Genomic DNA, 57,287 nt, shown 5'->3' on the forward strand with positions numbered 1-57,287 from the left:
AGCCGTTGGGACTCAGGGGGGCAGGGATCGGTCCACCGAGGTTTCTCCTTGTTGTCCTTGTCCTCGGAATCGCTACCGAACATAGGTCAATGCTGCTGGGCTTATTTAGGGGCTTTGGGACATACAGGAGTGGCGTCTGGTAAGGGGCACGGACTCTCCCCTCCCCTCCCCCTCCCCCTCCCCCTCCCCCTCCCTCCCCCCCCCTCCCCTCCCCCTCCTGTCTGTAGTTGGAGGGGGATCCAGGGCAGGTTTGGGTGATACACCCCCGCTCACGTCTTGCTGACTTTTCAAGCCCCACTCACATCTTGCTCATTTTTTAAGCCCCCACAGCATCTCTAAGCAGTCCCCCGTGTAGCCAAATGCCCCGACGCCTCTTGTCCTCTTTCATCACAGCTTTCCGACAGTGTTGATCCTAAATTGTCACAGGTTCAACACACTAAGAGCAGTCACGGTGGACGTTCTACTCCGTGTCTCTTGGCCCTCAATACCATACTGTCTAACCGCAGCCCATCTAGAGTAGCTCCACATTTCTGTAACACTACTTCCACATTGACAGCACAGTGGTATCTTCCTTAGAGAACTTAGTCCCATGCTGTCCCTGGTGGCTCACCTTACCGGCGTCACTTCTCCCGGGATCTAGCAGCCGCCTGCTGTGCTATTCCGCTTCACCAGGCTCCACCTCCCAGCAACCCGCTGGTCACAGCCTCAGGATCTGCTCCTGACACCCCTTATCGGGGGCACAGTCTCAGGGTCTCCTCCTGATACCCCTTACTGGGATCATATCGGCACGTCGAGGTGACGCAAGTCAAGACGGACATAAAAACACTATATCTACGTGGCTGGGTTCAGACAAAATGGCCAGAATGGCCTTTATTATCTGTACAGATTGCTTATATATCTTAGATAGTACGTGTGTCAGACCCTGATAGGCTTGCTGTCGTCTTCCTCTTGCTTGCTCTTTGCTCTTGCTGTAGGTGCCCGTTTGCTGCGGTTCTAAGCTCCGGTTCTACACATCCTGTTCACATACTTGTCATTTTTTGGGGCTGTCTTAAAGGAACACGACTAAGTCTTTAAAGTCAACTAACTCGTCTGCAGACACGCTGCAGACCCCAACACTCCACCTCCAGAGGAAAGGCACTGAAGAGCAGCCCGTGAGGGACCATCCATGCCAGTAAGCAGCTGTCAGCTGGGCTCAGGATGCTGAGCACCGCCCCCCGCCAAAGCCCAACTCACCGGCCAATGCACCACCCACCCCTGGCACTGGTCACGGAGCCTCCCCTCTCTGCTCAGTCCTGCGGCCAGGGGCAATCCCAGAGAGCCTCAAGCCTGTCTGGCACCACTGGCCCCAGGGAGAGCCCAGCTGGCTCTTCCAGAGCCCTGCTCCTCCAGCATGGCCCTGGGAACGGTGTCCAGGAGCGTTTCTGCCAGCACCTTCCCAGGAACGGACCAGCCTGGAGGGTCTCCTACCGCTCCCCCTTGCCCTTCTGGAAGATGGTTCTGGTGATTGGTCGGGTCACCAGGAGTCTCCCCGCATCAGCAGGCCCTTCTAGAGAGCGGAGTGTGGCTTCACACTGGCACAGCACGGCTCCCTCCAGCCCTTGGATGCTCCTCAGCCACTCACACCGCCACTTGGCAAACGGTATAATTAATACACTGAAAGGACCACGGCTGACCCGAGCTGGAGGTCACCCACTGCTCTGCTTGGCTGCCAGTCTCTTGTCCCTTTCTTCAGCAATGGTCAGGCAGATACCCTTTCCATGGGGCAGGGAGATCCATGGCTTGTTGCCCTGCGGCAAGAGACAAGAAGCCACCTCACATCATGAAACACAGACTCTCCCTCTTTGTGGGGGGAAAGCAGCACAAGCCCCTTAGGAAGGTGCTGAAGGCGTACAGGCCTACATCTGCCCCTTCTGGTCGCGTCCATCAATTACGCACTTCAGCCAAGACAGAAACGCCACCCCCTTCCAACCTGGCAGGAGAGCCCATGGCAGACAGCGAGACAGCAGAGGCATCGCAGGGGAAGGGCGCTCTCAGCCAGAGCAGCTGCCCCGGGCACACCCAGAGCCCAGCGCTGCTCGGCTCCCAGTACTCAGAAGGTTTAGAAAACCACAGGGCTGCTCCTCGGAAACATCCCCATTCCTACACTCATGGATGCTTCCCCTTCCCAGAGCGCTCAGCCCGGAGCAGGCAGAACCACCAGGAGCAGAGCCACAGCTGATGCCAGTGCTGAAGCTTCACCGTGTGGGAAGGCAGCTGCCCACGGACAACACCCACGCCTCTCGGTGTCAGCCAGCAGCCCCCAGCAACGGGAGAGAACCCACCCGCATCGTGTCCGTGCAGGCTTACTTTGCCAAAAAACAAAGATGCTGGAGAGCCTGGTGGCAAAGCTATTGCCATTGGCGTCCCTCACCAAGTGAGACACTTCAAAAGGGGCGCAGGTGCTCACGGGTGGGGCGTGGGCGTCTCCACAGCCATTGCCCAGGGCTTTGTGATGCAGGCAGCGCATCATGCCCAGAGGCCAATGTGATGCGGGTCTCCACGGTGACCGTGGGGGTATTTAAGGGGCGAGAGCCCTGGGGTGTCCACTCCCAGAAGAGCGACTCCCTCAGGAGGCAGCATCTCCCCTGGGTGACCATGGCAGGTCAGCGGCAGACGCCGCCAAAGATGCCCACGCATGAGGAGGCGAACACCCGCCCCCCAGCACCAGAGCAGGCTGCCCAGGCTGCAGACCCTGCACCAGGTGAGAGATGGGGCAGGAGGGCTGGTGGCGGTGGGACGGGGCCACATGGATCTTTCTTGGTGCTGCGGCTGGGCTTGCCAGCACTGGGGGGGCCGCTGTGCCAATGTAGCCACCTCCATCACCTGACTCCTGCTCTTCCTGCCCACAGGTGGGCCATGGGCAGCCGCAGGCAGCAGCACCTTCCGAATCTTCTTCCCAGAGCAGGGAAGCTGCCAGCAGACCCCGACAGCTTGTCCCATCTCCTCGGGTCTGCTGTGGTGAGTGGGATGCAGCCGGCAGGATGCAGAGCTGCAGGCGTGCCCCATGCAGCCCCACAGCCAACACCACAGCTGCACAGGAGACAAACCGGTGCCTTTTGAGGGATTCAGAAAGCAGCATGATGCTGGTGGAAAGGGCAAGAAGAGATCAGGTCCGGGCAGCCAGGAGCAGCAAGGCCCCTGCACCTAAGCCCGTGCATGACCCCCATGAACACGGGAGCACCAGTGCTGCTGGCAGGGTGTCTGTGCCAGCTTCCATGGGTACGAGGCATGTGGGGCCAGGGCACCAGGCACAAGCAGTACAGCAAGGCTCCAAAGCACCAGTGGGACGCTACAAGTGCATCCTCATAGGCAAGTCGGTGCGGAGCCAACGGAGGGCACTTAGGAAGCCGGAGGATGTGACACATGTGGCACACTGCTCCAGGAAGGAGGAAGATCTGCCAGAGCTGGAGAGGAGACAGCTGGCCCGCAGGCACCACCCGAGGAGGGGAACTCCTGCAAGCATGGCAGCCCATGTCCACGGGAAGCACTGGTCGAGGGCGCCCAGGGCCATAGTCCCTCAAGTGCCAAAGAACCACCCAGGGGCCCTGGCCAAGCTTGATAGCTGGGAAGATATCAGCACCAAAGAACTGTCCCAAGAAGAGGACATCACGATCCACAGCATCTGGGTCAACCCTTTGTTCCCAGAGCTTTTGGAGGGGTCCTGCCGTCCCAGCAGCTCTGGCACACACGCGGCAGGAGTCACAGCTGGGCACCTGCAGGATGCGTCTCCTGACCAGGCACATTCCACAAACACCGAGCCAGCAGCTGCTGCCCTGGCTGCAGCTGCTGAGGAAGAGGAGCAGCGCTCGCCACTCGCTCCCACAGAACAGGAGGCGGCAAAGGCACCGGCTTCTCTCTTCAGCAAGCAGGGCACAGCAGCACAGACAGGGAGCCAGGCACCTGCCCCACACAGCCCCACAGCCCACACCGTGGCTCTGCAGGACACAGCTCAGTGGGACGTAAGTGAGGTGCGGCACAAGAGGCCAGCGGAAAAGCAGGACTCAAAAAGCAGCATGATGCTGGTGGAAAGGGCAAGAAGAGATCAGGTCCGGGCAACCAGGAGCAGCAAGGCCCCTGCACCTAAGCCCGTGCATGATCCCCATGAACACGGGAGCACCAGTGCTGCTGGCAGGGTGTCTGTGCCAGCTTCCATGGGTACGAGGCATGCGGGGCCAGGGCACCAGGCACGAGCAGTACAGCAAGGCTCCAAAGCACCAGTGGGACACGACAAGTGCATCCTCATAGGCAAGTCGGTGCGGAGCCAACAGAGGGCCCGTAGGATGCCTGAGGATATGACACATGTGGCAGACTGCTCCAGGAAGGAGGAGGATATGCAGAAGCTGAAGTCGAGATTCCTGGCCCACAGCCAGCAGAGGAGGAGGGGAAGTCCTGCAGGAAGTCCTGCAAGCATGGCAGCCCATGTCCGCGGGAAGCACTGGGCGAAGGCAGAAAGGGCCTTAGTCCCACAAGTGCCAAAGAACCACCCAGGGGCCCTGTCCAAGCTTGGTTGCTGGGAAGATATCAGCACCAAAGAACTGTCCCAGGAAGAGGACATCAAGATCCACAGCATCTGGGTCAACCCTTTGTTCCCAGAGCTTTTGGAGGGGTCCTGCCGTCCCAGCAGCTCTGGCACACACGCGGCAGGAGTCACAGCTGGGCACCTGCAGGATGCGTCTCCTGACCAGGCACATTCCACAAACACCGAGCCAGCAGCTGCTGCCCTGGCTGCAGCTGCTGAGGAAGAGGAGCAGCGCTCTCCACTCGCTCCCACAGAACAGGAGGCGGCGAAGGCACCGGCTTCTCTCTTCAGCAAGCAGTGCACAGCAGCACAGACAGGGAGCCAGGCACCTGCCCCACACAGCCCCACAGCCCACACCGTGGCTCTGCAGGACGCAGCTCAGTGGGACGTAAGTGAGGTCCGGCACAAGAGGCCAGCGGAAAAGCAGACTCAAAAGCAGCATGATGCTGGTGGAAAGGGCAAGAAGAGATCAGGTCCGGGCAACCAGGAGCAGCAAGGCCCCTGCACCTAAGCCCGTGCATGATCCCCATGAACACGGGAGCACCAGTGCTGCTGGCAGGGTGTCTGTGCCAGCTTCCATGGGTACGAGGCATGTGGGGCCAGGGCACCAGGCACGAGCAGTACAGCAAGGCTCCAAAGCACCAGTGGGACACGACAAGTGCATCCTCATAGGCAAGTCGGTGCGGAGCCAACGGAGGGTCCTGTAGGATGCCTGAGGATATGACACATGTGGCAGACTGCTCCAGGAAGGAGGAGGATATGCAGAAGCTGAAGTCGAGATTCCTGGCCCACAGCCAGCACAGGAGGAGGGGAAGTCCTGCAGGAAGTCCTGCAAGCATGGCAGCCCATGTCCGCGGGAAGCACTGGGCGAAGGCAGAAAGGGCCTTAGTCCCACAAGTGCCAAAGAACCACCCAGGGGCCCTGTCCAAGCTTGGTTGCTGGGAAGATATCAGCACCAAAGAACTGTCCCAAGAGGACATCAAGATCCACAGCATCTGGGTCAACCCTTTGTTCCCAGAGCTTTTGGAGGGGTCCTGCCGTCCCAGCAGCTCTGGCACACACGCGGCAGGAGTCACAGCTGGGCACCAGCAGGATGTGTCTCCTGACCCGGCACATTCCACAAACACCGAGCCAGCAGCTGCTGCCCTGGCTGCAGCTGCTGAGGAAGAGGAGCAGCGCTCTCCACTCGCTCCCACAGAACAGGAGGCGGCGAAGGCACCGGCTTCTCTCTTCAGCAAGCAGGGCACAGCAGCACAGACAGGGAGTCAGGCACCTGCCCCATGCAGCCCCACAGCCCACACCATGGCTCTGCAGGACGCAGCTTGGTGGGACATGAGTGATGTCCTGCACGAGCTTGAGGCTGTGATCCAAGAACGCAGCCAGCAGCCGGTGGAACAGCGGCACTCGGCACAAAGCATGGATGCGGCGATGGCAGTAAAACCACGTGCAGCAACTGAGGATAGCGAGTCTACATTGGCTGCAGGCCCTCGGGGAGAGCCCAGCACAGCCTCTCCTGTCCCAGACGAATGCCAGGATGGAGAACACATGGCTTCTCCCATGTCTGGAGACCATCCAGGAGAGGCTAGTGCAGCCATCATCTCCCCAGCAGCACACGATCATGAAGGGGCTTTTTTGTTGCCTGAAAATGCTGTGGACAACACCGCCACACCACACCTTGCCCCAGCAGCAGAGAACGGAGACAATGAGACAGCTTGTCCCCTGCCTTGGGAGCCTTGGCACCAGGTGAGCCAGGGGCGCGTGGCCAGCACCGAGCATCCCCAGGTACCGGAGGCAGGCGCGGCGCCCGGGGCATGTGTGGCAGGGACATGGCTGGTGGACATCCTCTCCATCTCCTCCCCACCACCACCACCCCCCCGGCCCCCGCCCCCGCCTTTACTCTTGCTCTCCCCATGCAGGCGACCTCCCAGCACAGAGGCGACACGCAGCCCTCCTCTGGCTGCAGGACCGTAAGCCCAGCCAACCCGACACCTAACACTGCCAAGCCTACCACGAAACCCCATCCCCAAGCGCCGGTTTCTCCCCGCATCCAGTGACGGATGCTTAGCTCTCCCTTTGTTGTTCCTGTTTTTATAGGAGGCGCCAGGGTCTTGGCCAAGGAGGACGACAAGTGGGAAGACAGCCTGGAGCTCTTTCAGGACCCCCACTGCTGTTCCCCCGGAGGGCCAGGCAACCTCCGAGCAGAGTGGTAACACATCGCCCTGCTCCGGCTCCAGGGATGAGCCCGAGGATGAGCCAGGTACGTCCGAGTCGAGCGCTGCCTCGGCCGGGGCAGGCCCGGTCCGGCTGTCCCGGCGACCTGCACCCAGGCCAGGGCGGCAGGACTGCGTGCAGAGGGGCTGGCCGCTCCCTGGACACCCCTCCCTGGGGAAAGCCCTCGGTGGTGGGGAGCAGGCAGGACCTTGCCCATTACCTGCCCAGCCCCTTGCCTACAGCTCTCCTTCCACAGGCATCGCCGCCCTGCCGCACACCCCAGCTCGACGGCGACGGCCCTCCCTCTTCCGCAGGGTGCTCAGGGCTCTGCGCAGGGCTTTCTCCTGTACCTGCATCACGGCACAGCGAGAGCAGCAGCGCCCTGCTGCCAGCGGGGCCCATGAAGGTGCCGGCTGCCCCTGAGCCCGTGCTGCATGCGGAAGGTGCAGCGCAGGGAGGCACTGGAGGGATGGCTGCCGGGACTGCGCCTCACGCATTCAGCTGCCCTGAGGACATCGTGGCGCCAGCCTCTGCTGGCCCCTGCATGCTTTCTGAGGCCAATAAAAGCTGACCATTTTCCCCCAGGGCTCATGTGTGCCTGCTCCACCCTGGCAGAAAGACCCGCGCAGGCAAGGCCCACGCCAGCAGGCAGAGCTGGAGAGCCCCTGTGCTCCCTCTTCTCCACGCTGAGCAGAGCCTGTGCCCTCGGCCTCTGCCCATGCCGCTGGCATTCCAGCTCCCAACCAGATGGGGCCTCCGCTGGCCTTGCTCCTTGCGATCCGTTTTTTGAGTCAACGTGTCACCAGGGTGTCCCAGCACTGGCTGGGGCAAGCCCTGGGCTGGTGCTGGCAGCAAGCCGGCTGTCTGGCTTGACTACCTCAAGCTCCCTTCCCACTCACCTCTCTGCTATTCAAGCCAAGGACTTTGAGCATTTCATTTGTATCGTAATCTTAAGTCTGTTTTACCTAATGCTTGCCCCATGCCTCATCACCTTGGTATCCCAGGGAACCTCCCCATTGTAGGGGGGGTGGGAGCATGTACATTAGCCACTTGCCCCTCCATTTATAAGACCCTCCTCCCCTGCTCTAATGCTCACCTGTCATTAGCAGCAAGTGCAGTGCTGCACCCCATCTGTGGTCAAGTCCGTCCCCCCCCCAAAGTGGTGCGTGATCAAGACTTTCCTTCTACTCCCACTGCCAGGGCACTCCTGCTGCCCTTGGTCTCTTCTTCTACAGCCATGTGAATGACCTGCCAGAAGCAATCACAGGCCTTGTGCCTCTCATTCTGAAAGTCATACCCAGGCAATGCTTTGCTTGCAGGGATCAAAACAGGTTTTGTATCCCTGGACCAGCAGCTCTTTTCGTCAGGCTGGAGTACATTCAGGTACCAGCCTGGTGCTGTGCTGCGAGGCTCTCAGAAATCTTGCTGGCTCTGCTGTGTGGCTCTCGGGCTCCTCGTATCAGCACCACTTTGCCTGCAGTATATCAAAAAGCTGAGCTGGCATCCTGCGCACTGCTATGGTCAAGGCAGGGGTAGGTAACAACCGAGTTGCTCAGCCGTGTTACTTCTCATTGCTAAATGTCTGCTGCTGACCTGGATATCTAGTTTTGGTTTGGGGCTTTCTGCTCTCACCAGCCAACACAGTTGGGCCATTTTCTACTCAGTTTTGCCTTTGCCTTTGCCTTTAGCCTCCTGTTGTGACCTTTGGACTTCCAGTCTTCTGAAGTGGCTTTGATCGGCACCAGTACCCACATGGACCTAGTTATAAATCCACGGCTTATTTCTTGCACTCCAGCTTCCCATCTCATTCCCTGTTCCCTTCTTTAAAGCCTCTCTGCATCTTTTCAGGAGCAGTTTCAGGATACAGGTACATCCTGGGCACGTACAGAGGCTAAGCCATCCCTGTGCCTTGGAGCGCACCTGGGCTGGGGAGTAGGGAAGCAGGTGTAAAATGGGTCTTTCCAAAAGAAACAAATAACAAATATTATGCACACTCTGCTCCCAAGGGTGAAGCCAGACAGAAAATGGCTGCCCCACAGCCAGGGTTGCCAGGCACTAAAGCTGGACACAGCTCACTGGCCACCAGCAGTGGGGTTTGGGCACAGCTGGGCTGAGCTGCAGAGCTTCCACTACCAGCACCAGTGCAGAAGCAGGTGTCTGTGCGCTGGGAGGAGCAGCAGAGTCTCCCCAACAGCTTGTCCTAGTGCACCAGCTCCACTGTCTCTGCAGCACCCTGTGCCAGCTCGGGACTCTCCTGTACCTCCTCCTGTGCCAGCACCTGGCTGAGAGAGACCTGACGCTGGAACTCCGCCTTGGGCAGTGTGGCGATCTCAAAGTGTGGGAAGCGGGCCTGGAATATGCGGGAGGACAGCTTCAGCCGCTTGAGCACATCGGAGAAGAGGAACCAGTTGCAGGGCCTGCAAGGACAGCAAGGGGATGGTGGGTTAGGGGTGGAGGAGTATGCCCACCTCACTGCCTCCCTGCGACACAGCACTGCTGCTGAGGCCCAGGCACTATTCTCCGTGGGGTCCTCCTCCGCGGGGCCTGGGCAGACCACACGTACAGGACCCAGGCTCAGAGATGCACCTCGCTTTGATCACTATTTTGCAGGTCACAGCTTTTTAAAGCACTCAGGACAGGAACATCGGTGTGGAAGGTATGCCACCAACGGTGTCCCGGCAGCATCCCCACCCAGCAATGCCACACCAGAGGCTCCGTTTCCCACCCGGCCATTTCTCCTGGGTGCCGTATGTGTCCCTCTGGATGGACAGAAATTGGCAGGCACAGAAACTCACTAAACAGAAAAGTAGCACTTTTGTTGCTGCCTCTTCCAAGTCGCCTTTCGCCCCGCTGCAATCCTGGCAAATCCAAGAGCCATGGTGTCAGAAGGGGTGGAGAAGGGAGGACCGCTCCAGCGCTGTGCCCTGATGTAGCCTTCCCCACGATGGAGGGGAAACAAGTCTACTGGGACCCATCAATGCAAGCCACTGCTGCCCATTGCTGGAGAAAAAGAGGGCTAGGAGCAGCATCAGGAGGAGGAGAGAGGGAGGCTTGCAGCAGGTTTGCACGCGGAGATCCTTTACTACCCCTGCCTGCTCATTGAGGGCGGCCAGGTCTGTCCCAAGCAACGCAGGTTGCCATGCTGCCGCACAGCCAGAACTCTGCAGGAACGTGAGCAGCAGGACCCCAAGAGATGCACACTGCCAGACGCTGACTGCATTCCTACAAGGCCCTGCCTCCAACCCAGTGTCTCTAACCTGAATCTGAAGGAAAAGCACCACCTAAGGTACACAAGCTGCTCTTAACCTCAAGGAGCTGAAATGACTGATATGCTGCTGTCTGTGAAGGGGACACCAAGCCTGTGACCACCTGTGGTACAGAACAGCAGGCATCAGACAGATGACACAAAAACAGCTATTCCTTTTGGCTTTACCTGTGCTGCTTCTCAGTTTTGTGTTAAACAAGTCGTCCCTTAAACCCGTCTTTTCCGAAACCAAAGGGGTCTTTCCTTGCTCGATTCCCCCATGTATAGGTCTCCCTCACCCGTAGTCCCTCATTCTTTCTCCTCTTTTCATTAACTCTGGGGGAGAGGACCAAGGACCAGCCCCATGTTTACTCCTGCCCTCATTTGGATAAATCCTGCCGTCAAGTCTTTGCTGACTGCAACAAGAAGCCAAGGTGACCACCTCAGAGGTGGACTTCTGAGAATCACAGAATGACAGCATCACAGAATGGCTGGGGTTGGAAGGGACCTCTGGAGATCACCCAGTCCAATCTCCTGCTAAAGCAGGTTCTCCTAGAGCAGGTTGCACAGAGTCACGTTCAGGCGGGTTCTCAATGTCTCCAGAGGAGGCTCCACAGCCTCTCTGGGCAGCCTGTGCCAGTGCTCTGTCACCCCCAAGATAAAGAAGTTCTTCCCCCGTACTCAGATGGAGCTCCCTGTGCTGCAGTTTGTGCCCGTTGCCCCTTGTCCTGTCACTGGGCACCACTGAAAAGAGTCCCATCCTCCTGACACTTGCCCTTAAGGTGTTTGTAGACGTTGATGAGATCCCCTCTCAGTCTTCTCTTCTCCAGGCTAAAGAGACCCAGCTCTCTCAGCCTTTCCTCATCAGGGAGATGTTCCAGTCCCCTCATCATCTTGGCAGCCCTCCGCTGGAGCCCCTCCAGCAGTTTCCTCCCTCTCGAACTGAGGGGCCCAGAACTGGACACAGCACTCCAGATGCGGCCTCACCAGGGCAGAGTAGAGGGGGAGGATCACACAATCAGTCAAACAAATTCCATCTTACCCTATATCTTCTACTTGCTTCTCTGACTTGGGGCTCACAAAGTGTCGTTTCTACCTTCACATTATTCTAAGTAAGAGTCTGTCCAATGCTTCATTATGAGATGGCTCATGACAGGGAGTGTGCCACAAGAGGGTTACTGCTGCAGCAGCAGCAATTTGCTCCTTCTGGGGAAGCTACAATAGCACCATTCCTCAGTCTCTACCTGCAGAACAGGGATAAAGGTATCATCTCCTTTGGAGGAGTGCTTTCTGGTCTACAGGACACAAGTGCAACTCTGTATGGCCTGTCTCCTTAGCACACAGTCAGCTTGGGCTCTCAAAGTTTCCCAGGCGGGTATGAATTTATATTTCATGTTATCTCTCACCTGGAGAGCAGCCTAAGGCTTTCTTGTACTGTTGCTAGCCTCATAAGCTCAAGGGCTCTGTTCTGTGAGCTCGCCCTCCAGCCCAGCATTAATGTCACCCAAATGCTCTCTGCTCTGGGAAAAGATACTCACCCCCGAGACACTGACACTTGGAGGTTATAGCTGGGAAGCAGTGGCTTGTCTGAGAACTCAAACATGAAGTTGTCTGCTTCTTGCTCCTCTTCCTCCTGGTCTGAACTTCCTGGAGGGTTGAGCAGAAGATCACATCCAATGCTATCTTTCCCCTCTGCAACAAGCAAAAGAGACATTGGCATCACTCACAGTTTCACACCAGACAGTGCTCATCACTCCCTGGGGAACAGCTCTGCCCAGCTGAACCGGCTACCACTGCAATTTCCCATGAACCTTCCCACAACATCACAGCAACTGTAAGAGCCAAGTCCCGGGGGCTCTTCCTGCTCTCCTTCGAGCCCCTCATCTCAGAGGAACTCTGTGTGAGCGCTGGCTGCTCTGCACAGCAAGACTCCACTTGGTGACCGCATCAGGTAGAAAGAACATCTTATGTCATAGCAGCAACCTTTAGGTTTACACTGATCCCGCACACAAGACGAGGCACGGCCTGCTTGCAAAACGAGCCACTTTGACTGGTAGTCTTTTCTTGGGCCAAACACGTGCTGGCCCCCAGGCTCTCCCTGAAACAGCCTCAGTCCCCTCTGCTTTGCCAGCACAGGTGTCCTCAGAGCCTGCGCCAGAGCAGGAGGTGGATGTATGAGGTGCTTTTTCTGCACAGATCCTATAAAGGAAGGCACTGCGCTCTGCTTGTTGAGTACTTCTCCATCCGGATTCCACTCTTGACAACTGTCAGCAGGTTATCTAGAGGTGTGTGCCAGCAACCGTGTCTAAGTAAGGACTGCAAGGCTGTGCCACCAAACTGAGCAGCAGATCTAAAGACTAATACAACCAAACAACACCAAGCATGACTTCAGAGAATCAGCCCTGCAGATTTCTGGCTTGAAGCTGGCTGTTCCAGGAGGTACCTCAGCTTCAGCAGGATTTGTGTCCATAAGAGATGGCAAATAGCGCACTTGATCCATCAGCCATTTAAAAGCAGTTAAATTTACCATTCACTAATCTGAATTGAAAAACCATCTGTTGAAAAACAGCTTGCTGTCTGGATTTCATTGTTAAGAAGTATCAATAGTCTTAGGTTTGCAGAGTGGTTTTTGTCCCGCTGAGATAAAAGAGAGTAACTCCAAAAACTTCCAGAAAATAGAGTTCAGATTCTACAGAAAGAAGTCAGACCAAATGTGCTAGTGAGCAAATAAACCAATCACGCAAAAGTTCAATACCACCTGCAAGAGAAAAGGCTGGGGAAAAAAAGAAATCTTATGGTGTGCTGCATGAGAAAGCTCCACGCACCATACTGCTCTACAAATCAATCCAGCACCCAGTGAGAATGTTATTTTAATAAAGAAACAACAGCAGATGACAGGAGATACAGGCTCAAACAGGGTCTCAGGAAAAAAAAGAAGGAATTTCTTAGTCCTGCCAAGGGAAAAAAAAATCCCTAAGAAACAGAAAACCAGAGTACTTAAATCTTCAAAACTCATTGTAGAATAGGACAAAAATAAGTGACATGAGTATTGGTCTGACATCACTGCTAGGCAAAGCTCAGATGCTATCACCAAAAAAATTCCAATTTCTTGAGCAACCCAGGAAAAAAAGAATTAAATGCATTTAATGCGGCAACACAGTCCAATGTCTGTCCTGAAAACTCTTCACACTCGGTCCTGTCCGTTAGCCCAAGTGAAAGCTGCGACAAGAACAGAAACATTCTGTACCACTGCAGAGTAACAGGGAGACAATCAGACACAACAATGCTACTCCCAGGTGTAGAACAAGACCCTGGCGTGGGACTTTGTATCTGGAACTACAGTAGTGTGAAGTCCAAGATGCTGATGACTTTACCAGACTCAGACCTCAGAGATCCCACACCCTGGCTTCCCTCATTATCTTTCGGCTCCCAGAGATGTGCAGACCTAAAGGAAAATGTGGACAACATTCTTGCCTCAAAGAATAAAAACAGATCAAGCAGGGGCCTGGGATTTCTCCTCCACCCTGAGGGACATGCAATGCTTTGTGCTTCAGTTAGTGGACCTGATGGAAGGCAAATTTTGAAGGACTGAACCACTGAAGGAGGAGGACTTTTTTCTGCTGAGCTGGTTTGCTGCCTATGACAGCTGGGAGCAGCTCCGTTACTCCAGAGCTGAATGAGGTAATCCCCTGCCCTGGGCAGTATTTGCTCCTGGTGACCCGAGGTGACTGCTGAAGGTAACCAAGCCAAAAGGACCCATTTCAAAACACTCAGTAAACGCCACTGTAAAGAAACCAACCCCTTCTCACAGGCTCAGGCATCTTGCCCTTCCTTGCCAACTCACACAGTGCCCTGGCAAAGCACAGGTGACAGTGGTCTAATGCTGCCATTTCACCACTGCTGTAAGCTGATCTAGGTGTGGATGGAAAGGAAGGTCCCTTTCTGTGCCCGCTGAAAACAGACCTGGCAGGATAAAGGATTACTTCCCAACTGAGTTAGTTCCTTGCCACAACTTGCCACGCAGCCTCCCAAAGGCAGTGTCAAGGGCAGCACTGGGAACACTCCCTGCTGAGGGGCAAAAGAAGGGGCAGTGTGACTGAGCCTCTCACTGCAGCGTGGTGGTGATTTGGCTTGGGATCTCTGTCACCCTCTCTCCAAGCCAGAGACAGAAATATCCCACATCATCACCAAAGCCACAGGGTTTCAGAACATTTTGCATCACTGACATTTCTGCAGGGATATTCGCTGATGTCTGGGAGGAACCTATGTTCTCCCAAGAGCTGTGCAGAGGTAACTGTTAAAGTTTGAAGCACCTGAGATGCAAGCATCAGGCCAGTCCACACTGGAAGGATCTTTACGGCAACGAGGATGAAATGACATTTCTAGGGAAGGGTACAGGCAGATAATGTGGGATTTGTCTGGCTTGTTAACCAGCTTCAGGTAGCGCAGGAGAGATGGAAGACAAAACCTGACAGATGGCACCACATGAATGACAGAGACCCAGCCGAGACGTATCCACAGTGGCCAGGATTTAGTGTGAAGTCCCAATGCAAGAGGTAGGACATGCCTGACAGGGAAAGTAGTCTTTTTCCACCCTCAATTGAAGAAATACTCTGAAAATCTCGACTAAGGTCCAGGGGAAGGAAAGGAAGTGCAGTGCCCAGCGCTCCCTGGGGAGATTTTCCATGTATTAGCCAAGGGTCTCAGCAAGGCCTTTCTGAGTGGTAAACTGCCACTACCGATGGCATCCCAGCACTCCTGCATTCCTCCAAGAAACACCAAAGACTCAATGGTGGTTTGCTTATTGAAAAAAAAAAGCCTTTTTTTTTTTTTTTTTTTACCTATGGGGTGGAGGACAGAAATGTGGGAAGACATGATGCAAGACAAGATATTTCAAGACAAGACAAGGGCTAGGGAAATGAAAGAACTGAGACAAGCAGCTAATTTGAACAAAACACAATTGGCTTGCTTTTCCAAGATCCACCTGTTCCATTTCAGGCATTAGGGTATATGAAAAACAAGATGGCACATTTCTAAATTACTTGCATGTGGCAGTGGGCCTCCTAGAGAGGGTATGACAATTGGCAGTTTAAATCTCATGCCAGGATCCTCAAGAGGAAAGGACGCTGATGAACAGGACACAAGCAGATACTAGAACTCAAGCACATCAGCTCTCTGGGCAACCAAGAACTCAGCATGCTGTAGTAATCAAAGCAAGCCAAACTCTCCTACCCACAAAACCACACACAATTTTCCTCCCTTGTTTATCAAGAGGAATCCAAGTGGGAAACAGTGACAAATCAAAAGAGGTAATATCTTTACTTTTAAAATATTCAAGTCAAAGAATAACTATTTTTCTTGTGGTAAAGAGGCTTCTTCTTAAAGGACTGCGATAGTTTCAGGAGTGAGAAATTCAGAGGAAGGAGGTTGTGGTTTGAACAGTCTTCTTGGTGCGCCTGAGGTGCAAAAGCCTACAAATAAAGTGTTCTTAGGAGTACAAATAAAGTGTTCTTAGGAGTAAAGAATTTCTTTTACTCTGAAATGAAGAGACACCACGGTCCTCCAAGGATAAGTCCTCTACCAAGAGTACCCTTCCATATGTATCTGATTTTTTTCATTTCTAGGAGGATGTCGGGAATGACTATGTGAGCAACTAAAATCAACAGCCTTCTAGCTTGCCAGCATACGTAACCCAAGTCTTTATGAAGGGCTTGACAGTGCTGATCTCCTGTCTCAGAAGTGGTTGGGAGGGACACTGCAGTCTGCCCAGTCCCCCAGCTAGATCCAGAACATCTTCACTCATGGACCCCTGGGGAACGGAGCAACACAGGGAACAATTTGTGGACCTTGTGCCTGTATCATTTCAAGAAAACTTCTAAGATGGTAACCACAATTTCAGAAAGTGACAGTAAAAGGTACAAATCATGCCTTCACTGGGAAATGCCCAGCACTGTAAGAAGAGGACCTCACCTGGATGAGTGCCTCCCCTCCAAAGCGGAGGAGAGGGATGGGCAGCTCTGGGAACCTGGAAGTTCAAGACTTCTACACCTCGAAGGAATAAGTATGTCCTCTGCCTTCCTTGGGTTTATCTTGATGACTGGTTAGCTGGGGAGTAGCAAGAACTGCTACAAGAATAACATGCTCCTGGATCGATACCCAAAGACCCTCAGGAGGCACAGCAGCATGTGGATTCTAGCCTTGCACACCGTGTTCAGCCTATTTGGAGGGATCTACACGTGCAGCTTCCCAAAGAAAATGTCCTTTTCAGGAGCAACTACCAGCATGCAACATGACAGCAAGATCTCTAAGACATGAGCTGGGAAGGACACGGACAGACCTGAGTGAGTGATGTGTCATTACCTAGCATTACTTCTCTCTGCTCTGGACTTTGGGTATTAGCTTTTCCCCACCCCGCCACCCCACTGCCCATGTAAAGCAATATAGGATCAAACAAGACGAGGCTTCAAAGTTTTAGCCCCTTCAGTAATGTATATATGTACAGTACATGAAAGGGCATAGAATGAGCTCACCTAGTACAGAGCTGCTGTAGAAGTCCCACGCTGTTCGAGGATCCCCATCAGTGCGCCCCTGGAGATCCAAAAGGTAATCTAAAGAGAAAAAATGGAGAGGATTAACATTTAGCTACTGGTCAAAGCATGACCCTGGCATGCATATCCATTGATCTGGGGTGAGCCAGTTCACCTCTGCTGCTTTTCCCCACTTTGCAGTTAGGCATTATGGGGAAAGCTGAAACCTGACTTGCAAGAAGGTACCTCAGGAGAGGACAACGCGACCCTGTGCCTGAGAACATGAAACGGAAGTTGAAAAGAGAAAATGGACAACACTAAGTGGCTTGGAAAGAAAGGTTCTTAGGGTGGATTTGAGTTCAAAATTACATCTCCGACACCTGCATGTATAGTTAAGCCTGGAGGAGCTCAGACAGACAGTGGCAAACAAGTTTTTTTCAACACGGGAGACTTTCTGCCTTGTATCTTTCTGGGAACCACTGCTACTCTAGCTGTCTCTTCCTTGCTGGGATGTAGAAGCCGCAACACTCATCTTGCTTCTACACAAACAGCACAGAAAGCGGGTACGCTTCATTCCCGGCCATAGGGAGCCAAAATGGTCCTTTCTAACAACAGCAGGCAGGCAGCATTTGGGCAGAGCTGTTTTCAAGTAGAAGGCATCACCACTTGGCAGCAAAAATATGCTCACTCAGGTTATGCAGTGCAGTGTAACTGGGAACTGTGGAACAGTCTCCAAGCCTCATACACAGTACTGTCTTCAGTTGTGTGACCACGAGAGGTCACTGCCACCTCCTTGCACGTTAAAGACTGAAAAGTGACTTGCATCTTATTTGGAAAACCATATACAATTCTATAATCAAGGTTTGGGTGGTAAAACAACATACACATGACAGGACAGAACTAAAATTATTCAGTCACCTGCTGCTCAAGTACTTCTAAAACATCTGATACCTAGATTTGGTCCCGTATGCTGCCAGACAGGACGGATGGAAGCACTGCTGCTCCCAGGCTTGGCACCTACCACAGAGGAAGCGCTTCATCACTTCACTGGTGGCAAGCTTCACAGCTGTCTGCCCAGAGTAAGTGGCCAGAGTGGGATCAGCACCATAGGAGAGTAGAAGCCACATGGTTTCCAGGTTGTCATTTGCTACTGCATCATGGACAGGCCTGCAAGGACAGAAGCATTAGCAGAAAAAGAAGAGACTGGATGGGTCCGCAAAGCAAACGCTCTGTTTTGAGTTAAAACAAATCTAGCAATGACCAACAGCTCATCCTGAAAAACACGCCCTGCTCCCTGCCCCTACGCTTCTCAGTGCTTCCCCAGATGTTCCCCTCTCACTGGCTTGCCTTGTGCCATCCTGTGCACTGCAGTTCACGTTGGCACCGTGCTCTAGCAGAATGTGGAGGATGTCGATCCAGCCTCGCGCACAGGCTTCATGCAGAGCTGTGTAGCCAGCATTGTCACGATGGTTCACATCACTGCTCTTTTTCTGCAGGCAATACAGCACTACGTCCTACATGGACAAAAGCATTGCAGGCCTGGTTACACACAAACCCAGACAAGGCAGCCCAAGACACAGAGCAGAAAAGGGCACCAAAACTCACCTTATAGCCCAATCGAGCTGCTCGCTGCAGAAGGGTCTCCCCTGCATTTTTGTTCACAATCAGCCGCCGAGCTCCAGGAGGAATGTTCTGGGCCATGGGCAATTCAGGGGAACTCCCTGAGACCCGACGGGACTTACAAAGCGTCCACAAGTCTTGGGGCTTCTTCAGAGAGCGCATTTTGGGCTGGTTCCAGCAGCCCTTCCCCTGAAAAATAATGGAATACAACTCCTTGGCACATGTGGCCGTGTCTTACTAACAGGAGTCCCCTTCTCTCTCTTCTCCCCACACGTGTTCCCCTCATCTGTCCAAGCCATACCTTCCCCTCATCACAGATCCCTGCCAGGTGTTTGGTTTTACATTTGCGTTTTCCTGATGGTTTCTCCAGCTCTTCTTGGACAGGAGAACTGTTGGAGGGCTCCAGGAAGAAGCCATTCCGAAAGTCTGGGCGTCCTTGAGATTTTCGAGGGGGTGGGGAAAGCCTGCTCCTCAATCGTAGCTCTGTGCCTTTACCCTTCGCAGACTCCTTCCGCTTCCGGTACCTAAAGTCTAAAGGAGAAACGGGAATGAGAAGCTTCTCTAGGTATGGCACGGAAGGCCAGCAACCCAGACCTCTGCCCCCAGGCAAAACAAACTGCCAATCTTTGATGGCTGCAGATCCATGGCGGAGGCACTGCAGTAAGTAGAAGAGAGTGAGTGCACAGATTCTCCCCACCAGGGATGGACTCAGCATGGACACAAGACACAAGTGGTCCTGGTCCAAAAAGGCCAAGCTATTTCCCTGAAATAGCAACATCCCGTAGCAAGGGCACGACAGCAGCAGGAAAACAAAGTATGGAATAAGAAAGCAAAGCCCTGTGAACAAATAACCACCCAGACTTGTATGATGCCATACACCTCCCTCTGTGCAGACGATCAGTGCTGGAATAAAAAAGGTTACAAAGGAAGAGCCCTGCACAGACCAAAGGACAGAGGAGGCATCTATACACAGCTCTGCAGTGTCTCTCAAGCCTGGCTCTCCCCGCAGCTTTGGGCACTTCGTTTGGGAACAAAGACTTTGCTTCATTTCTAGGTGAAGAGCTAGGGGATGCCCCAGTGGATCACTTCAAGGAATCGAAAGGATAAACTCCAGGAACAAAACTTTACGTCTGTTAGGGACACTGCTGCCTTCAGTGCCAAGGCAGGTTTTGCAGCACTCCAGTAGCAGCATCTTCAGCTTCCAAGGTACGCCGAGACTCTAGATTCTCCATGTCAAGCACCGCAATATAACTTCCATTTATGTTTTGCTACTGCTAGGAAGCATGGGCCACAGATCCTGCACAAAGAAATGGGTTTGGCCAAAATACCTACCAAAGGTAGAACCACAAATAAATCTCAAAGCAAGCACATCTCAAGTACTGCTGTGCTGTTCTGTCTCCACATCTCAGGAAGAAGAGAGTGGAAGTGGAGAAAGGCAACCAAAACAACGGAGGAGTGGAAAAGCTGCCCTACAAGAAAGACTGGGATTCCTCAAGCTGGAGAGGAGAAGGAAGAGGAGGATGTGACCAAAATCTGAAAGAATCATTCCAAGGTGGATCAGCTGCGTGGAGGAATCCTGTTCACCCAATCCTGCAGCACAAGACTAAGGAGCACTCCATGAAATGAGTAAGGGGTCAGTTAAAAAAACAGACAGAAGAAAGGACTTTGCACAGCACAGAGAGAACTTCAGGGCTTCATTGCCACTGGAGGTGATGGAGGCAGATGTTATCTGCAGGACAAAATAGGACTTAGGCAAATCCATGGACAACAGACCCATCAATGAGCTGTAGAAGGCCTGAGCACGGACAACCCTAGTTTAGCTGTTCTGCATACTGGGGAAGCCTAGGCAGCCGAAGTCCAGGAAGCAACCGTGCTCAAGTCCTGGCCCTGCACAGCCTCTGTGCTTGCCGTGGTCAGAAGAAAACTGCAGGCTAGACAGACCCCAACACAATGCAGCATGCAGGATTGTACTTAGGCAAGGAACAGGAGACATCTCCTTGCTCTGAACAAAGTGGAGCGCACCCATGAGATGTGGTCTGGGGCAGAAGTTCTGACTTCCACCACACAAAACACGGCATTTGTTTTCAAGCTTAAGCACAACTCTCAGGCTACAACTAAGCAAAATTTTAGCAAAGAATGCAGCACGCAGCAATCACTAGCCTGCTTGCTGTTTTGGAAGTAATCACTGGACGGAGATTTCTGCTGGGCTGTCTGTAACACTGTCCTCCTCTTTTACAGCACTGCAACACTTTCACAACTAACCCAGGGCAATATACAAGGACTTGAGATGCTCCTTCTCCGGTATCTGATTCCTTCTGCCAGCGTGCAGTGGCTCTGTATTCTACAGCAAAGCTTTTAAAGTAGCCCATCAGTGTAGGTTAAATACTCCTCACTTGGCAGGTTGCCTATCCATGTCAGGGAACACCTTCCCAGCAATGAACAGCACCCTTGGGCTGTGGAGGAGTCAGGTAGGAAATGGCATGAACCTAAGAAGAGTCGAGAACATGGCAAGGAAGAGCCAAGTCTCTTGACTGGTATGTGAAGAGAAAGGGGTAAAATGCTGACACATCAGACAACACATAGTGAACGGGACGGTGTGTGCTTGCAAGTGGCGTGCTCCAGCAGCCCCTGCACACACAGCAGAAGGAAAACACAGCAACTCCATCGCTCCTCCAAGCACAGAAAGGAGGTGGACAGTGGGTTCCTCTAGCCCAGAGGTCCAAGATGTGGTTCTGGCAGGGATCTGCATCTATTTTCACTCTCTGCAATAGCCAAAGGAGACAGAGGAACACCACTGGCTTAATGCTTTCACCAATGTATGCACCTCAACTATAGCTGAGCAGCACTGACACTCCAGGGTGTGCACTCCTAGGTGAGGAACAGCCAGTCCAGCTGATTGAGCAAAGCGGTCTTCCTGAAAGCAAGGCAGTATCAGCCAGAGAGGAGACACAGCCAGTGGATTCAAGCATTATCTTCACCATCAAAGGAATAAAAAAGTGCCCTTTATCTAAGTGCTCGTCCCAAAGCCTAGGGGCCTTGCTTGTTTCTTAGGTGCGCTTGATGATGAGGTGATATTAGCAACCAAGATTGCTTGTGTTGATCCCTCTCCTGGAGACGATTCAGTCCCTGTGAGCCAGGCATCTGTCAGTGGATCACCCAGTGGTGACACAGATTTTTTAGCTAGCACAGGACACAGTGGTCTGCTTTCTCCAAACACGTGAGCTGGGCCCCTGTCCCTCCTCTGGCTGCCAGCCAGCTTACAGTGCCACAGTGACGCCCAAGTCCTCATCTCTAAAGCCAGCCATGGTTCTAGGTCACAACTTCTGAATCCAAAATACAGAAGCTCACCTATCTGAGGGCCAAGCAAGCAGTCCCTGAGGACCCAACTCCTACACTCTCCTTAGCTGCATTTCTAGCTAAGAAGATTCTAATCTGTATTTGGCCTAGGCATTTTGCTACCCTTGTTTCACAATAACAGCAAAAATTAATGGTGAATGCCCTTCCTACCTGCATAAACCTGTCTCAGTGTCTTCTGGTGATCTTTTCTGCACCTCTAAAATCTGGACAGAAGACAGACACTCTTAAGATGTGTGGTAAAGCTCCTGGAGAAAACCCTCCTGAATGCTGCTGCACTCAGACTTCCTCCTCAGGCTCTGTTTGGAACCAGCAGCAGCAGCAGACAGTCTGAGAGCACCCTTGAACTAACTGAAAAGATGCCAGGAAGCCCATCAGAAACCTTACTCCTGGTCTCACAGAAGCACCCAGACAATGCAGCAATAGAGTAAAACTGTGCCAGAGAAGAAACATAGCTTGGGAGATCAGCTGGTGGGAGGACAGCAGCCACCTCTACTACTTCTCACAGCGCCTCAGCAGCATCTCAGCCTCTCCTGAAGACTGGCGATCGGAGTCCTGTGGCAGAAGGCAACAGCTCTGTACCCACATCACCTCCAAAAGAAGGGCCCAAGCATATGGAGGGCTGGCAGAAGCACTTCCCCCAACACCACGGCTCAGACATGCTCTTCTGCAGCCCTGGCAGAAGTTACCTGTGGGATGCTCGGACACAGCTACAAGCTACCAGCCAGCTGTCAGCACACACACCGAGACACCAGTACGCTGCTGGATGAATCCCAGCCTTACTCCCAACAGCCTCAAACTTGCCCCACACGGGCTGAGAGAAGGGACCATGGAGACTGCTAAACCTCAGGGAAACACAGATCACAGATTCGGTTTTGACCACATGGTCTGGGCAGTTATGTAAGAAAACACAAGAGCAGAGGTAGAGCAGTGAGTGGGATGCAGGCAGGTGGCACAGCATCCTCCTCCTAGCAAAGCTGCAAATACAAACCATGGTGGGGGATTTTTCCATCACTTGCAGACACTCTAGCTTTGTTAATCCTCTCATCCTTGTGCTCCTTGGTGCAAGCTTGCAAGTTGCCTTAATAAAGCAAGACAAAATGTAAAGAAGCCCAGCTGAATTGTGATGGCTCCATGTCCCTCCACTTCAGCCAGGAATGCTGACTACTCCCAGGGGCCCATTCTTGTCCAGAAATATTTCACTGTGCTACCTCATCCTATTCTCATTTTCCCATGCCCTCTCTCTTAATCTGAGAGTAAGATCAGTATCTAATTAGGCACACAAGCTGCTGTTTCCTACTCCAAAATTTACTGCAATATTTTTGAAAGAAGAGCTGATCAATTGAAGCAGACCACGCTGTGGACATCAAACCATTAATAATGACGGAGTTTCATCATTACCAAAAAAAAACTAACAAAATCCCCACCAAAATCCCACATGTAATAAAAAAAAGCAATAAAACAACAACACCCCGTGCTGGGCCACAGCTTGATACTGGAACCCCCCTTCCCAGATTGTACCTGCTTTGGATTTTCGCCTCCTGTGGGGGTAGCCCACTCGCTCCTCCTCTCTCTCGGTCAAATATTCCCCCGTCTGGTATTTCCGACTTTTCTGTCGTCTCCTTTTCTTCCTTTTGATGTGGCTGTCATCTTCCTCCTCCTCGTTGGGCTCCCACAGCTGCCTGGGTGATTCCACTCTCCAGGGCAGCTCCCGATTCCTCCTCGTGTAACAGCTGCTCCTCTCAGACAGAGACCTGTCCCTAGGCCCTGCGACTGTGACAGTGTGATGTCCTGTGGGATTTTCGCAGCCTGCGACGTTTCAAGGATGTCTCCTCCTCCCCTTCCTCCTCCTCTTCTTCCTGATCCTCCTCCAACAATGGTAAAATCTCCTGACCGCTCACATCACACTCTCCTGTCACACCAGCAGAAGAGCCAGCGATGCTTCCTGCAACAAAGTGAGATCTCTAGCTGACAAAAAAGCCAAGAGTATCTACAAGAAAACCCCTGCAAGGCAGGACAGAAGGCAGGGACAAGGCCACGTAAAAAGGGAAAGGCTCACAGTCCACCCAGGACTCCCAGCTGGGTCTCCTAGCACCAACTCACCCGACTGACTGCGTGTCCGACTGCTCAGCACCACCGGAATGAAATCCCGAAAGTTGTTCTTGGGCTTCTTCTCAAGGTAACCTGTGGGGAAAACTGCGCCTTGAGAAAACATGCTACAGATCTGTCCACGCAAGTCTGCTGGCCTGGGAAGGGCTGTTCAGCATCACATCGCAGCTCTGTTTTGGATCCCAACCCACTACAGGAAGCCACTAGCTCCAGAGGCTGTTCAGCTTCAGAGTAGCAACAGTTTGGCCACATGGGCATTAGGGTGACAGGAACCGCTGCAGCCTGACCCCGCAATAATACATTGCCATTCACAAGGGTACCTTCCTCGTGGCTGTCCCCACGGTGTGCTGGCGATGGGAACTCCGTCTTTGCTGGCCTCCTGCGCTTACGCTTTACCCTGAGACTGTTGTGATCTTGCCCTGATCCCAGGCCGCTTCGGCCTTCTCGCTTGCCAAGGTCATGCAGATCGTCATGGTGTTTTCGCCACTGTGAATGGAGGACATGGACTGAAGCCTGAGCTGCCAAATGACTGAGCTGGAGTAGCAAAAGAGAAGGGACAAAATGCTGTCCCCTACTCATCATGCTGGTGCCCTCCAGCACTTTTGACACCCCAGATCCATTTTTGCTCTAGATAACCTGCAGACACGGGTACATTAATCCACTGCCAGGTAATGCCAAAGAGCATGGGCGGAAAGCCCTGTGCACTCAGCTGTGCCCTCCTCTGTGAAGAGCTCCCTCCTCGCCTGCAACCTCGCCTGCTAACCTTTGCCATAACCCAAGAGGCCCAGCCTATACCACCTACCTTCCGGCCCTGCGCACTCCGGCTCCCCGATTTGCCTGGGGGCTCCTCACCATCCTGGGTTTGACACTTCAGTCTCTTGTGGGCCTGCCTGGCGTCCCCACCATGCTGCCGCTTGGACTTGCAGTGCACGCTGCCCTCTTGCTTGATTTGGCCTGCTCCTTTGAGTTTGACCTCACCAAAGGCCTGGGGAGCAGTCCCAGCTCTTAGACAAGTCCCAGAGGTAAATGACATGTCACAGTCCACTCGCTCCTTCTTGACCCTGCACAGATCCACCTGACGCACGCACTGGAGGGGCTCTACTGCTGGTGGCTCCTGGGAGCCTTCGCAGCCTAGCTCCTTGCGCTGACTCTCTGTGGGCACCTCTGAAATCATTCGCAGGCTCTGCTGCCCAGCTGCAGGCAGATCATGCGACAAATATGCTGCTAACACTTGGGTTTTAGGCTTTGCGTCCAACTGTTTGCGGCTACAGCTCCCCTGAGGAGCCTCAGTCTGTACATTACCCTCCTTACTGGAGTCAGCCTCTGGCCGATCACACTCTTGACTCTTCTGTGGAATGTCCAGCTTCCCCTTCCCCCCTTTCACATCCACAGCACTGGTCTGAAGAGATGGACCAGCAACCAGTGGGACTGGATTGGCTGGCTCCTCATAGAGCTTGGGCAAGGCCCGGCAGCTCTTGCTCTTGGCTACAGCTTCCCGTTCCTCGGGTGGGAGCCTGGGCAGCCCCTCTGGCAGGCTCTGGGCAGCTGTGCTGGACTCTGTGGGCTGCACGCTCGGGAATGTTGGGAGCTCACCTGCACCAGCTGGCTTACAGGAGCTGTTCTGGTTTGGGGGCAGCTGCCCTGCTGTAGAGATGCCGATCGAAAGCAGGGGGGTTTGATGATAAGGAGACCAGCCAAGAGGCAGAAGCTGAGGATTGGAAGGTTTTCCATTCACAGGGCATCGTGGGTACACACTTCCCTGGCCAGGATTCCAGGTGGACATGTCCTTGGACTGACACAAAGGAGCTCCTGGAGCAACTCTACCATGAAGTCTCCTGGCGGGATCCTGCTGTCCTTCTGTGCTGACCTGGTTGGACTTCTTCCCACAGGGAACCCCAGCACTGCGAGGCTCTCCCTGGTCAATGATGGAAATAGGCTCCTGCTTGGGAAGGTGGCGCGGATCTCTGCTGAAGCTCATGCCAGGGTCCTTGCTGAGCAGCAGCGAGGCAGGCACCGGGTTGGCGACGCCGACATAGGTGCCTGGAATGGTGCTGATGAGCGTGGTGTTCTTCACCCAGGAACCCTGCTCGCCATTGCGCAGGAATTCAGGGAAGATGACTAAGGGAGGGGTGGTGCCAAGACACGAGGTGACGCTGCTGCCCGTAGTCTGGGCTGCACGCTGGGACCTGGACAGGACTGTGGTGAGGAGAGCTTTGCCACTGGTGTGCACGGGTGTGAGGATGGGCATAGGAGGTGTTTTGCATTGACTGGGTGGAGGCAGTTTCTGACGATTGGACTTGGAGGAGAGATCGAGAGGCATCTCGCTGCACTCTGGAGAGGAGACCATCTCACGCTCGAGCTGTGGAGGGGACTTCAGAGGAGAGAGTGAAGTGGCAGCCCCCGGTACTTGCGGCTCGGGAGCTGCCGGGGCTCTGGCGTGCGCACCAGTGCCAGAAGACGGAGCAGCACTCCCGCACGATGCTGCCAGCGCAGCCTGGCTGGATGAGAGGGAAGGGCCAGCGGTGCATGAGGGAGCGCCCTCAGCAGCAGCCTGGGCACTGCTTCCACCCGAGGGCGAGGGGCAGCTAAACTGATTCACCTCCACAGACACCACTTTGGCGTCTGAAGCCAAGGGTCTGGTGACAGAGAAGGGGTAGGGGTAGGAGCGCAACTCTGGGGAAGCGATAATGCCTGGCAGGCAACGCTCGTGTATGTAGGAAGGCAGGACAGGGAGGGTGAGGGTGGAGGAGACCCCCAAGGTGGCTGGCAGCGTAGCCACACTGAGTGGCTGCCCGCAGCTGGGTGGTGGGATGTACACCAGTGACTGGCTCGGGCTCAGAACTGCCCCAGCCTGAAAGGTCAGGGGTAGTTTTTGCATAGCAGGGGCCTGAGATGTGGGAAAGCACACTCTGTTCAAAGTAAAAGTAGCAGGAGTGGAGGCAGAGGTGTTGCAGCTGGAGACAACCACAGACAACGTCCCTTCTGCCAGCGTGCCTGGCCCCTGTGCTCCAGTGCTTGGGGTGGTTTTCTCCTTCCCAGCAGGCTCGCTCTCTGGAGCCACGGAGCAGGCTGGAGGAGCATCAGCCTGCTTGTCACTGTGAGGCTCTGCAAGTGTCCAGGCAGCATCAGCACCACCGCTCTCCTGCTCAGCAGCTCTGGGGACTGGAGGCTCCTGCCCTCTGCCATCCCCCTGGCTCACCAGAGGGCCCAGGGCATCATCTTTCACAGTCTTTCCCACACGCTCAGGGTTTGGGTTGGGATCAGGTGGCTGCTCTTCCAGTTTGGGCCCCAGCTTTTCCTCCACCGTGTTGCCATCAGCATCCAGCCCCTGGGCACTGCTGCCACCACTGCTGACTGCTGTGAGCTCCACCTGCAACAAGAAGGGAGAAGAAGGTGTTCCTGAGAGCTGTGAAAGTGGCTCCTAGCACAACAGGCAGGACCTTCTCTCTATGCCCCGCTCAGGACACAGAGGCAGAAATGGCAAACAGTTCTTGCCAAACTAGAGCGCTGCTTTGCCTTACTGCACCTAAGTGCACCACCTTCAAGAAGGAGCCTGCGGGACCCATTAGGGTAGATGCTTTTGTTTAGCTTGTTCCACCAGGGAACGCCTTCTTGAACCCAGATGTGCACACGAGGAGCTCACCTCGGAAAGGCTGCTGCTGACGCAAAACTCTTGAGACCCCAAGTGCTGGGAGCTGCTCGTTTTAGACTCCTCATCAGAAAGGGGGGCTCTCCTAGTCGAGGAACAAGACACAGCATTACGAAAGCCCAAGACACCTTCCCAGGATCCTACCCCTCCCTGTCCCCGCATGGGACAGCAGATCAGCTGGCAGCCTGAAGCAGCATGCCTGCTCCAGGTAGCTAGCTCCTCATCAACACAGGTTATGTGGCCACTGCAGGCTGAGGGGATGAGGAACACTGCTGTCCACTGTGGCCTCCCTCTCCCAGAGCTCTGCCCGCTGGATAGCACCTCCTCACACAGAAATGCTTACCCTACACCACCTACGGGCCTGACAAGACCTTCTCTGTGGCACAGCAGCTCTGTGCACCCTCCTTACCCATGGCCATTTTGGCACACACACCCTGGTGTCACCATGGGCCAGCCCAGCCCTCCCTGGCTGCGCTGCATCACAGTCCGGCTCCACACATCCACTCCCAACCCCTCCGCTTCCTGTTCTGCCCCACCACACGTTTCCAGTCCCATCCTCCCCCGAGCCCCAGCCTGCCCCTCTCTTCTTCCACAGGCACCTCCGCACTCCCCATTCCTCTGTCTCCCAGCCACGCTCACTCCCTGCCCTGGGACTCCCCAGCCCAGCCCTGCTGCTCCCCGCCAGCCACAGGTGGACATCTCCCCCCAGCGCCAAAGCTATCTGGGCTCAAGCCGTCCGTAACAGAAGCAGCAGGTGCGGGCAGCCGCCTCGGTGTGCAGTGCCCTGCTGGCCTGCGCGTCTGACCCTTTCTCTTTGGAAGACAGTTTCTGAGCGGAAAGCCTGAATTTGGGGTACGGACTGTGAGCTCTGTGGAAATGGAGCACACCGAGGAGACAGTTGTTCTTGGCATCTGCGAGAACCCTGCACAGGAGACAGCGCTTGTGTCTTCAATGCCCTGGCCTGGGACACTCCTGCCCCAGCAGTATTTACCCCACAGGGATTCTCTGCTCTCGAAGGAACCAACCTCCAGCTCAGCTTCTGCTGCTGACATGATTTTTCTGGATTTGCTCCCCTAACCCCCAGGCTTTCACCACAAAGTAATGGACACAAGCTACAGGAGCCAGCTTTCTCCTCAGGCTCCCGCAGCCCCAGCACAGGCACCCCGCTCCGGGCTGCCTCACAACCCCCGTGACAGCCTGGTCCCTTCGAGGGGCTCCTGCCCCCTCGGCAGCAGTTTGGCAGGGCCCCTCCAGCCCAGACCGGCCACAGCAGGCCGGAGAGGCCTGTCACTAGCGAGGGGAGATGGGGGGCCGGGCCGGGCTGTGGCGCGGGGGCCGGGCTGGCAGGGGCCAGGCCGCCTCAGCACAGCCGGCGGGGCTCGGGCTGCCGCACAAGGGGGCCCGGACGTGGCCAGGCCCCGGGGCCCAGCCCCGCGCTGGGGCAGACCCGGCCCCGCCGGACCGGGAGGGACCTTTGCGGGGCGGGGAGCGGGGGTCCCGGAGCCAGCCCGCCGGCGCAGCCCGGTCCCCGAGGAGCCCTGCGGCGGCCGGCCGGGCGGAGCGCGGGCGGAGCGGGGCCGGGGCCGGGGCCGGGGCCCGCCACACACAGCCGGGCGACGCGCCGGTGAGACGCCAGGGGGCGCCCGAGCGCAGCTGGCTGCCCGCGGCACGGCGGGCGAGCGGCCGGGAGCTGGACAGCGGGACCCGGCCCTTCCCCGCCACCGGCACCGCCTCCTCCCGCCCTCGGCTACCTGCCAGGGCGGCGGGGCCGGCTCTGCCCCGTGCCGGGCCCAGGCCCTGTCAGCTGCCGGGACGGCCCCGAGGGCAGCCCCGGCCCCGGTGCTGCGGCCTGCCCCGCCTCCGGCCCCGAATGCCGCCGACCGGGGCTCCTCCACAGGCCGGCCCGTGCCGCGGCGTGGGGAGCCCGCCACACCCGGCTGCAGGGCACGGGGACGGCACGGCCAGCCGGTGCCAGCTGCCTCCCACCTGGCCCCAAGCGGGGCGGGCAGCCACGGGACAGCGCTCGGCTGCAGCCGGCCCGGTGTGCCCGTCTCACTCGCACCCCGAGCTTTGATGTTTGTTGTCAACTAGGAGTAGCTCCACGTGGTTTAGGAGAGGCGGAGGGCAACGCCATCCCCAGCTCTTATCTGAGGGACACACAGCAGGCCAAGCGGCTGCTGAGGGCTGAAGATGATCTCTGCCCGCATGTCTGCCTCAAGCCACAGTCTGAACTCTTCCCTGTCCCGCCGCTCTTCTGACCGGCCCTCGGAGGACTCGCCGCCAAAAGCCTCAACACCCACAGTCAGGAACGACAGGTGCGTGCTGCCTTCAAGCCCGTCAAACTTTTCTGGCTCTGGCAAATGCAATGAACACACGTAGTAGCCTCAAGGAAGCCACAAACTGATCAGTTTTGAGAACTCCCCCAAGAGCTGTGGAATAAAAAGGTGATGCAAAGCAACGGGGCAGGCCAAGAACTCATCTTGATCGATTCTGCCTCCCAGTCACTAATCCTCCCTAATCTCCTATTTGGTGGCATGTCACAACTCTCCCTTCTAATCATTTGGTCTGTACTAACCCTCCTGGGTCACCGCCGACAGGTCTTAGCTACTTGGCTCGCAGCGGGTCAAGCTCTTCCCCTCTCTGGCAGTTAAGAGCACACGTCTGCTGAAGCCAACAGCACATGCAGAAAGCTCAGCCTCATCACCCACCAACATCATGGATGCACTACAGCTACACGCAGCCAGCAGCTCCTCTGCAGAGAACTCCAGCATGCTCTGCTTGTGCGCCCTCCTTGTTGGAGCACGGGACGTGGGGACCAGCACAGAATGCCACTGTTTAACCACACACCCATCCCCTCCCTGCAGCTCTTTCGCACCTCAGTCCATTTTACACCATAGGAAGAACAGGTTAAGCCAGCACCAGCTCCCTTCCCATAGCCTTTCCCGATCCCTAACGCACTTTCTCCACTCTCTTCCTCCTTCCCCTACCACACCGCCCACGCACCTCACCTCTCCTCGTTGAGGCCACACATGCGAATCCGGTCTGTGCTGCTCCAGTTGTGCACCCCACTGTAAAGAGGTGCTGTAGAGATCATGACAGCTGCTCGTCACCAACCGGGACTTGCTGGGGCTCACGGGGCCACTCTGCCTACAAAAGAAAAACAGAGGATTAGTAACTCTCCCTGGGATGCTCGCATTCAACCATGCTTGAAAAAGAGCCATCCGCAGCTTCGCTGTCAGGCAGGTTTGGTGCAATACCCAAAATGCTACACCTGTGCCTGGAAGATGGCTAGAAGACATCAGTAGCGCCTTGGGACAGAATCCACGGTACGCTCATCCTCATATTAAACAATGTTACTGCCAAAAACCTCTAGCTACCCTGAGAGTTTCACACAGGTGTCTTTGCACACATATGCACCCCTCAAAAGAGTCCTCCACTCTTCTTCTCCCCCTTCCAGAGGAGCCTCCAGACCCCGGTAGTGAGCCGCAAGACCAAGCTTCTTCATGATGGTCTGTTACAATGCTGGCATCCCCATAGCTTCATATAACTTTCATAAACCGGCACACAGCGGCTTCAAGGGGGAAAGCCTCAAACAAGAAGGCAGCTGGGGTGCCCTGCAGGGGAGCAGAGGTTTGCCAACAGGGCCGTCAGTGCCATCAAGTGATAAACCCCTCCCTCTGTCAGGAAGGTGCTGGTATTCAGTATGATTACGGGTGGAAAACATGAGGAAATCCAGAGATCCATGAGCATCCAAGATTCACCGTCGGCTGGAGGAGCTTTTGAGGGAGAACGTTGCAGCCAATCGTGCAGCACTGGGTGTTCAAGCATTAAGGCAGCTTTGCTGCTCAAGTCCTATCAGGGAAAAAGCAACGAAGGAAGAGAGGCTCTACTGTGCTAACAAGTGGACTTGGTCGAACCAAGTAGGACTGACGCCAAAAGGCAGAGAGAGATGCTGTCAAAGAGGTTCTCGCTTCAGAGAAATACTAAACACACGAAAGTAAAGCAGGCATAGAGCCACAGCAATGCTCTTGGTGCAGCGGGTGAGAGTGGGAAGAAGCTGAAAGTGACACATGATCCCAAATCTCCCTCGGTTGTCTTTTCCCTGAAAAACCTCCTGGTGACAGAAGGACTGAACAGGACAAGAAGCAGCTTGCACCATCCGTTCATGCTGAAACGAGCCACGCAGGGATCTACCAGGCAGCAGCTCAAGGGATCAAGATGTGGAACTGAATGACACCTCTGAACACAGCTGCTGCCAGCCATCCTCACCCCAGCCCAAACATGCCAGTGAGGATCCTCCAGACAGGAAAGAAGGGTCAGGCACCCAGGAGAAATCGGGGCAAGGTAGCTTGTTTGCGAAAAAGAAGCAACTGACCCATCTGCACATATGAGGGCACAAGTGAGCAAACAAACTAGGGAAATCAGAGGTCAGGAGAAGAGGGGGAAACCTGCTAAAAGACACAAACCGTAAGATGGAAGAAATACTGTATAATGGAGGGAGACCCGGGCAGACGCTAAGACAGAGAGCAGGGTCATACCCAAAGAGAATGAGAGGTGGCTTGGAGCAGGAAGGGGAGGAGTCTTGTGATGCTTGGAGAGAAATGCAACATAAAGGAAACAGGGGAACAAACTATCTGCGGGGATTTCACCATCTTAGGCTAAACTGAAAGAAGGGAAAGAGAAAAGTTCTGCCCCTGAGCACAGTGGCAGGACAGATGCTTCAGAAGATATCAAAAGGGACCTTCTGTGCAATGGGGGAAGGAGATGCACGCGGCTGCACGATGTAGAACAGGAAGGAGTTGGAGATGAGCTGAAGCCTCAACTAAGCACAGATCAGGCATGACCTGAGAATGGGCTTGGCAAGGGAAAAATGATAGTGGCGTGGTACAAGGAGCTGGGAGAAACAGCACATTTTGAGTACTTGAGTGAGAACCGGTCAACAGAGGAGGCACAATGGCCACGAGAAGACAGCCAGCAGGACATAGTAACAGAGATAGTAACCTGCAGCAAAACCAGGTGGAAGAGGCTTGCTTTGAACCAGACGTCAGGAGTTTCCCTATGCTGCAGCTCGGTCCATGGGCCATGTGGTCCATATGGAGGTACCGTCCAGATCACTGGGTTATCCTTAGGTCCATTTCAGATTTCACAAACTGACAAGGCATTTTTACTTGCACACTACAAATAACCCTTACACCAATACAGCTACGAGTATAACAGCAGTTACAGAATGCTGTGCAGGAAGTTTCGTAAATTGTAGCCACATAAGGTAGACGCTCCTGATCTGGCTCTGGTCAAGCTGGGATGAGCACTGGGAACCACAGAACTTGGCCAGCACTCAGTCTATTAGGAAGCAGGTTAAATGAGGCAAAGGAGAAGCTCACAACTCTGCTGAGCTGGGTTCTTGGCACCAAGGTACCTCTGTGACACCTTCACTGTGCTGCAGTGTAAACTTGGCCTGCGATTTTCAAAAATTGAAGATCCATCTTTAAAATGCAGCTCCTTGGACAATAAAACTGTTGTGTCAAACAAGCACACGCACCCCTCACCAATGGTGTTTTGGGTTTTTTCTTCATACCTTTGCTGCTTCGGCACAAGCCAGCAGTACAGAGGGCTTAGGATACAGCTACGAAATGTGGCTTCTGTTTTGGGAGCTCTAACTAAACATGCAATGGACAGTCTTTAAGTTGGGAAAGCTTACAAAAAGCTTAAAACCAAATAAAATACAACACTTCTTTCATTTTTATAGAACTCCTTAGATTTGTATTTTTTATATAGAAATGAGAAATCAGGGGTTAGTCATGCTTTTTACGCTGTCTAAAGGCTTTATTCAGCAGTGCCTCCCCTGTCCATTGAGAGGAGGTTGTGTCCATCTTTTTTCAGATTCTCTGTAGCTGGAAGAAGTTTTTTTGCCAGCCACTGCAGACGAGTTTTCCTAAAAGGCACAACTGGTCCATTTACGTATTCCTTCAGCATGATAATGATTTCAAAACTGCGCCTGCTGGTCTGAACCTTGATTTCATGTTCTAGTTCCCCCTAACAAAATAAATATAACGTTCTTTTCTGTAGCTGCCGCATTGCAACAGGGTCTCCAGGAAGGGATTCTGCATCCAGCCCATCATAAAGAATCACACAGAATTCAAGAGACTATTTTAAGACCAACACGCTCTACACTGATTATACACCTCAGTGGTGAAGATGAGAATGAGGAGTACAATGAAGAGGAAGAGAACTGTAAACCGTTTTTTTTCTTTCTTTTACAAGGAAGAAGAATGGTGGGGTTTTTCCAACTTTTGCAATGCACTGCACAAATGATTTCTTAAAATAAGCATTACATTTCTAGAAAAGAGCTGTCAACAAGTTTTTGAAATAGTTTGCCACTAATCTTCAAAATATTGGAGCTGATAGCCACCCCCTGTAGCTGACACAGTCTTTTCTAATTCCTGTGAAATGCCTAGCTGCCTATTTCCATAGTGGTATTATTCCTAAATCTCCGTTTCTTTAAAGAGAGTTTAAAATGGGATCCACCAATCAGGTGATCAGGTCCACAATTCAGATGGTCATCAAAGAGTCTGCAAAATTTCTCAAATTTCAGGTACTTCTTTATGGGAAGCATACTCTTTGCTACTTTAACAGAATGTGTATGTGTAGGTGTAGGTATTTACAAAGAGGCGTTTTGTAAAACGTTAGTTAAAACGTTGACTGTCTCTCACTTAGAGATGAGAGATTCTGAGGGAAGGAATGGATTGCACGTTCCCAGAGAGTGAAAGCGAGAGAACACCCTGCTCCCATGCGTTCCCTCCGTAAATGCCTGTGCTAGTTCTCAGGCGGCCGCAAGCTGCTTTTCACATCCCCCCTGCCCTTCAGGCTGGCTGGCAGGGCTGCCTGTTAGCACTCCCTCACTGCCTTTCAAGCTGCGTAAGCCCCAATCCCATCAACAAGACAAACGGGAGGGCTTTGCTATCCTTATTATCCTCAACGGAGACAGGGAAGGAGCACTCACGTCACCAGCTCTGCTGGCAGGCATCACAGGACAGCAGGTCTGAGCAGAGGGTTTGTGTCAAGCCCTCCCTGGGGACACGTTGATCCCAAAGGTTTCCTTTTGGGTGTCAAAGGGTGATTGCTTAGAAAAGGAGCGCTGAGGATGGCTTTGGAATCATTTAAGATCAACAAAGAGTAGCTTCTGAGTACGTGTTGGGCCTGCAGTTCCGTTGCACTTGGCAAGAGCTGCTGTTAAGGACTCCTTTTCCTGGCCAGAAGCAGAGTTTGTGGGCAGACAAAAACCAACAGAAAATCCAGAACCAACAGAAAATTCTTAAATCCCTTGCTGAGGAATTATCAAAAGCTTGACTCCGTTTAGTGCTTCTGGGTCTGAAGCTGAATTTCAGCAAGCAAAAGCATCTGCGACAACTCTTAGGTTGTGTGTCCTTTTGATGCTGCAAAACATAAATAATGCTACTTGCATGCATCTCAGTTAAATGTACCGTGGCTAGCTTCTTCAACTAGTCTGGAGCTTAAAGGTCAGCTTCAAAATGCTGCCTGGTGTACTTTTTTCTAAACATAGCTTCAGTCCGCTTGGAAGAAAATGCGACTGGCTACACAAGTCTTGATGCAAGGTAGAAACAAAGCCTATTTGTAGCCTAACATGAGCATCAAATAATAATTACCTGATCAACAGACTGACAACCTGGCTGAAGACAATGCTACCAAAGAGGATAAAGTACAGGCTACGATGATACAGTCTTGCTGTGAATACAACCCAGTCAAGTAACTGTCAGGTATGTTCTTTGAAGGTTATGGGAACATTGTAGAGATGTTTGTTTTAAGAAGATAGATACATGCATATGTTTTCCTTTTTTTTTTTTTTTTTCTTTTACAAAAAACTTCTAGTTACATGAAAGACCCCTGGGATCCACGTCCACCATCAAACATTTGTTTTTGTTGTGGAAACCCTGGCCACAATAGAAAGAACTGCCCAACAAAATGGGTCAGTTTGTGGGGCACTTCTGATGCTACCGAACATTTTAGGGTTTTTACCTTGGCATTTATGTGACAAAGACATGAACACTCCCAGTCAGAATTGTTTCTCTTGGGGTGAAATACAGAGGTTATATGGCAATGTTGCAAAGCCCTTCCAAATTCAAGGGAAGCCTGGAATTATGAATTACAGCAAAGCAGTAGTTAAGTCACAGTGCAATTTGATGGCATCACATGAATTTATCAGGACATTTAAGCTTTTGAAAATACTTCAAGGACAAAATGCTTAAAAGTTTTTACAATGGCTGGACAAAAAGTGGGATGATGCAAAAAACAAGGGTTCCTTTTGTCACTTTTCACTAAGCTTGCAGAATGTAACTTATACAGAGATACTATAAAATGGTGCATAGGCACAGCATGTTAACCATAACTGAGGATGTGTGTCATAGGTAAAGCGGTTGATTTGGTAACACATCTGTAGTGAGAATGATGTTGCTGTCTGCTGGGAGAGGGGGGGAAGAGAGTAAGACATTCTGCCCCTCTACGCCTTGCCCTTAACATATTGTTATCATGCCTGAGACAGATATATTTTTTTTTTTAATCTAGGAAGAAGGAGATTGAGTTCAAATCTCTATTCTGTGTGCTGCTTTTTAAAACCCCAGGGCATCTGTCCTTTTTGGAGTAAAATGGTGAGTCTAGCCTATAGCAGGCCAGGGAAAGGCTGCCGAGTACTTCCTTCCCTGCGTTTTCTCCTGCCCTTTTTGACTGTGGCACTGAAGGCCACTGCTGCTTGGGAGCCCCCATCCCTAATACAACAGCCCAACATTCCTGTTGAAGCTGAGTAAGCTTGGTTTTGGTTAGCTAACGAATATGAAGTCGTTCTCCTGAAGCAAGTGGTGGAGTCATAGTATACTACCGCGTGTGGGTTAGTGTCCCACAACCCAGGGGAAAAGTGTCTGAGCTGCAGCAGCTAGCAAACTAGTTGTCCAATACAACAGTTGAAGGGAAAGTCTGGCACTTCCCCTGTTCCAGCCTTTTAGTCCTGCTACTTCTTGTTGTGCGTGGTGAGCATAAGGACCGCTGAGCTGACTGGAATTGGCTGAAATAAGGACTGGTCGAGCTGACCAAACTTTTTTCTAGGTGAGTCTCCCCTAGAAAAAGACCATTACTATAGTCATAGAGCAAACACCCTAAAAATCATTCTTCTTGATTAAGTTTTGTAAGAAATATATATATATAAATATAAAGAAATATTTATAGAACTGTATAGATCTGTGCTAGAAAACCTAGGACATCTACTTACAGGTAGCTCAGTAGAACTCCTTCTTACTGATTCAAAACAATCCATCCAAGACACAAGCTGAGGAAAAACTTCTTCTGTTTTTGAGTCGATTACTGTACTCTGGCAGCAGCACATTGCTGGAGACAGAAGAGGAGAATTAATGTCTTCTGGAAGAATACAGTGTCCAAAAGAAATGCAAACCCAGCATCATTAAATCTGCACCCCAATCCAGAATGTTAACTGTGTCCTCAGCAGCATCAAAACAGGTTTGCAAATGCATGAAATTTATAACTATTGCATGTATTGTTGCGATGACATAATGAAAATAAAAGGCATACCCAGTGACTAATGTTCACTCTGATTGAATACTTATTTCCATTGAATTTTAAACTCATTGGGTAAAAAAACTTGCTCAAGTTTTTTTTTTTTTCCTGGAAAGGATCCCTTTAGCAAGTGTTGTGACCATTCCTTAAATGGTTTTCAGTTCATCGGTTCCCCTAAAGAATTCTCCAGTTAACCTCATTCTATTATGCACGGGTGAAATATTTTTTTTCCTTCCTAGCCTGAAGTTTTCTTTTAACCTAAACGTAGATAGCTTAAATTGATATCACCTAGGCTCTTTTATCTTTATGCTACTCTTTTCCAATAGCCATGATGTTTTGTTTGCCTCTCAGATGGGAAAAGTGTGTGGTTGTAGAATGGTAGTGCATTTTTGTCTGTGGGGCATATTGGAACCCCACGGTTACAGCTCTGAACGTTAAAGCTTGATCTGTTCACGCATTCCTGCTTGGCAGCATTTAATCCTGGCACAGAAAGGGAATTCTGAAGTCCCTGCGTAGGTGATACTCAGTTCAGTTGAGTAGCTTAGCAGCAGGCTACTTCTAGATCTAACAAAAAAGAGTGAACAGAATAGTGATTTGAATTTGAAAAAAACAAGGGACGGACACACACCAGAATACAGTAATATTACCCAGAAATCCTGTGTCTTTGCATCTCACGTACATTCTCATTGTTTCTTCACTCCTTTCCTGTTTGCACAGGTGAAATGGATCAGCACTTCATCTGGCAAGTTGTTTTTCTTCCCTTCCTCCTGAAGGGGAGGCAACTCCCTGAAACTCCTGGAGAGCAGACAGAGATAAGGAGCATTAGATGCGGGAGCTGGAGCAGTATCAGAAGACTGAGGCCTATGAAGTCTTTAGCAGGAGAGCACAAGACAGACAAAAAGGCAAATCACACAGACAAGGTATTGAACGGGACAAAGAGATGTGCCTGGAACAACAGAAGATTCCCAGCTGGCTGTGCAGACTGACTCTCGTTTACAGCCTTTGATTTAAAGGCTTGTTAAAATGTGGATGCTCATCTCAGGGAGCTCACCTGTGGGCATGAAACAGAACATTTTTATTCCCGCAGATCCAGGTTTCATAAACATGGCATATAGCAATATACACTAGAAACAGCAATTGTCATCAGCAGTGGCCAAACCATTGTTAATTGTTCTCCATTGTTCTGTTATTGCTTGTTAAAGACAATGTGTTTTGAATTAGGAAATTTAAAGTGCTGAAGCAGCTAAAGTGGCAGAACCAGGCCTCGTCCCCAGTATAGCCCTAATCCAAGCCTGGTTTAACACCCAGTCCAGTTAATCAGTGGGAGAACAGAGAAACAACAGATCATCCATTTGTGCACACAGGTGCACAATTTCTAGAAAAATTAGTAGATGTGACTAGGAATTGCTTGTTCAAAGACTAAGTGTGCTTGAAGGAGTGTGTGAGTTAAAGCTGGCAGAGATCACGATCCGAGGAGGAGCCTGGAACCCAGGCAGAGACTGGAACCGAATAGATCAGTCAGCTGGGACAGGGTCAGGTGAGGGATTTGCAGAACTGACACGACCAAAGGAAACTTCTAAAAACTTCGGACACTGACTAATGATTTGGTAAGTGTATATAAGCCGTGCTGTATCCCTTTGCTCTGCCACTCGCTGGGGTGGTAGCCCAGCTCTGAGTTGTGATTAAAGCAAACCAAATTTAACAAAGTTGTGATTATACCAAACCAAAGCTGCCGGCAACTAGGTGAAATCACCTGATGAGACTTGGACATGGGTAATTCCAGACACAGACCTGAAAGTGCTCTTGCATTTAAATTTTAAAAATCGCAGACTGGTGAGGAAGGTAATCAATTTGATAAGAATGGAAAATAGACCCAGCATTGGAAGGGGGGCAGCCCTTGCTGAGGTTTTAGAGAACTGGGAAAAGATACCCCTGGCACAGGCTTTGCTGAAATGAAAATTCATTATTTTGTGCCAGGAGGAATGGCCATTCCTGACTCGTACTAGAGGAGGACCCATGGATGTGTGGCCTCCTAGAGGAACTTCTAAGCCTCATAAAACAAAAAAATTTTGAGAATAATTTTAGAAGACTTTGGCAGCCAGGATATTGATTATTGGTATATTCGGTATAATTTGGCACAGCAAAGACATGAATCACCTAGAAGAAGGGTCCTAGCTAATGCAACTGCAAATTATTTTTTTTATTTGTTAGTTGTTTAACTTATTCTCACCCTCACATACCCTTCCCCTGAGTCGTTTGCCTCAGTATCATGTGTATTCTGTGTATTAGTTAATAACTGTTAACTAGTTATTTTGCCCCTTCCAAATCTTTCATCTTTGTGCATTACATGCCCAAAATGTGGGTGAAAGGACAGGATAGAGGCTTTTCTATAGGCTTGCTTTCCAACTAATCACCACCAACAGAGAGAGGAACAAACTCCAAAGCAGGGAACATCTTGAGGTTTGCCTGTGGCACACTGTGAGCTCACAGGAATGACTTAATTGCCACTCATCCTCTTGGCTTCATACTACTACTATAGCAACCTCTGGACAACACTTTTCTTATGGTACATACGCACAGCTGTTCCAGTACTTCTAATCTCTCCCCAGATCAGCATGTCCCTGACATCAAGTTAGTTTCAGTTTCCCTTCTGGAATTTAACTACTACTTTTAATTAAACAAGGACCTCACAGATGAAGACAAACTACAAGAAGGAATGTCAAATGCATCTATCAAAAAATAAAACCCCAAGCCACTTTCTTGTCAAACTTTAGTTCCTTCATGTTTTACTCACCAAGAATCAGTGCGGGATGGCACACAACGTATAGTATAAAGCAGTAAGCATAATGCCTTCAAAGACACCATGTACTCCCAGAGGAGTACAATGTCACTTTTCTGACTCACAAGGGAGAAAATGAATTGTGGCCGCTGAACATCCAGCATTCAGAAAAAGACGGAATGCAGCACCAGCCTGCGGACGGGGCTGGCTGAGCTGGAGGGACGCGTGCTGCTCTCTGTACACGAGGCCAGCCAGCTCTCCCCAGCCAGCTGCGTGCAGCTGTGCAACACAGGAGAAAACCAGAGGCACTCAAGAGATGAAAATGGCAAATGGATGAAAATTTGTGCAATGAATGCAAATTGTGCAATGAATGCAAAAAATCTGAGGAGGTAAGGCATACTTCAAGGACAAAACTCCATGCTTTTGCTCCGGTGAGAACTTACTGCTATTTCATCTCCCCTCCTCAGGCTTCTGCTCAGCGTTTCCAGCAGGATCAGAGGGCTCATTCTGCAGCTGCCGAACCTGGGACAACTCCTCTGCCCCATGTGGGTTATTCACTGACTGTCAAGTTCCACCACCGAACGAGCTCGTCTGAAAAAGCCCAGAACAGCAAAACCCTTGAACCGTCGATGCCCTGCCTGGCAGCCACCCTGACAGCGGCAGCTGCATTTTACCCGAAAAAAGCCTCCTGCAGCATGTGCGCTCCCGTGAGGGGCCCGTTCTCTCTAATCCCCCCCGGAGCAGTCTCCCCCCGTGCCCGGCCGACCCCCCCCTGCCGCGGGGGCTCCGCAGGCGCCGCTCCCTGCCCGCACCGGGGCTACCGGCACCCGCGCCAAGGCAGCGCCCGGCGCACCGGGCCCGGCTGAGCCGTCACGGCAGGGCCGGGGGCGGGGGGGCTGCGGGCCCGGCTGCGGGGGGCAGCTGCGCGGGGCGAGCGGGGCAGCGGCAGGCTCGGGGGAGCTCTGGGGAGGCGCCAGCCGCCGCCGCCGCCGCCCCCCCCCCCGGCTCTCGGGGCCCCCGGGCCGCCCCCCCCGGGGCCGCGGCGGAAGGAGCCCCCCCTCGGGCCCGCTCGCCGCCCCCGCCAGGCTCGCCCCCCGCAGCAAAGCGCCCCCGGCGCCGCTCCGGCCCGCAGCGCCGCCAGCCCCCGGCACGGCCCGGGCAGCGCGGCCGCAGCCGAGTGCCGGCAGCCGGCACCGCCCGGCGCTCCCGACACGGCGCGGCCGCCCCCCGGCAGCGCTGCCCCCGGGCCCCCAGCGCGGCTCCGGCCCCCCCGGCCCCGCTCCCCGCCCCGGCCCGGGCCCCGCCGCCCCCCGGCGCTCTCCCCCGCGCCCGCCGCTCGCCGCCCCGGCCCCCGCTCACCTGCCCCGGCGCGGGCGCGGCCCGGCGGCGCTCAGCGGCCGCTCCGCTCCCCGCCCCGGCCCCGCCGCCGGCAGCCGCCCCGCTACAGGGAGGGGCCGCCGCCGCCGGCCCCGCTGCCCGCCGCGGGGTCCCCTCGCCCCGGGGTCCCCCCGCCCCGGCCCTCAGCCGGAGCCCCGCGGGGAAAGGGGCCCTGGCCCGACCCCTCCCCCGGGCTCCCTCGCAGCCCCCCGCCCGGCGCTGCGGCGAATGAAGAGACGGGACGCAGCTTGATGCAAGCAAGTGCCCATTTATTAGTGATTTTCTTACAATTATATATGTTTCTGCCTTCTACATATTACACACTGATTGGTTAAATCTTAAGCGTAAAAAACACTGATTGGTCAATATTTAAGGCACACCGTTAGAACAACAGGTACTTACTAGTTTATCTTGACCTAGCAATAATTTTTATTCCAAGGTTAGGGAGTTTCTACGCGGCTTTCTTAATTACATATTGGCGCCATCCGTTCCCTTATCTGGCTACTTGTTTCTCTGTCCGTCTGGTTGCCTCCTCAACTGTGCTGGCTCAGGGGTCTGCAGTTAGCTTGTTCCTTTGCTCCCAGGGCTTGTGCCCTACAAGTTCTAACAAGTCTCTATTCATCAGGCTATCAGTACTTGGACTCTTGTCCTACACGGCGCCGAGGGGGCGCGGACGCAGCCGGGGGCGGCGGCGGGGAGCGAGCCCCGGGAGCGAGCCTGCTGCGGGGCTGGAGGCCCCCGCGCCCCCCCTGCCCCGGGACGCTTCGGCCGTCGTTCCCCGAGCCGCGCTCGCCGTTCCGGGGGGCTTGGCGACGCTCCCCTCCGTGCCCGCGCCGGGACGGGCTCCCCAGGGCACGGACGCCCCCGGCCCCAGACCTGCCCCCCCCCCCCCCGGCATGTGGGCACATGAAGGAGACCCCAGCGGGGCGCGGAGGGGCTGGGGCGGGTGCGGGGCGGGTGCGGGGCAGGGGGAGCTGAGCTGAAGGGGGCGCTGGGCGAGCGGGGCCGCTCGGAACGCGGCGCGTCCTCTCGCAGCCCGAGCGGGCTGGACTCTGAACGCCGCTGTCACGGCTGCTCGTTGCGGGTTTGCACACGTGCCTGGCACAAAAGCAAACGCTCCGGCTGGTGCTGGAAAATGCCTTATCCCTTCCGTAGCTGTTCCGCCTGGGACAGAGTTAATTTCCCCCTGGTAGCTGGCACAGACCTGTGATTTGCTGTGGGATGAGCCCCAGGCTAGTAACACTCTGTTGCGTGCTGCCCGGCAGCGCCCTCGCACCAGCGAGAGGGCTGGGGGCACCGGAGGCTGGGAGGGGACACGGCCGGGACAGCTGACCCACTGGCCAAAGGGCTGTGCCATACCTTATTTCATGCTCAGTGTATAAACCGGGGGAAAGCTGGCCAGGGGGCCGTGCTCGGGAGCCGGCTGGGCAGCAGTTAGTAGGGGGCGAGCAACTGCGTTGTGCATCACTTGTATACTCTAATTCTTTTCTTATTCCACTTCCTTTTCTGTCCTGTTAAACTGTCTTTATCTCAACCCACAGATTTGACACCAGCAACACTCCGCCACCACCCCCCCAGTTCTATCCCCCAACCCGCTGGGGTGGGGGGGCATGGGGCAGGACAAAATGAGCCAAAGTGCCACCTGTGTGGTATTTAGCTGCTTGCCAGGTTCAACCACACCACCGCCCTTGCAGCACCGCTCAGGGAGATAACCCCATGAGGCCGCAGGACGAGGCTGTACCATCATCAGAATCCAGGCTTACGGATCCACCGCAACAGCCACAGCCCTTGTGCTGCTGCTGCATGTCTTGCTCGCTTGGTCAATAAAGCCCAAAGTGTAAAACTTCAAAGAGCAAAATGAAAAATAAAGAACAAATCTCGGTAATTCACTTTCTACTAAAAAAAGTGTGGGTATGTTTATGTGCATCCAATAAAAATACTTACAGTGTGGAAGTGTTTGATTTTTGTTTTGCATTATTGGAACTTGCATAGCTGTGAACTGGTACTATTAAATTACCCATCTCCAAAATACAGTTATAATTTGACTAGGGTGGGGTTTTTTGTTACATAATTGGGAGTGACATCTGGCCAGCTGTGCTGCCCAAGAGAGATGCTACTGATCTGCCAGGGAAATGTGCCATTGCAAGAAGGAGACAAACAAAGTACTTCGGAGCACTCCTTCAAAATATTGGGGAAAATCCCATAACATTCAGCTGCACCTTTTTAAACATTGATGCCAAAATGGCACAGAGTAACGGCTCCGAGACAAATTTTGTCTGTAAGTAGCAGCTGGTTCACACCGGACAAACTAGCCCCAAAGTTTTCAGTGAAAAGTCAGGTAATTTATAGTTTTCATGAGAGGTTACAACATCTTTACATACGTATTCGTTTGATTTCTACATCGAATCATTCTATTCATAATAGGTGGGATCTAGGTGGAGTAAACCTTTCAATTTTCTTTGTTCAACGATCTCTTGACTCAGGGTCTCCTTATCTCCTTCAGGTGCTCACCTTACCTTTTCTAGTTATTCAGAGTACATTCCTTTAACATGGTCAGTGGAACCTTTTCTAATTATTCAGACTACATTCCTGAACTTTAACACCGTCAGTGGAACGGAACAGGCCAGCCATGCCGTCTTCACCTTATCTCAACACAAAGTTTTTCATCTTACCTCACACAAACGGAGCATCACCCAGAGCATTGTACCAAACCCATCCTGACTGATCTTTTTAAGACCTTGCTCTGTTTCAACATTGAGAACAAACCCCTAACTGCTTAGGGACACCTAATAAATTACGTGCTACCCCCCCACTCGACCCCACCCCCCAATCGACCCCACACCCCGACTCGACCCCACAACCCCAACTGACTCCAGCCCCTACACTTGACACCACCCCACACTCGACCTTAATCACCAAATCGACCCCACCCCCCCACTCGTCCCCACCCCTCGAATCGACCCAACCCACCGACTCGACCCCACCCCTCACTGGACACCACCCCCGACTCAACCCAACTCCACAACTCGACCCCACATCCCCACTCGAACCCACCCCCCGACTCCACCACACCCCCGACTTGACCCCTCCCCCCCATTTGACCCCACGTGCCCACTCGACCCCACCCCCCCACTGGACACCACCCTCCCTCTCAAATCCACCCCCCCACTCGACCCCACATCCCCACTCGACCCCGACCCCTACTTGACCCCACCCCCCCATTCGACCCCACCCCCCCAACAGGACCCCTCCCCCCCACTCGACCCATCTCCCCCACTCGACCCTAACCCTAACCCTGACCCTAACCCTGACCCTAACCCTAACCTAACCCTAACCCTAACCTTAACTCTAACCCTAACCCTAACCTAACCCTGACCCTAACCTGACCCTGACCCTAACCCTAACCCTAACCTAACCCCAGCCCTAACCCTAACCCTGACCCTGACCCTAACTCTAACCAACCCTAAACCCTTCTGCAGTACCCAATTTCTGTCGCTAGATGGCAGCAGCGCCCCACCAGCCCTGTGCTGAGCACCGGCCGGGCGAGCACTGGGCGGGATCTCAGCCCAGTTTACACCACCGGACCCCGGGAGCGCTCGCTGCGGCTGCGGGGTTCCCTTCGCTCTGCCCTTTGCCCACTCGCAGCCCGGGCATTAATGCTTATTGCCTCCGTATGCAAAAGCACCCACGTGGCTCAAGCTGTTAAATGCTTTCTGCATGACGCATTCCATTTTGCTGTGGGAAACAGGGGTGCATTTGCTCTGTTTGCATTTGGAAGCACGTTAGTAACAGCGATTTTAAATATATTTTATTGAAATAGAAGCGATTTTGCAGGAGTGCACTTTTTGAGTAGGACAAAGCGACTGCTGTGAATGTGTGGCTTGAGAAAAGCTCATACAAGTTTTCCCCTGCACAAGTAAGCCATTAGGAGCTGCTGCACGGTTTAACCTCTTGAGCCCATAGCCGTTCCCTGTGAGGGAAAAGTGAAGCGTTACCGGAATGAAGGGGTGCGGAGTACGCGGCAGGGCTGGAAGGTGGGACAAGGGAGCGGGGTCTTTCCTCCGCCTGCCTCTCCCCGCCCCCCCCTCCCCCAGGCAGCCGCTGTGGGCACAGCCCGCGCCCCGCGGGCGGCCTCCGCAGAGCCCCGGGGGCCGGCAGGCCGAGGGGAGCCCGCGGCGGCACCGAGCCCCTGCCCGCCCCGGCGCGGAACGGCAGCCGCAGTCCCTCCTCGGCCGGCTCCGAGCCGCGCTGCCCGGCGGGGCGGGGGCGGGGCCGGGGGGCGGGGGCGGGGGCGGGGGCGGGGCCGGCGGGCGGGGGCGGGGCCGTCGGGCGGGGGCGGGGCCGGGGGGCGGGGCCGGGGGGCGGGGCCGGGGGGCGGGCCGGGGGGCGGGGCGGGGCCGGGGCCGGCGGGCGGGGGCGGGGCCGGCGGGCGGGGGCGGGGCCGGCGGGCGGGGGCCGGGGCCGGGGCGGGGCGGGGCCGGGGCGGGAGGGCGGGGGCGGGGCCTGGCCGGCCCCGGAAGGTGGGTTCATTTCCGGCCCGCGCGGCACCCTGGGGCGGCTGTGGCGGAGCGGGGCCTTCGCCGGGAGCCTGGAAGACTTTCGGGCCGGGGCGTGCGCCGGCGCGCTGGGTGAGCGGTCGGACTGTGGGCGGCCGGGGACCGGTGGGGAAGCCCGGGCGCGGCCGTCGGGCAGCGGCCGCCTGGGGGGGACGTGGCGGGCCGGCGCTCGGCCGCGGCAGGGAGCGCCTGGTGCCGGCGGCGGACGGGCTGAGGCGGGCGGCCCGGCCCGGGACCGGCGGGGCTGCCGGCGGTTCTCGTCTCCCCGGCAGTGGCGGCGGTCAGCGGGCTGCTCACGGTGCTGCCTTTTTTTTTTTTCTCGGAGCTGCACCGCTACCTCAGCGAGGAGGCGAGGAGCGGCGGCGGGGCGGCCCCGGTGCTCCCTTGTGGCAGCGGGGCCCGGGAGGGGGGTCGGCCCGCGGCGCCCTGCCGCCCCCCGCCGCCTCCGGGCAGCCGCTGCAGCCGCCGCAGCTCTGCGCGGGGCTTTGTCTTTCCCCCAGCCGCTGGCCGGGCCGTGGCAGCGGGCTGGGGCCGCAGAGGCTGCCTTGGGGCCTGCGGTAACGCTGTCGCAGGGGGGTGGCTCAGGAGCCTGTTCAGCCCCTGCGAGCGGGCAAGGGAAGGAGAAGCAAGCCGGCGGTGGAATCCCCACTCCTCGCCCCCGAGTGCTGATTTCTCTAAAAAGTATTGCAAAGGGCAAGCGTTTAACTGCCGGGGAGGGTTGGGAGGCAGCAGCTCAGGTGTCTCGCTGATCCTGTGTCATGACAGTCAGCTCCTGGGCCGGAGCAGCCGAGGGGAAGAGGCCTTTGGATTTGCTTCCCAGTGAAACGGGGCTCTTTTGTTTTTCCTTTGTACTTAGGTTCATCTGGAATTGTATGTTGACAAATCAAGGGGAGCTAAACTGAAGGTCAATCTAGATGTTACTTTTCCACATGTGCCTTGTGCTTGTGAGTCAGACTGCTGCCTGTGAAGGGATAACTTTTGTACTTAGGGGTAGGGACATGCATGACTTCTGCCTACTAGATGTTTTAATCACTCCTACCATCATGCAGATGATTGTTCCGAAGTTGTCAAGGAAGTTGGTAGTAAAGACAGTAGCAACAGCATAGGAGGCAGTAAGATTTTCACTGCTTCAGCCTCATATTTGATGTCCTACACTAAAAGCATAAAGAAAATCTGAGATAAAGTGATAAATTGTGTGCAATTACATAGATGAACTGAAAACTTAAAGCCAACACAGGAAAACACAAAGTGGTATGCATTTTTCAAAGAAAAGACAAGGTTTGAGTCTGAAATATGGACTCTTGCTTATAATTTTGGTTAAAAGCCATAGAAAATAGGCTAAGGGAGAGGAAAGAATTGCCTATTTCAGCATTTGTAATCTGTCAAGGTGTTAGGAAAATTAACACTACCACAGAATATACAAAAGAAAGACATAATATTTTAGCTTGGTGACTCCATAAACTGCCTGATTCCACATATGTGCTCCTATTTGCTTCTTAAGATGTTATTTTCTTTAAGATGGCTACAATGATGTCTGTGTTATCACTTCATTCACAGGGCATTTCTACAGAATATGCTCATTTGGAAAAAGAAAGTCATTACCAATTTGTATCTTTCCTGGTGGCTGATCTCACAGCTCTTAAATCACATTGAAGGAAGAATGTGAATCTTCAGACTTGTTTGCAGAATGGGGTGGGGGGGTGTGTCTTTCCTTTGATATTTGGAGGCATAGCAACAGATTCCTCAAGAACATTCAGAAAATGGTTTTACTTAAGTGATCTATGATCACTCAACTCAACAAAGTAAAAAACCCTAGTGCCACAAGCCTCTAAATACATATGCATGTAACTGCATTTGAGCGCACTGTTAAAACCAGTGGTCCTACCTCTAAATATAAGTTAAGGAGGAAGAGAAGTTTGTGGTGCAGAGGGTGCGAACTCATAAGGGTGTTCCTACAGATTCTGTATATGGGAGAAGTGTGTTTTATTTAAATGCGTCTGGACAATAAAACTGTAGTAAAACCACTTCTATATGCTTTTGGAAAAGTATTTTGTAATTTCTAATTACTTTCAAACGAAGCAAATGCTAAGGACTAAATTAAATCAAAACAGAGTAGTGTAAACACTACGTCCTGGTGTTCCCTTACAAAAAAATCCTATTACTTAAGAAAGTATTTATTCCTGTATGAGGTAGTGGAATTAGCTCATTCCACTGGTGGTGGAAACAATCTAACACTTTTATAATAAATGTGGCTGTTTGCAAATATTAGCTTTCTCAGGCTGACAAGCTAAAATACAGATGTTCTAAGACAGCTGGTGCCTAATATCAGTCTTAGTTTCAGAAATTAAGCTGTACAAGCTTTCAGTCACTGTTGATTTTTTTTTAGTGCTACATATGCAATCTACTTTTTCACCATTATGTGTATATGTGACAAACAACAGTCTCAACTTGGAGAATTTTTACTTGCTTTAATTTACTGCTAATTAACACTGATTTTTTGATCACCAAGTCAGGTACAGGGGAAAAAACCCACAATCAATCAAGCACTTAACACTCTTCCTCTCCCTTCCCCAGGGTCACCTTAACTCAAACACGGCTCCTCCCTACTTCCTAGTGTAAGCTTGCTTTGTTTACGCTGTAGGTTATTAAATCCATCCCAGTTCCACAGGGAGGTGATAGGCAGTACAGGATGTCAGGATCATGTGCATAATGGTTTCTCTCAAATGCCCTTTGCTTTTTCCTGGTTTCCTCTCCCACGCTTTGCTTCTTGCCCTTTTTTGCAGATGGTCTTTGCCTCTTCAGGTTTTCCTGCAGCTCTGTCTCATAGTGTCCCTACTGCAGCATGGGTCATCCATGGGCTGCAGTCTTTCAAGGCTGTTCCTGCCCAGCATGGTGCCTCCTTACAAGACCCGGTCTCCAGATGGGTGCTTCCACCCCCTCAGCAGCCTGTTTCTTTCTTAAGCATGTTTTTTTTAACAATGGTGCCAGGACAACAGATGATATTGTGATTACTTCTGTGCCACCAGTAAACTTGACCTGAAAAAAAATAACTAAACTCATCTTTAGGAAAGTAGGAGAAATGTTTTTCTCTATGGTTCCTAAGATCACAATAGTAATTGGCATCTGTACTTCTGCAATGTTTACACATAGCAGCAGGAGAAATTATGTCTGCTGTTGTCTCCCTGATGCATGGCACCTGCTGCTACAACCAGAAACAATGAGAGACTGGTGGAATGACCACATCCAAGTTTCTTGTGATGCTTTAAACCAAAGAACCACAAAAGTCTCAACATATTGTTGTGGGATTTACTGAAAGTTCAAAATACATTTCTACGAGCAAAACCACAGTGGTGACAGAAAGACACTTTCCAGAGCTGTAGGGAACCCAAATTCCATATGGCTTAGCAAGAAGATTGAGAGAATGGAATATGATCCCACAGTAGTTTCCACTCAGTAGGGTTATTGCCAACTTAGAACAGAATCTAAGTCCAAATTTACAGAAAAAAAACATTAAAAACTATTCATTTGTTGCAAGTTGTCGCTTTGAAAAGCCACTGTGTACCAAGACATTTCCAGGAGACTGGGATGGGGATTGGGGGAATCAATAAAAATGCATGTTGAGTGCTGATACACGTGTTCTGTGATAAAAAATGTGCATATGTAATCACAAATCAGTGAAGACAGTTGTGGGCTTTATACCTAGTAGTGTCTGTCTTTTCTTGCACTAATCTCAAGATTCCATCTGAACTGTGACCCACACTTTGTGTTACTCAAATCAGCAGTTCTCAGGATTTAAAAATGGAATCAGGGAAGAGGGGATGTGTTTGGAATTCATGTACACATGTTCTCCTTTACGTTTGTCAAGAGATTTTGAAATGGCTTTTGCCAACTGAAATAACAGCTAGAAACATACTTGACATTTCACTTTTCAGTATTTGTAACCTTGGTGCAAATGTTTCATCTCTTAGATTATCTTGTATGCTAGGATGCAGTTCATGAAAAATTGATCTTCTGTGTTGCATCCAATATTTGGAGATTATACCACCTGGAATCTACTTATTCCAACACACCTGGTGCTGTCTCTCTTTTTAGCCTGTAATATGACTTAGCTTTGCCACTACCATGAATCATAGTTTCTGGGCTGTAGAGAAGCCTGTTTACTTTTTTCCCAATGTGTTACATACCATATAATGTGGAAAATGACTGCAAATATATGGATACCATGAACTCCCAGTGTGATTCTACTGGAATTTCTCTGCCAAGGTGAACAGGACTTTTGTTTTTGTTTTCTATTTTTTATGTTTGTTTCATAAATGCCAGCGATGGTGAAAAGGACTAGGCACTTTCAGTATCAGAAGCCAAACTTCTGTTACCACTGAGTATCTTAATTGTTTTGCTTTCTGTTTACTTTCACTGTTCTCCAAGCATTTCCTCATCAGTACACTTCCAGAAGAAACCACAAGTCCTGAAGTAAGAGGGGTTTTTTTCTACAATCACATGACAGAAGGTACTTAAAACCCTGTGCACCTTAATGCAAGTCTTATTTTGGCAGCTCATATAAATTCCCTCTGCTAGGACCTGAACATGAATGAAGTAATTGCTTGAAAGCCAAATACCATAGAAATCACAAACCACACAGAACTGAATATAATGTACATCGTTAGAAGTAACACTAATCCATTTATCATCTGGTGATTCGTCTTTGCCCTTCATTTCATTACAATGGAAAACAATCTGTGATCCTTTTCCAATACTTTGCCATTATAAAGTCCATGCTACAATATTTTATCAGTCCACTTTTGCCTAGCCAATTGTTTTTCAGGTCATTGCATAAAGAAGTTCAGTTTTATTTCAAAATTGCCAAATATTTAGTATAGAGTCCAATGAATGAAAATAACCTCTCACTACTACTACCCAAACCCAAATTTTTACATATTATTTTTTTAATCATTCTCTCTGTAATTTCTTCCTATTTCTTATGCCGTCTTTCTGCTATTGGTTTGTCTGGCAAATAAATTTTAAATCCTCACAATTCTGTCCTCTGTTTGTTCACAAAGAATTAATAAAATGTAATAGGTGCATGTTGATCATCCATTTTGCAGCAAGTACAGGATTTTTTGGCCTGAAATATTCCCTTGATGGTTTGGGGGGGGGGGGGGTTTGTAGATTTTTTTCCTTCAGCCCTAATGGAGGTTCCAAAGCAATTTGTGAGAACATTTCAAGGTTAGTTATTTGGGGCTAGCCTTCCTGAAATACTTCTGTTCTCATTTATCCTGTATCTTTAAATCTTTTAGTAAAGAGAAAAAAAGGTTAGTGGTAATCAAGATTCTGCCTGAACACACACTACTTAGATCTCAACACCAACCTCCAATATCATCAAGCTCCCACTGCAAAGTCATAGCAGTAACCTACAACTTCTAACATTCATTCTCTTGGTGTCACCACATCTTGACTGTCACACAATGCAAGCATGTTGAAAGTTACAGTAACTTAACACCCACACTTTCATGGTTGCTGCTCCCATCAGGCTTCATGAGTCTGACCACTTCTTTCTTAATCAGCACTTGCAGGTCTAATAGAACGTCCTTCCCTGGTCAGCTTCCTTATCTGCTGTATCAAGAGTTGTTCCCAATGCTCACGTGAGATTTGGACTGTAATAGTGGCTTTTCCAGCAGATGTTCAAGCTGACAGTAAGGATGAGTGCTTATAATCATGATGCTTTCTCCAGTTCTCCAAAAAAAGGCTTCATCTAGTTTTTCTTCTCGATCAGACTGTCTATAGAAGATGCCCACCAAAATTTCACACATGCTGATCTGGTCCTCAGTCTTAAGTTCCCAAATGGCTCATCATCTGTTCTGAAACACAGTGTCCAGGCTCCTCACTGGACAAAGCACATCTCGTCTTCACCTTCCTGATCCTTCCTAAATAGTGCGTATCTGTCCAAAGCAGCACACTAATTATGTAATCTATCCTACCAGCACTGATTCCAATGAGATCATAGCTTTGCAACTGTGCATCAACTTGCCATTCCTCCTGTGAGTTTTCCATGCTGCACACATTCATGCACAGCATAAATGAAGCTTAATAAAGGGAAGTGCAAAGTCCTTGCATTTGGGATGAAAAAACCTGTTCAACAGGACAGGCTAGACAGTATCTCATAGAATCACAGATTCACTTAGGTTGGAAAAAGACCTCTGAGATCATTAAGATCATCCAACCATTAACCCAGGACTGCCAAGCCCACCACTAAACCATGTCACTAAGCACCACATCTACATGTTTTTTAAACACCTCCAGGATGGTGATTTCACTGCCTCCCTGGGCAGCCTCTTCCAATGCTTGAACACCTTTTCAGGGAAGTCGTTTTTCCCAAAATCCATCCTAAACCTCCCCCGGTGCAACCTGAGGCCATTGACTCTTGTCCTGTCACCACTTATCTGGGAGAAGAGACCTGCCCCCACCTGCCTACAGCCTCCTTTCAGGGAGCTGCAGAGAGCAATAATGTCTCCCCTGAGTTTCCTTCTCTGCAGGCTAACAACCCCAGTTCCCTCAGCTGCTCCTCATAAGACTTGTGCTCCAGACCCTTTACCAGCTTCTTTGCCCTTCTCTGGACAAGTTCCAGCACCTCTACATCCCTCTTGCAGTGAGGGGCCAAAACTGAACACAGGATCCCAGGTGTGGCCTCATCAGTGCCAAGTACAGGGGAATGATCACTGCCCTGGTCCTGCTGGCCACACTGTTTTGGATACAAGCCAGGATGCTGTTGGCCACCTTGGCACACTGCTGGCTCATGTTCAGCCAGCTGTCAAACAGCACCCCCAAGTCCTTTTCTTCCAGGCAGCTCTCCAGCCACTCTTCCCCCAGCCTGTAACGTTGCGTGGGACTGCTGTGACCCAAGTGCAGGACCTGGCACGTCTCCTCCTTGAACATCAAACAATGGGCCTCAGACCATCAGTCCAGCCTGCCCAGATCCCTCTGCAGAGCCTTCCTGCCCTCAAGCAGATCAAACACTCCTCCCCACCTTGGTGTCACCTGATCAACACTCCCTCCCACCTTGGTGTCACCTGCAAACTTACTGAGGATGCACTCAATCCCCTCATCCAGATTGTCAATAAAGATATTAAACAGGACTGGCCCCAGTACTAAACAGAACTTGTGACCAGCCACCAATGTACCTCCATTTACTACCATTCCTTTACCCCAGCACAGAGTACACCCGTCCAAGCCATGAGCAGCCAGTTTCTCCAGGAGAAAGCTGGGGGAGATCGTGTCAAAGGCTTTACTAAGGTCCAGGTAAAGAAGATTCACAGCCTTTCCCGCAGCCACTAAGTGGGTCATCTGTCATAGAAGGAGATCAGTTTCATTAAGCAGGACCTGGATTTCATAAACCCATGCTGCCTGGGCCTGATCCCCTGGTTGTCCTATACATGACATGTGATGGTGCTCAGGATGATCTGCTCCATAAACTTCCCTGGCACCCGGGTCAGGTTGACAAACCTGTAATTCCCCAGATCCTCCTTCCTGCCCTTCTTGTAGATGGACATCACACTGTCTAACCTCCAGTCTTCTGGGACCTCCCCAGTTAGCCAGGAGTGCTGATATGTGACAGAGGGTGTCTTGGTGCGCTCTGTCAGTTCCCTCAGTACCCTCAGGTGGATCCCATCCAGCCCCATAAACTTGTGCACATCTAAATGGAGCAAGCAGGTAATTAACCATTTCCTCCTGGACTGTGGAGACTTCATTCAGCTCCTCTTCATCCCTGCCTTCCAGCTCAGGGGGCTGGGTACCCAGAGGGAAGCTGGTCTTACTGTTAAAGACTGAGGCAAAGAAAGCATTAAACACCTCAGCCCTTTCCTCATCCTGTGTGGCAGTGTTTCCTGCTGCATCCAATAAAGGATGCAAATTATCCTTGGACCTCCTTTTGTTTCTAATGTATTTTTAAAAATATTTTTTGTTATCTTTTACAGCAGTGGCCAGTCTGAGTTCTAGCTGGGCTTTGGCCTCTCTAATCTTCAGCCTGCATAACCTCATGACATCCGTATAGTCCTCCAGAGTTGCCTGCCCCTTCTTCCAAAGGTGGCAGACTCTCCTTTCCCGCTGAGTTCCAGCCAAAGCTCTCTGTTCAGCTAGGCTGTTTTTTTTCCCCAGCAGCTTGTCTTTTGGCACATCAGGACAGCCCACTCCTGTGCCTTTAAGACTTTCTTCTGAATAATGTCCAGCCTCCCTGGACGCCTTGGCCCTTCAGAACTATCTCCCAAGAGATGCAGTCAGCCAGTCTCCTAACCTACCATCAGGCCACTGCTGGGCTTCAGGCCTCTGACATACCTGCCCCCCGTCAGGCCGTTGCCGGACTTCAGGCTCCAGCGTACATGCCTCATCTGGGGACTTCGCCAGGCTTCAGGCCTCTGACAAACCTGCCTCCCGTTGGGCCACAGCTGGGCTTCAGGCCTCCAGCGTTCCTGCCTCCCCTCGGGCCACCACTGGGCTTCAGGCCTCCGACGTACCGGCCTCACTTTGGCCCTTTGCCACGGTCCAGGCCTCTGACATACGTGCCTCCTGTCATGCCGCTGCTGGGCTTCAGGCCCCCCATGTACCTCCCTCACCTCAGGCCACAGCCGGGCTTCAGGAACACCAGCTGGGATGATCCCGAGCAGCAGAACCGGAAGGCCCAGGGTGACGGGGGACATGGACAGGGGGAAGGCACAGGGGGAGGGTGGTGGGTGAGATGGACACTGCTGAGGGAGGGAGGGTGTTGTGTGTGTAGAAAGAAGCATGGATAGGGGCACCGTAAAAATAGGGAGTTTTGATTTGGGTTTTTTTTGCCTGAAAATGCTTTCCATCTACACAAATCCAGGGAGATCTGGCTTTCCTGGGAGCTCCAAATTGTTTTCCCCGTTGCAGACCCAGAATCAGGGGGGTTGGAATATTTTTGTGCCATGGAACTGGCTCCCACTCTGTGTGTGCATCCCTGCAAGGGGAAGTCCCCATTTAGGGAAACTGGCCACCAAATCAGGGTGGCATAAGGGTGAAAAGGAGAGGGGGCAGCTTCTGGAAGTGCTTTTCTGCCTTCAATAGATATTTAGAGGGGGCTTGAGTTTTTAAATCCCTTCTATGACTAGAGTTTTGTTGCATTTTAAAACCCTTCTATAGCACAGACATTTACGCAGAGGGGCAGGGAAACGGCTAGGAAGAACCATAAGAAGAAAATTTTAAAAGCAGCAGGGTACAAGAAACACAGAAAAGCATTGAAATATAAGGAGAGAAAGACAGAGGAGAAAATTAATAGACAAAGTGGTACAGGGCAGAGCTGGCAGAAAAGTCACAAGTTTTGGGGAGCCAGAAAGGTAGGTAGGCTGGCAGAGAGGGAGACAGAGGCGGCGAGCGATGGGCAAGGGCAGCAGAGGTGGACCCAGACATGCACGAGAGAAGGCGAGACTCACCACAGCTCCTGGCACCGGCAGGGGATGTTCACTGCCCCAGTGCTTGTCTCTCCACCTTGATGTTCCTCTGCTGTGAGGCTTCCCAGCAGCTCACGTGTGCAGCTGGCAGAAGTGGCTCACTGCAGGGCCTGGCTGTTCCTTGCTGGAGGCACCTGCCTGCATGACCCCCTTGGAGTCCCTCCCTCAGCCAGTTCCCCTTTGCCAGCTGCTTTGGGCAGGGGTGCCCAGGCAGCCCCTCTGCAACTGGAGCCCTTCACACAGTGGGGCTGGCCTCAGCCTCACTGGGTGCACCTGGGGCTGCCCCAGCCCCAGCTGGAGCCTGTGGGGAACAGAGGCCATTGCCCCAGCCCCACAGCACAGCGGGGGGGGGGGGGGGGGGACGGACACACAGGCATAGAGGGCTGGGTTTTAGGGGAACTGGGGGACCCATTGGGATCAGGGGCCACTGCCAAAGCTCCACAGCACATCACCCCCTGCTCTATGCCCAGGGACAGCAAGCACGTCCAGGGGCACAGAGGAGGCAGGAAGTATTTATTAATTAATGGACATGAGATACTGGCAGTGAGTTGGCCACAAGTGCCCAAATGCAGCAGCACAGGGAGAAAAGATAAAAGAAAAGCAGGAGGAAGGACAGAGGGAGCTGGAAAATGGGATGCTGCAAACAGGAAGGGGACAGGGAGTAGGACAAGGTTGTCAAGAGAGGAGAGTGGAGATACTGAGCAAATAAACACAGAGAGAGGAATAAATAAGAGATGGAGAGGTGAAAAGGACCAGCAGGACAAGAGACAAGACAAGGGATCAGGAACAATTCTAAAGTGAAAGGGGAAAAAAAAACATAGTCAAGAAATGTAAAATAGGAATGGGGAGCTGGATAGGGGTAGATGCAGAAAGAAAATGTTGAAGAGCAACAGGGTACAAGAAACACAGGCAAGACCTAATGAATAGGGACAGGGAGGCAGGAAGAGTGAGATGCAGAAAGAAAATGTAAAAAGTGACGGGGGTGCATGACTGAGAGGGAAGAATTAAGTATTCTAGGGAGACAAGACAGAGGGAGATGGAGAAAGACAGTTCTGAAAGCGAGAGAATGCAGGAATCAGACAAGAATTAAAAAATAGGTAATGGAGCTGCATAGAGGAAGATGTAAGAAGGAAATTTGAAAAGCGACTGGGCTCAAGAAACAGGCAAGAATGAAAAAAATAGGGATGGAGAAGCAGAAGAAAAGTTTCAAAAGCAAAAAGATGTAAGAAACATAGGCAAGAATTAAGACAGGGACAGGGAGCCTGATGGAAGAAAACTGATGGGTTGACCTTATCTGGCTGCCAGGTGCCCACCAAGCCTCTCTATTGCTCCCCCGATCAACAAGATGGGGAGGAGGAGGAGAAAATCCAACAAAAAAGCTTGTGGATCAAAATAAGGACAAAAAGATCACTCGCCATTTATTATCACAGGCGAAACAGACTCAGCTTGGAGAAAGTAATATAATTTATTGTCAATCAAAATTGGAGAAGGACAATGAGAAATAAAAGCAACTCTACAAAACACCTTTCCCCTGCCTCTTTCTTTTTCCTTGGCTCACCTTCACTCCTGACTTCTCTACCTCCTCCCCCTAAGCAGCAGAGGGGGACAGGGAGTGGGGGTTGTGGCCAGTTCATCACGTTTCTGCTGCTCCTTCCTCCTCATGCTCTTCTGCTTCTGTGTGGGTCCCTCCCACAGGTCCTGCCAGAGAACCTGCTCCAGCATGGGCTCACAGCTTCCCTCGGGCACATTCACCCGCTCTAGCGTGGGGTCCTCCATGGGCTGCAGGTGGGTATCTGCTCCACCATTCACCTCCACCAGCTGCAAGGGAACAACCCGCCTCACCACGGTCTTCCCTATGGGCTGTTGAATCTCCACTCCAGCACACAGAGCACCTCCTCCCCCTCCTTCTTCACTGACCTCGGTGCCCGCAAGGCTGTTTCATGCTCAGATTTTCTCTGTCACAGCTTCTACGCAGCATTTTTTTCAGCCCTTCTTAAATATATCACAGAGGTGCTGCCAGCACTGCTGATGGGCTCAGCTCTGACCAGCAGCAGATCTGTCTTGGAGCTGGAACCAGCTGTGCGCAGCCTGGGGGCGATTCCTGGTGTCTCCTCACAGTAAACCACCCTGCAGCCCCTCCCCCTCCCCAGCCCAGCTAACAACCCCCTGCCACGTAAACCCAATACAACAGCCACCAGCTACAGGGCACAGAGCAGGACTGAAAATAGGGAAAGGGAGCTACTGAAAGAGGCAGAGGGGGAAAGAA

General features: G+C 52.5%; 3 long non-coding RNA genes and 1 pseudogene across 3 annotated transcripts; 2 read left to right on the plus strand and 2 right to left on the minus strand.

Moving 5' to 3' along the window:
• Positions 1 to 651: 651 nt before the first annotated feature.
• LOC119157137 lies at positions 652 to 2,689 on the minus strand. Its single transcript, XR_005107400.1, has 4 exons — positions 2,347 to 2,689; positions 1,639 to 1,787; positions 1,013 to 1,015; positions 652 to 663 (listed from the first exon to the last, which is right to left on the minus strand). It is a non-coding gene; the product is annotated as an uncharacterized LOC119157137 (long non-coding RNA).
• Positions 2,690 to 8,751: 6,062 nt separating this feature from the next.
• LOC119157547 lies at positions 8,752 to 40,186 on the minus strand (annotated as a pseudogene).
• Positions 40,187 to 40,220: 34 nt separating this feature from the next.
• Positions 40,221 to 42,960, plus strand: LOC119157561. Its single transcript, XR_005107566.1, has 2 exons — positions 40,221 to 40,337; positions 42,549 to 42,960. It is a non-coding gene; the product is annotated as an uncharacterized LOC119157561 (long non-coding RNA).
• Positions 42,961 to 45,520: 2,560 nt separating this feature from the next.
• On the plus strand, positions 45,521 to 47,591 carry LOC119157560. Its single transcript, XR_005107565.1, has 3 exons — positions 45,521 to 45,635; positions 46,420 to 46,553; positions 47,121 to 47,591. It is a non-coding gene; the product is annotated as an uncharacterized LOC119157560 (long non-coding RNA).
• Positions 47,592 to 57,287: the final 9,696 nt, after the last annotated feature.

This window comes from Falco rusticolus, chromosome 14 (assembly GCF_015220075.1).
Source record: "Falco rusticolus isolate bFalRus1 chromosome 14, bFalRus1.pri, whole genome shotgun sequence".
Classification (NCBI taxonomy): domain Eukaryota; kingdom Metazoa; phylum Chordata; class Aves; order Falconiformes; family Falconidae; genus Falco; species Falco rusticolus.